Below are 72,089 nucleotides of genomic sequence, written 5' to 3' on the forward strand. Positions count from 1 at the left end.
TGGAACATACATACAAACATACATACAAACATACAAACATTGAGATTTATATATATAGATAGATAGATAGATAGATAGATAGATAGATTTCGGATGCTGAATAAATGCTACTCAGCAAAATTTCTACTTTATCGTTAAAGTAGGATTGACCATTCAAGCAGCCATATATTGGGAGAAAACCTGCATTAAAATAGCATTAAAGGTGACTATAGGGCTTATTGGCATTTAATGTTTTGCAGTAAAGGCGCATATAATGCCACTTAATTGCTTTATATAATGCTTACTGGTTACCTGGGGTTATTATTATTATTTCTTCCAACAAGAAAATCAAGAGCAATATAATCATTTTATCGAATAGTCATTGCTGTTTGCTCAAATCAATTAAAATGAATTAGACATTTTGATTTCATAATATGCCAACATTTCTTTCATGAGTGCATGTAATGTGACAGATGACCGGGAGCCAGCTACATTTTCATTTGGTCTCGTGAAAACGATCACGAAAGTTACCAGTACTGCCTGTGCGCCGCCGTAAGAAAATTTACCATGCCATGCCGCTTGTTCACTAAGCCCCTTGTTATAGAACCATGCCGCTTGTTCACTAAGCCCCTTGTTATACAGCGTTGTTCTGCCAAACATTTTTTTTCTAAAACTTGACAATTTAATTATTCAAAAAATGTCCCACATTTTTCTTCGAGAATTTATGGAAATGTTCTTATAACGTCTTCAAGAATTTGAGAGTCAGAGATTTCAGGAAAAATTCCATTATTAGAATTCACTTGGAATTTGGAAACTTTTTTAGGAATTCCTTCGAGAATTCCTCCAAAATCCATCTAAGAAATTATATGACTCTTTCAGTGCTTTATTTGAGTATTTTTCCTGGAATTCCATAGAAAAGTCTTCAAAAAATTTTCTCAAAGTTTCTTCAGGGACGCTTCCAAGGAAGTCTTTCGTGAATATCTTCAAGAAATTCTCCAGGAATTGCTCCAGGAAATGTTTTAGCATTCCTACAGATATTCCACAAAAATTCCGAAAGAGAAAAAAAAATTTAATTTCTGAAGATATCGATAAAACCTAAAGATTTTTTCTTGTCAACTCTTGGAGAAATTTTGGAGGAACTATCTGGAGATTTTGGATTTTCGGCGGGAAGCTCTGGGATTGATATGTAATGTTTGATGAGTTGGAGAAGTTATTTAAAAAAAAATTAGGGTATTTTCAGGAGGAACTTTTAAAGAACTTCTCAGAGGAATTGATTGCGAAAAACTTTTGAAGCAACTTTCAGGGGAAATCATTGACAGATTCCCAGCAAAATTTCCTCTGGAAAATCCACAGATTAAAAGTGAAGAAACTTTCGAAGGAATTTCTGGAGGAATGCATTAAGTACCGGAGGAATTCCGGGAGAAACTTCCGGGGGATATCGGGAGGAACTTCCAGAGAAATTCCGGTAGGAACTTCCCGAGGGATTTCGGGTGGAACTTCCGGTAAAATTCCGCTAGGAACTTCCGGAGCAATTTCGTGAGGAACTTCCGCAGGAATTCCGGTAGGAACTTCAGGTTAAATTCCGGGTAGAACTTCCTGAGCAATTCCTGGAGGAACTTCCGGGAAGAACTTCCGGAGGCTTTCCGGCAAGAATTTCCGGAAAAATTCCGGGAGGAACTACCGAAGGAATTTCCAGAGGAATCTCAGGAGGAACTTCCGGAGGAATTCCGGCAAGAACTTCCGGAGAAATTCCGGGAAGAATTTCCAGAAGAATCCCGGGAGGAACTTCCGAAGAAATCCCGGGAAGAACTTTCGGAGGGAATCCGGGAAGAACTTTCGGATGAATTCTGGGAGGAACTTTAACTTGGAACTTTGGAGGAATCCCGGAAGGCACTTCCGGAGGAATTCCGGGAAGAACTTTCGGAGCAATTCCGGGAGCAACTTCCGGAGGAATTACGGGAAGACCTTATGGAGGAATTCAGGGAGGAGCGTCTAGAGCAGTGATGGGAAATGTCAAAAAAATGTCATGGGGTTGCTATTACTAATTTGCTAATAACTTTTTTCAAAAGTCTTTTACAACTCGGATTTTTTTATTAACATGTAATGCTTAAAGGATCCTACAACTTTGCCAAACAGGTCATTGTTCTAAATATACAGTGTAAGGCATGATAACGAATTTTAAAAAATGTCACGGAATGTCATGACATTAATGTCATTTGACACTAATTCGGCTCTCACGCCGCCAATTTCAGTTTTAGAGCAATGACCTATTAGAAAAAGTTTAAGTATCCTTTGAGTGCTTTATGTTTATATAAAACATACGATTGTAAATTACTTGTGAAAAAAGTTATTAACAAATTAGTCCCATGACATCGATATGACATTTCCCGTCACTGGTCTAGAGGTATTCCGGATAGAACTTCCGGAAGAATTCCAGAATGACCTTTCGGAGAAACTCCGAAAAAAAACTTCTGGAGGAATCCCAAAAAGAACTTCCAGTGAAGGCATTTTTGGAGGAATTCCCGGAGGAACTTCTGGAGGAATTTTAGAAGGAGCTTGAACTTGAAACAATCCATTTCTTTTTTTCCGGAGAAACTTCCGAACCAATTACAAGAGGAACTTCCGGAGGAAGTCAGGGAGGATCTTCCGGATGAGTTCTGGGAGGAACATATGGAGGAATTCAGGGAGGAGCTTCCGGAGAAATTCCGGGAAGAACTTTCAGAAGGAACTTCCGGAAGGAACTTCCGGAGAAATTCCGGTAGGAATTTTCGGACAAATTCCGGAAGGAACTTCTGGAGGAATTCCATAATAAACTTCCGGAGGAACTCCGGGAGAAACTTACGGAGAAATTTCGGGAGGAATTCTGAGAGAAACTTCAGGAGGAACTTCCGGAGAAATTCCGGGAAGAGCATCCGGAGGAATTTATGTATGGACTGTGAAAATCCGATTCCAATACAATTCAAATCCACTTCCAATCAAATTCAATTCCAACTCTAAACAAATTTCAATCGCATTCCAATCCATCATCACTAAAATTCCAATAACATACCATTCACGTTCCAATAAAATTCAATTCAATCCACTACTAATCTAATTCTAATCCCATTTCATTTCAAATCCAATCTAATTGCACTCCAATCCAATTCCATTCCAATTCAATTCATCCAATTCAGTATTTGTGAAAAACCATCAAACACATCAGCATTTTCTTCTTCTTCTTCTTCTTCTTCTTCATTGGCATTACATCCCCCATTGGGACATTGTCGTCTCGCAGCTTAGTGTTCATTAAGCCTTCCCACAGTTATTAACTGCGCGGTTTCTAAGCAAAGTTATCATTTTTGCATTCGTATATCATGAGACTAACACGATGATATTTTTATGCTCAGAGGAATAGACCGGTACCGGGAATTGAACCCAGCCACCCTCAGCATGGTGGCTGGTTGGCATGCTTTGTAACCGCGCATCTTACCGCACGGCTGAAGAGGGCCCCAACACATCAGCATATACATAAAGAAAATGTTGTAGTTGTAGTTTTGGTTGTACAAACTGTTCGTCAGACGGTTGTACAAACTGCAAATGTTTTTTTCAAGTGTTGTGACTATCTATCTAGTCGATCTTGCGACGGACAGAATGTACAGGTTCCGAATACCATTCGTTTCGATGAAGAGATGAAGCAACTTTCTTCTCTTTCTGATTCGATCGGTGATATTCGGAATCACATTACTGCCCAAATAGACAGCGCGTTGTTAATCGGTATTGAGAAATTGCAGAAAAATGTATCTGAGGTTTTGAACGAGGCTGTTAATGGTCTCAAAAAATCGATCAGCAAAGAAATGGAAAATATGAAATGTTCATTTTTTCAATTTAACCCGAGTAGAAATGTAGCTGTAATGAATGACATGCAAGGTACATCGCGAAAGGCTACGGGGCCTAATTTGACTCCCAAAACGAAAAAGCGTAAGGTACAAGATGTTGACGATACATCTGATATTGCAATGCCAGAAAATGTTAGTTTCGCGGATATTGTTAAAAGTAATGTTGGGGAAAATAACGTTAAAGTAACGAAAAAAGTCACTGCGCCTAAGGAAGTAAAGGTCACTCGTAAGGCTCGTCCGGTCATTGTGATTAAACCGAAAGAGTCCAACCAGAGTAGCGATGATACTCGGAAATTTTTGAATAGTAAACTGGATCCAAAAACACACAGGATCAGTAACTTTAGAAACAGGAAAAACGGCTCTATTATTGCTGAGTGTGCAACAGGATTTAATGTTGATGTTGTGAAAATGGCATTCAAAGCAATCTGGGTGAAAACTATAATGCTGTTGTTCCCTCATCGGTGCCAAGACTAAAAGTGATGGGAATGTGCGATAAGTTTTCTTCCGATGAATTCATTCAGATTTTGAAAGATCAGAATGAAGACATCGCAATAAATGATGTTAAAGTAACAAGAATGTATGAAAATCCACGTTTTAAGTATATCAAGAATAATGTTGTTATTGAAGTCGATAAAGAGACTTATAGTTGTTTGTTGACCGCGAGAAAAGTTAACATAAGGTTTGATCGGTGCCTTGTTGTTCCCGAAATTAGTGTTTTGAGATGTTTTCAATGTGGAGAATTTGGGCACATGAGTAAGGATTGCAAAAATGACATTGCGTGCTCAAAGTGCAGCGATCGTCACAAGACATCCGAATGCACGTCAACTGTATTGAAATGTGTCAATTGTATTAAAATGAATTCCGAACGTAAAATGAAATTGGACGTGAACCACAGTGCCTTCAGTACTGAGTGTAGTGTTTATAAGCGATTAGTTGAACGGAAGAAGAGCAGCTTACGTTTCAATGAATAGCAACCAAGTTCTAGTAGAAATGTGAGCAAATTCGATATTTTGTATTTGAATATTGCGGGTTTGTCTACAAACTACGTTGCATTACGTAAGATTGTAGAAGATAAACGTCCATTTTAGTGTTTTTATCTGAAACTCATATAGTCGACATTGAAGCATTTGATCAGTATAGCATTCCGGGTTATAGTGTAGCTGCTTGTTTATCACATTCTAGACACACTGGCGGTGTTGTTATTTATGTCAAAGAATCAGTTCAGTTCAAGCTTCAATTAAACGAAGTTTGTGATGGAAACTGGTTCTTAGGCATTGCAGTTGTACGTGGCATGAAGATGGGTAATTATGGTGTTTTATATCACTCTCCCAGTGCAAGTGACCAGCGTTTTATTGAAATTTTGGAAAACTGGTTTGAGTAATTTATAGATCCTAGTAAATTAAATGTAATTGCTGGTGATTTTAATATAAATTGGTGTGACGATTCCAATTCGAATCTTTTGAAACGTTTAGCGGATTTTTTTAATTTAAAACAAAAAGTAAATTCTTATACGCGTATTTCCCAGCACAGTAGAACTTTGATTGATCATGTGTATACAAATTTTGATTCTGTAACTAGCGAAACGAGTAATGATTTAAAAGTAACCGATCATGAAACGCTAGTCATTAACGTTACCGACAATAATAGTAATGATAGTAATTTAATTAAAATGAAGTGCTGGAGAAAATACTCTAAACAAGCAATTTCGGGTCTTGTCGAAAGAAACGTGGATTTTCAAGAAAATACCGGTAATATAGATGAAAGATCAGCTATTCTTAAAAACGTTCTGAAATCCTGTACCAATCATTAAGTAGAGGCTAGTAACTTTGCATAATTCTAACAGCTGGTATAATTTAGATCTTTTGCGCCTGAAACGTAAAAGAGATAAATTGTATAAAAAGATTTCATAGAACTAATAATGAAAATCATTGGAATAGGTATCAGGTAGCGCGGAACAAATATTCGCAATCTTTGACACGTACACGATGCGAGTATATTCAGAGGAAAATTTATCAGCATCAAAACAACAGCAAAGAGTTATGGAAAATATTGAAATCATTATTAAAGCCTAGTAGTTGCAAGCCGCGGTCCATAACTTTTAATGGCACATTAGAACAGTCAGATCAAGAAATTGCATCTAAATTCAACGATTATTTCGTCAATAGTATCTTATCCATTAACCGATCTATCGAGTTAGTGGATGAGCCAGATGAAATAAAACAGCCGATAAATATTAACTGTCGATTTGATTGTTTTCACCCCATTACTTTTGAAGAACTTAAAAACATTTGCTTTTCTTTAGGTAAAACGGCTGGAGTTGATAATGTTAATGCTAGAGTTATTCAAGATTGCTTTCATGTCATTGGACGCAACTTGCTGGACCTTATAAATGAATCGTTACAAATTGGGCACGTGCCGCATGTTTGGAAGGAATCACTAGTGATTCCAATACAAAAAGTTGCTGGAACGATTAAAGCCGAAGAGTTTCGTCCCATCAACATGTTGCACACACTAGAGAAAATTTTAGAACCTGAGTTAAAGGCCAGCTAATTACATATTTAAATAGTAATAACTTGTTAATACCGGAACAATCAGGTTACAGAGAAGGTCATTCCTGTGAAACTGCATTGAACTTGGTATTATCTAAATGGAAAGAAAATATGGAGCGTAAAGATACTATTCTAGCTGTGTTTTTGGATCTCAAACGCGCTTTTGAGACAATTTCTCGGCCCTTATTGTTGAAAACTGTTAAGCGCTTTGGAATTTCGGGTTCTGCATACAAATGGTTTGAAAGCTATTTGTCTGATAGATCCCAACGGACTGCTTTCAATGATTATGTGTCGTGTCCCGTGGAGAATGACCTTGGTGTACCACAGGGAAGTGTATTAGGCCCTTTTGTTCATTATGTACATTAATGACATGCGACGGGTCTTAAGTTATTGGGATAATATTTAATTTACTGCTGACACTGTAATATTCATTGCAGCAACCAATAAGGAGGTAGCGCTAGAACACTTGAATGAAGATTTACATTCTAGATGTAGATGGTTGAAGTACAAACAGTTAAAATTGAATATTAGTAAAACAAAGTATATGGTTATTTCGCGAAATCGTTCAATTGATAATGTCTCTGTGAAAATTGATGACGAGACTCTTGATCGCGTACGGGAAATTAAATATCTTGGCGTGATTATTGATGATAAATTGAAATTTGATCAACATATTGACAATGTCATCAAGAAAATAGCCAAGAAGTATGGAATCCTATGTCGACTGAAAAACGAATTAAATACAGCTAGTAAAATACAGTTGTACAAATCAATCATCTCTCCTCACTTGGACTTTTGCCCTTCCATTTTGTTTTTAGCAAATCAAACACAAATATCGAGATTGCAGCGCTTGCAGAATAAGATGATGCGTTTGATTTCAAGATGTAACAGATTCACTTCCTCAACTTTTATGTTGGATGCATTGCAGTGGCTCTCGGTGAAGCAAAGAATTGTGAATTTAACAATGGTGTTCATTTTTAAAGTAGTAAATGGTTTGCTGCCTCCATATTTGTGTGATCGAATTGAAAGAGGAAGTGACATTCATAGATATAACACTAGAAACGCGGAAGATGTAAGGACACCCAACTTTTTGCATGGAGCTTCACAAAATTCTTTGTTTTTTAAAGGTATCAATAATTTCAATTCGATGCCTACACATATCAAACGTGCAACGACATTATCACAATTCAAGAGACTTTGTGTTTCACACGTAAAAGCTGTATTTTAAGCAGCTACTTAGTTAACTTTTTAAAAATCATTAATTATTGTATCTTGACGAAGTTTGACCTACGGATATTTTGTTTGGACAATTGTGTTTTTCAATTATTGAGGCACTAATAAACTATTTTGTCCGCCTCGATGATGATGATGGATTTTATATTTATTGACGTAATGGTAATTTGACCTTTTTCTTGTGTAGTCTACAAAAGTTTGAGTCTCGCGCGCGTAAAGCAGATATGAATGATTTTTAAATTTATGTACAGACTTGCACTTTTTCAGCTGTTTCAATGATTTTGCGGATTAGTAATAGGCTATCTAGTAGAGTTTGGTTTCCGCGGTTGATACCGAAACTTTTGATATCGACGGAGCGGTAACACAATTTTTGATTTTGTTGACAACGACATTTTTTAGATTATTATTGATGCTTTCGAGTGGCTAACGTTTCTTGTAATAACATGAAACGCGATTCTTGGTGGAACTTTTGAAATCTGTGCGAGAGGTATCACAAGTTTTGCATTTTTATGCACTCGAAGCATCTCTACTGATACTTATGAGAATCTGTAGATGAAATAAACAGTTTTTTTACATTTAATATTTTTGCTGGATAGTAATGGAAAGTTAAGAAATTTATATCTGTGATGGTAATCAAATTGTTTTTGTTTTGTTTTGCAAATCTGATTAAATTGTTGAAATATTAAATTCAATTAATTATCTTAAAGATAAATCGTCTTGCTCAAACCTTTGTAGGGGTATGTGGCGGGACCATCGTCATCATCATCATCATCAACAGGCAGCCTGGAGGTCGGATAGCAAAATCGTTCAAAAAGGTCTCTTATATTTTAGTCTTCTTGCCCTCAGATATATTCAATCTATTCTACAAGCATTCTAAGTACTTGAAACAGTGACCCATTCTCACCCCCATTTGACCCATTGTCACCCCCGACGACGGTATGAATTGAGTAATCCATATCTAAGGGGCCCCATACACGCTCGGACATGTTGTACAACTTTGACTCCGCCTCCAGGAAATTTGGTTCGGTCGGAGCAAAGTCGAACCGTCTATGGGCAAGTTATACGACTGTTGAACAGTTCCAGGGGGCGGAGTCAAAGTTGTACAACATGTCGAAGCGTGTGTGGGGCCCCTAACAAATCAAGGATGGCGCGGATGACAACGTTACCGGCTGATGATCAAATGTCAGCAGTTCGAGTTTCTTTGCAGATCGACGCAAATCTCTAGCAGCAAAAAAAGTCAACACCGTCAACAACAATTCAATACTTTAGGAATCCTAAATCCCTTCATTTCCCTGTTGTATATTTGTAATCCTTAATCTCGAGTCAGCCGCGAGTACATTGGTTACCCTTACTAGCTTTAGTATAAGTTTTGATAACTGTAATATTCTTCTTCTTCTTCTTCTTCTTATTGGCATTACATCCCCACACTGGGACAGAGCCGCCTCAGAGCTTAGTGTTCATTAAGCACTTCCACAGTTATTAACTGCGAGGTTTCTAAGCCAAGTTACCATTTTTGCATTCGTATATCATGAGGCTAACACGATGATACTTTTATGCCCAGAGAAGTCGAGACAATTTCCAATCCGAAAATTGTCTAGACCGGCACCGGGAATCGAGCCCAGCCACCCTCAGCATGGTCTTGCTTTGTAGCCGCGCATCTTACCGCACGGCTAAGGAGGGCCCCCTGTAGTATTACCAATGTTAAAAATTATTGTTAAAAAATATCAAAAGTTTCGGCTCCGTAACGCTCAATGGCAAATGAGCCTATCAAGTAAACGAAAGATTAAAAAAAAAAGAATCCTTGTAGCACGGTGTAATGCTGCTGCATCTGAGGAGTGTGAGATGCTGATTAAGCGCCCCCATTCGGGCATCCTGTGCGCACATTAACATCGAAGCTCCGCATATCGGCACCTCCTTATTAGATTAGCTTTATTAGCATTATAAGTTATGATGATCGACTGCAGCAATATGGGCGCGTTGATATCCAAGCGCACCGCGCGCACACCGCATGGCGGAGGTGGCAGCGGCTCCGGTTTGGATTTATGACGAGCCCTCCGCCGCGTCGTGGCGCGATGTCGTGCGGATGGCAAACAAAGTGTAGGTATAGGATGCAGTCCAAGGAGGAGCAAACGTGCGCACCAAAGATGCCATTGATGATCCGATCGATGTGCTCATTTTTAATTATCTGCCGTTCAGCCGACGACACGAAGAGGTGCGGCGGTACGTGTCTAATATGATGAATTATGCTTGCTGGAGATTAGTATGAAATTGCATTTGATCTGATCGGCAATGAGGCAAATTAAGCATTTAACCGAGTATGGGTAGACAAACGGTGCTCACTGAGAATTATTATTATAAAAGTCATATGAGGGCATAGACCATAAGTGGGACACTAAAAACACTTTCTGCTTCAAATGGGTGAATATCTTGGAACTCACTCCATCCTAACCTGACCTAAGCTGACTGTTGGACAAGATTTTGGAGAAGATCTACATATGTGTTAGCTCTTTATTAATTGGTCTACATGAGTAGTTCTAAAGACGCCCTTTGTAGTAGTTTACGATAAAATCTTTTTTTTTTATTATAGTGTAAAATGTTGACGGTAATCGAAAACACAATCGTATTTATACGATTAATTCTTATATCGTACAAGTGTATTTATAACTTATAGGGGCCCTCCTTAGCCGTGCGGTAAGACGCGCGGCTACAAAGCAAGACCATGCTGAGGGTGGCTGGGTTCGATTCCCGGTGCCGGTCTAGGTAATTTTCGGATTGGAAATTGTCTCGACTTCCCTGGGCATAAAAGTATCATCGTTGTTAGCCTCATGATATACGAATGCAAAAATGGTAACCTGGCTTAGAAACCTCGCAGTTAATAACTGTGGAAGTGCTTAATGAACACTAAGCTGCGAGGCGGCTCTATCCCAGTGTGGGGATGTAATGCCAATAAGAAGAAGAAGTATTTATAACTTACACCACCGACAGAAAGAAGAAAAACACTACCTTTAATCATGTGTGTATGGCATCAATAAGAATCTTGAGCCCATTATCTTTACCAATAATCGAATGATATCCTTTCCCTTAGACCCATTCGTCTTGTACTCCCTGGAGCATGAGCGAAATCTCCCTCCTGACAGATGGCCACAAACAGGTATCAGATTTCCAGCAAGGAGGCCAAAATTTTGCGCATCACATATCTCATCAAGCATGAAACCACCGCAACGTGTTTCCCGCAAAATTATGATGCTGGCTCAAAACTGATGTTAGGTTTCGCGATGATATGTGGAGCACTTTTTTTTTGTTGGTCCACGGTGGTCCAATTGTCATCCACTTTGCTCCGAGTTGCTTAAATTCCTGTCAGATTGTCATAACCAACCAAAAGGTGGGAAGCAGGTCGGAACCGCCCTCCCCGCATGGGATCTGCCGCTGAATGTTGATATTTTATTGGGGTTTGTATTGAGGTCCACTCGAGAGGCCCGCCAACCTTTGGAAAAAGTGTTGCAATGACGCAATTTCGATCTTTTTTTCGTAAATTAAGCGCATGTTTTTGATTTTCGCTTCAGTCCTCTTTGCTGCCAGGATTCATGATCGTCCCAGTGTTCAACTTCCATTTTCGAAAGGTTTTTTTTTCTCTCTTTCGATCTCTGATATTATATGCCATACAAAAGATGACGAGAAAATTATCTTCAGTTAATTAGTTTGATACCGGCCGGCCTCTGCCGCTGTTGGGTATCAGTTTTGGAAGCTCGGAACATTGAACTTCCTTTTGGTGTGTTTCAACCCTTCGAGTACTATAACGGTTTTTCGAATTGTATTATCGATAATACTTTAACATAAATTGAGATTAAAAACAATGGTTTTTATTTACACTATATAATCAATATCTAAATATCACCCAAACAAATTACAGGTAGATATTTAGAGAAGTCTGGTAGAATAAGTGCTGATGGAATGGGAACATCCAAAAGACAGACTGAAAATTCAATTTGGCTTTTGGGCCTAAATTACAAATTCGTAGATAATTTATCAAATAAAATATTTAAAACTAGTTCGTGAATGTCGGAAGAAATTTAATTATCAACAGTCTTCGACCCCTGCCGAAGAGGACGACCGTCGAAAGTGGAGAACAGTTTTGTATCCTCGAAAGGGTTAAATCGACAAGGCATGAAGCAGGACAGTTGAGTAGTGGACTCCAATCAGGTTATCGTGCGACGGCGAGGTGATAACAAAACTCGAATCAAGAGGCCTGTATACGGGCCAAGGACTTTCACTTCAACTGCAGCAGTACGACGACAACGGCAACGACGGACGCAACCATCCAATAACATTAACTCTTTATTTCTAGATCAATTGGACCAAGAGATGACCGTAATCGTAATTAGAATTGAGGGTCCCGCTGATTGCCGTAATCAGACCTTATTCGGGCCCGTACATGTTTGGTTTGTTGAGAGTCGAAATATAAAGAGATAATTTGCTGCCCAAAGCCGACCGCCAATTAGATTTGCAAGCTCGCACAGCAAATTGTGTTTATTGCAGGGACGGTTGACTGACGAATAAAATTTGAATAAATGTGACGGAGGCAATAGCGCGAATAACGAAAATGAAAACTGGAAAGGCTAATAATGCTGATCGTAAATTTCGAGTTTATGCTCAAGTAGCATCTGTAAGTGTTAGGATGTGTCTTTCGAGGATTCAGTCTAAAGTTGTGTATGAAATTTCTCGAGGGAGCTCTTTCAAACGGATGATGATCTTCGGTTTCATTGTAGATAATCAGTGGACACAGAAACCGTGTAATTAGGGAAAAAATTAGCATTTTTTAAGCGTCACTTACTATTGACGTGCCAGGAAAGCATACTTTCAAAAACATTTATGCTTCACCTGAATAAAGTGTGTTTTATAGTGAAGATGCATCTTTATGACTAAAAGGAAATAATAATTCTCGACCAGACAGAAAAAAAAGAAAGTTTGAAATTTGAATACAGTAATATTCCGTTTTTATCACCGTCCAGGTGAATTTTGGGATGATAAAATAGGAAAATTGATGAAATTGGAAATTATTTTATATTCAGTTTTTGTGGCTGAATTTCAGAATAGAAAATCTGGGGATCTTTCTTAGTGAACTTTCTTTTCCATTGTCCATTAATATACATTCCTTTTCCTACTTTTTATTTCTGCTTTCCTTTCTTTCCACACGGTATTTTTTTCTCTTAACAACATAATTGCTGTTATCAATTTCCTCATGCTCCGTTTTCTTCTTTCTATCTTGTTTTCTTCTTCTTCTTTCTTTCTTAACTCTTCACTCTTGTTTTTCCTGTCTCCATTATTCTTTCTTTTTTCTTCTTTCTTCTTACTTCTTTCTTCTTTATTTTCTATTCTTTCTTCTTCCTTCTGCTTTTTTCTTCATTTTTCTTTCGAATATCTTCTATCTTTCTTCTTCCCTTTATCTTTTTTCTTGTTTTTTATTCCTTTTTTCTTCTCTTTTCTTTCTTCCTTTTTTTCTTTCATCTTTTTTCTTCTTAATTCTTTCTATGTTTTTCTTTCGTCGCTCCTCTTCTTTCTTCTGACTTTTTCATCATTTTTCTTCCGTATATCTTCTATCTTGTTTCTGCTTTCTTTTTTCTACTATTCTTTTTCATCTTTCATCTGCTTTTCGCTTCTTATTTCGTAATTCTTATTTATTGGTTCAAACGGCGTTTATAATTGGTGCATTACTGAACAGCAAACTTTTTAATTTTACTGCAATACATTGGTATGTTTTTTTTTTCAAAAATAGGGCTTAGGCATATTTCAATTACTTTTTAGTTTCTTTGAGGTAACACTTTTCGACTTCCTTCTTTCTGCTTTCTTCTTCTATTCCTCTCCTCCCATCTTCGTTCTTTGTATATCCTTCTTTTCTCCTTCTTTCCTTTTTCTCCTCTCTTCTATCTCCATCATTCTTTTTCTCCTTTTCCTTTCTTTCTTCCTTCTTTTCTCTCCTTTCTTCCTCTTTTGTTTCCTTGTTCCTTTATCATAGTGTCTTCTTTCCTCATTCTTCATTCCTCCTTCTTCCTTCTTCCTTCTTCCTTCTTCCTTCTTCCTTCTTCCTTCTTCCTTCTTCCTCCTTCCTCCTTCCTTATTCCTTCTTCCTTCTTCCTTCCTCCTTCTTCCTCCCTCCTTCTTAATTCTTCCTTTCGGCTTTCGAGCCTCTTGAAAGGAGGCTTCCGAGCCTCTTGAAAGGAGGCTTCCGAGCCTCTTGAAAGGAGGCTTCCGAGCCTCTTGAAAGGAGGCTTCCGAGCCTCTTGAAAGGAGGCTTCCGAGCCTCTTGAAAGGAGGCTCTGAGTTCTTGAAAGGAGGCTTCCTGAGCTCTTGAAAGGAGGCTTCCGAGCCTCTTGAAAGGAGGCCTGAGCCTCTTGAAAGGAGGCTCTGAGCCCTCTTGAAAGGAGGCTTCCAGCTTCTTGAAGGAGGCTCTGAGCCTCTTGAAAGGAGGCTTCTGAGCCTCTTGAAAGGAGGCTTCTGAGCCTCTTGAAAGGAGGCTTCTGAGCCTCTTGAAAGGAGGCTTCTGAGCCTCTTGAAAGGAGGCTTCTGAGCCTCTTGAAAGGAGGCTTCTGAGCCTCTTGAAAGGAGGCTTCTGAGCCTCTTGAAAGGAGGCTTGAGGCCTCTTGAAAGGAGGCTTCTGAGCCTCTTGAAAGGAGGCTTGAGCCTCTTGAAAGGGAGGCTGGCCTCTTGAAAGGAGGCTTCTGAGCCTCTTGAAAGGAGGCTTCCGAGCCTCTTGAAAGGAGGCCTGAGCCTCTTGAAAGGAGGCTCTGAGCCTCTTGAAAGGAGGCTTCTGAGCCTCTTGAAAGGAGGCTTGAGCCTCTTGAAAGGAGGCTTCTGAGCTCTTGAAAGGAGGCTTCCAGGCCTCTTGAAAGGGAAGCTCTGAGCCTCTTGAAAGGAGGCTTCTGAGCCTCTTGAAAGGAGGCTTCTGAGCCTCTTGAAAGGAGGCTTCTGAGCCTCTTGAAGGAGGCTTCCGAGCCTCTTGAAAGGAGGCCTGAGCCTCTTGAAAGGAGGCTTCTGAGCCTCTTGAAAGGAGGCTTCTGAGCCTCTTGAAAGGAGGCTTCCAGGCCTCTTGAAAGGAGGCTCTGAGCCTCTTGAAAGGAGGCTTCTGAGCCTCTTGAAAGGAGGCTCTGAGCCTCTTGAAAGGAGGCTGAGCCTCTTGAAAGGAGGCTTCCTGAGCCTCTTGAAAGGAGGCTTCCAGGCCTCTTGAAAGGAGGCTCTGAGGCCTCTTGAAAGGAGGCTTCTGAGCCTCTTGAAAGGAGGCTTCTGAGCCTCTTGAAAGGAGGCTCTGAGCCTCTTGAAAGGAGGCTTCCGGGCCTCTTGAAAGGAGGCTCTGAGCCTCTTGAAAGGAGGCTTCCGGAGCCTCTTGAAAGGAGGCTTCCAGGCCTCTTGAAAGGAGGCTCTGAGCCTCTTGAAAGGAGGCTTCCAGAGCCTCTTGAAAGGAAGCCTGAGCCTCTTGAAGGGAGGCTTCCGAGCCTCTTGAAGGAGGGCTTCCAAGCCTCTTGAAAGAAGGCTTCTGAGCCTCTTGAAAGGAGGCTCTGAGCCTCTTGAAAGGAGGCTCTGAGGCCTCTTGAAAGGAGGCTTCTGAGCCTCTTGAAAGGAGGCTTCTGAGCCTCTTGAAGGAGGCCTGAGCCTCTTGAAAGGAGGCTTCTGAGCCTCTTGAAAGGAGGCTGGAGCCTCTTGAAGGAGGCTCTGAGCCTCTTGAAAGGAGGCTCTGAGCCTCTTGAAAGGAGGCTTCTGAGCCTCTTGAAAGGAGGCTTCTGAGCCTCTTGAAAGGAGGCTTCCGGGCCTCTTGAAAGGAGGCTTCCGAGCCTCTTGAAGGAGGCTTCTGAGCCTCTTGAAAGGAGGCTTCTGAGCCTCTTGAAAGGAGGCTTCTGAGCCTCTTGAAAGGAGGCTTCTGAGCCTCTTGAAAGGAGGCTCTGAGGCCTCTTGAAAGGAGGCTTCTGAGCCTCTTGAAAGGAGGCTTCCGAGCCTCTTGAAAGGAGGCTTCCTGAGCCTCTTGAAAGGAGGCTCTGAGCCTCTTGAAAGGAGGCTCTGAGCCTCTTGAAAGGAGGCTTCCGAGCCTCTTGAAAGGAGGCTTCCAGGCCTCTTGAAAGGAGGCTTCTGAGCCTCTTGAAAGGAGGCTTCCTGAGCCCTCTTGAAAGGAGGCCTGAGCCTCTTGAAAGGAGGCTTCCGAGCCTCTTGAAAGGAGGCTTCCGAGCCTCTTGAAAGGAGGCTTCCGAGCCTCTTGAAAGGAGGCTTCCGAGCCTCTTGAAAGGAGGCTTCCGAGCCTCTTGAAAGGAGGCTTCCGAGCTTCCGAGGAGGCTTGAAAGGAGGCTTCCGAACCTCTTTTCCTTCATTCACCGTGCTGGTTATGGTAAGCAAGATTAACTAGGTTTTGATTTAAATACTGATCGCCATGTATATTATGTACAACACAAGATTTTAGAATCAAAAATTAAACAATTATCAAAAGTTTAACATTAGGTTTTTATTTGAATTGTAATACATCCGCATTTTCGTCCAAGGTACCCCCAGGGGTACATGGACCCCAGGTTGAGAACCACTGGTCTACCTGAAAATTTAGAACTAATGGTCAGTTGTCAGACTTGTAAGGTCTTATACAATATTTACGTAAGAATCGTGCAATTTAACATATGCGCAGTGTCAGCGACTGCAACCAGGGATGTTGCGACGTTATCGGCCGTACCTGCCGGAGAGAAGGGCCAAATGTCAGCGACTGCAACCAGGGATGTTGCGACGTTATCGGCCGTACCTGCCGGAGAGAAGGGCCAAATGTCAGCGACTGCAACCAGGGATGTTGCGACGTTATCGGCCGTACCTGCCGGAGAGAAGGGCCAAATGTCAGCGACTGCAACCAGGGATGTTGCGACGTTATCGGCCGTACCTGTGCTTCTATATTCCACTTTTGGAATCAAATAAAGTAGGCGATGATCAAGGGAGTGATGGAAATTTTGATAAAAACAGCAGGGTAAAAACTTGATAAATAGTATTTCTTTTATTTGCGGTTTGAAAAATAATAACAATTTGATTTGTTGCTTTTTCCGTTTCTTAGCTTCTCAGTTGGTTGATTTTTGTTTCACAGTTGGTTGTTTCTCATTGGCGATCCAATCTTGAATGAACTCTTGCTCTGGATGTCACGGCTTTTATAGCGCCGCTCCGGTTGACAGGACATAAAACAAGGGCCTACTTGATCATTTCGGCTACCGGTGACTACTTTGATTGCATGTTATATCCAACATTCTCCGGGGCGGCAACATAATTTGCTTTGAGTAGTATAATTTTACTTATTGGTCTGGTGAACACTGATCTTGAAGTTCGTACTACAACTGTTCGGACTTTTCCATCAAGTCCTCGTATCACGTTCTCAATCAAACCCTTTGGCCAGCATCCACGATTCATGTTTTCGTCTATAATCATAACAAAATCTCCTGTTCTGTATTCGTGATAGTTACGATTATCCTGCCACTTGTGCCTTTTCAACAACTCAGGTCGGTACGCGGAAACCCATTTTCGCCAAAACCTATCGGCATAAATCTGAGCGTGTTTGTAAGCTGATCTGGAATTTAATTCGCATTCATGAAAATCATGATCGTACTGCATAAAGTTATTACGTCCAAGGAGTAGCATATTCGGTGTTATTGGTTCAGGATCTTGAGGGTTGTCGGAAGTGTTAGTCAACGGTCGATTATTCACAATGTTCATTACTTCACATAGTGTTGTCCTGAGTACCAAATCAGTAGGATGTCTTTCCTTCAACATTGCGTTTAAACCGGTCTTGACAGTTCGCACTAGTCGTTCCCAACAACCTCCAAAGTGTGGAGCACCGGGTGGTATAAACTGCCATTCAATCCCTCTAACGCTCAGTGTCTCTTCAATAGTTGGTTGATGTAATTCTTGTACCAGCTTTTTAGTTCTTTGTTTGCGCCAGTAAAATTTGTTCCATTATCTGTTAGAATCTTCTTAGGAACACCGCGCAATGCTATAAAACACCTTATTGCCATAATACAACAGTTGGTATCCAAAGATGGCACTGTTTCTAAAATGAATAGCTCGACTGGTCATACATGTGAAGAGCACGATCCAACGTTTTCAAGACGGCGTCCTATTTTAATTATCAATGGCCCAAAATAGTCTATTCCCGTATAATTAAATGGAAACACGAACGGAGTAGTTCGAATTGGTGGCAAATTACCCATTTGCGCTGTAGTTGGTTTTGCTCTAAGTTCACGACATCGAACGCAGGATTTCGCCAATTTCTTGACTTGTGATTTTAGTTTCAAAATTCTATATTGCTGCTGTATGTTGTTCACCACTGTTTCCACACCTTGATGTCCATTAGCTATGTGGTACATCCGAATCAATAACTCCGTGAAACTATGATTGTCTGGTAATATAATAGGATTGTTCACGTCAAATTGTCTACCCTCTTCTTGGATTCGACCTTGCATTCGAATAACTCCGTCACATAAAAAAGGAGAGTAGGCACGTAGACGACTTGATACTTTCACGAATTTATTCATCTTCAAATCCTGCATTTCTTCCGTGAATACTTCTTGTTGGACTTTCTTATACCACGCTTTACGTGCTTCATCCATGTCGTGAACATCAATGCTTAATTTTTCAGGTTTTTCTTTTTTTGGTAGTGCTAATATTTTCCTCATTTTTAAATAATATGCTGTAGTTCTGATGAGTCGATGATAATCAGAAAATCTTCGGATATCTGGTAACTTCACTGATACTTCTGATGATACGTGAAAACAACTTTCAGATTGAACAACTATTTCTGCCAGGAAATTTACTTGTTCCACAGGCGACAAAGGAACATCTTCCTCAATCGGCCATGATTCACGATCTTGGGATAAGAAAACTGGACCCTTCATCCAATCGTTCATATTTTCAAATCTTGATGATTTCGTCGCATGATCTGCAGTATTGAGATGTGATGGAATCCAATGCCACATTCCTGAATGATGTCCATTATCTTTGATTGCTGTCACTCGAGATCCAATAAAAGCTGTCAATTTCTCTTTCGTCTTCAACCAGCTTAAACAAATTCTTGAATCAGTCCACAAATGAATAGATGTGATTTCAACATGCAGTTCTTCTTGTACAGTTTTTGACATCTGACTAGCCAACACACAACCTTGTAGTTCTAGTCTAGGAATCGTTTGAGATTTCAATGGAGCTACTCTGGACTTGGCAAATACTTGACAAACATGTGATTTTTTGTTGAACCAATGAACCATGTAAATCACACATGCAAATGCGTTGTCACTTGCATCGCAAAAGGCATGAATTTCAATGCTACCAAAAGAGGGAAGTCCAGGAAAGTGATATCTTGGTATTCTAATCTCATTCAATCTTGTTGTTTCATTCAGCCACTCCTTCCATCTTGAAAAAATACTATCAGGAAGAAGATCATCCCATTCAGTCTGTAAACGCCATAACTCCTGGAACATGATCTTGAGATGAATTGTTATCGGGCTTAACACGTTCAACGGATCGAATATTCCCATCATAAATTTCAGTAATTCTCGTTTTGTAGGAATCTTATTGCCCGATCGCAGCTCGGTATCTAGTTGTGGAAAATTCAATGGAAATACAAATTCATCGGTGTCAAGATTCCAACATAGTCCAAGAATACGAACGGTCCTTAATTCTCCTATATCTGCTCGCAAAGAGTGATCAATTGATTCAACTACTGCTTTCGAGTTGGAAGTAAATTTGACTAGCTTGAAACCACCATAATCATGAGCCATGATCACCTTTTGAATTAATTCAATTGCTGCCTCTTCTGTATCTTCGCAATCGAAATAATCATCGACGTAGTGTTGGTCCACGATTGCCCGTTGTACACCAGGTAGACGTTCTTCTAACTCATGAGCATTGAAATTCTTGATGAATTGGGCTATTGAAGGTGAGGATACAGCTCCAAAAATCATAGCTACCATTACATAAACTTCAGGAGGGTCAGTACGATTCATTCCCCGCCAAAAAAATCGTTGGGAGTCTTGATCCTGCACACGAATAAGTACTTGATGAAACATTTCTTTGATGTCCGTTGTAAGAGTAATCTTCGTTTTACGACCTCGCATCAGAACAGCGATTAACGGGGGAACAAAATCTGGACCTTTCAACAGCAAATCATTCAAAGAAAATCCATTTGACTTAGCCTTCGCATCCATCACTAATCGAAACTTATTCGCACTTTGTACACTGAAATGCGGTAGGTACCATGTTTTTGAAGATTCTTCTAGTTCATCTGGATTCAGCCTTCTTGCATATCCTTTATCGACATAATCTTGCATTTTCTGACAGTATTGATTAGCAAACTTCGGATCCGAATCCATTTTCTTCTCCATTATTTGTAATCGACGGAGGGCTTGAGCCTTGCTGTCAGGGAATTTAAAGTTGTTGAACTTGTACAGTTGACCAATTTCGAAACGATCGCCACAACGTTTCAGAGATCTTCTCATGATGTCTAAAGCTCGTTCATCCTCATCGGAGATTTTAGGATCTTGACGAGTGATTCCGAAATCTTCAATTTTGTAAATTTGTTTTATCAAAGATGTTAGTTCGTTGTCTTCATTATTTGAACATAGAAAAGCATGTAATTGTTCCTCGGGTTTGTAAACATTTGGATCAATTTCACCATGAATAGTCCATCCGAGATGACACCGGGAGAGTTGCAAACCATTGATAGAATATTGAATGGTTTTCAGTGGAACTATCAAACCAGCATTGTTTGATCCGATCAATAGAGCCGGCGAAGCATCCTTAATAGCAATCAGTTTGTCTTCATCGAGTAATGGATAGAGGCTTTTGATATAGTCCACGTTTAATTTCACAGTTGGCAAGTTGATATTCTTAATTGTCCGAATGTTATTCACATCATACCATTTCGCATCATCAGCTTGTCCAGAAATTTGTAGTTTCAGCATCATTGATTCATCATCTCTGCGGGATATTCCATTCATCCAACGGTACGAAACTGGTTGAATTTGTCCGGATAGGCCCAATTTTATAGCAAGCGATGTATCCATCATGGAGATAGAGGATCCTTCATCAAACAGAGCGAATACGTAGTGGATTTTTCCCTGACTACGAATGCGAACCTTGCAGACACGAAGCAGAGTGTTAGAGTTTTTTGAATTAACGTTACACAAATCTTCAGGAGGTACAGGTCTTCTTTCACGGTTATAAAATGAATTCTTCGGTATTTCGTCGGTGTGTACTAACTCATGATGGTTCTTTCCACAGATTGTACAAGTTTTTCTAGATTTGCAGCTTCTCCGGTTGTGGTCAGTTTCCAAGCACACATAACAAACCTTACAATTCCTTGCGATCGTACGACGTTGCTCAACAGAAGATCTGGCGAATTTGACGCATTTTGCTAAGCTTTTGTGATCAGAAGAACCGCATACAGGACATTTTTGAATAAATTCCTCATTGCCACGAGAGTTGATATTGAGAACAGGTTGCCTTGGTTTTGAGCTCAGCATTTGCCTCTTGTTGAAAGTTAGAGAGTTGATACTGGCAAGTTGATTCTCCATTTCATCCTCCAACCACAGAGAAAATGCCTCGAAATCAATTAATTTATTTTCTCTCATCAACATTGCTTTATGACGAATACACATTTGTTTACTGAAACTAGGCAGTTTTTCAGCCAGATGTGAGATCAGATCAGGATTCATTAGGTATATTTCGGCTTTCACATTCTTCAAAGCGATCGATGTACCAACCACAGCATTATAAAAATATCGAAAAGATTCAATGTTGCTTTCTTTGACGTATTCTAGATTGCGAAGAATGTCTAATCTGTTGGCCACAATCCATTCCGTTCGTCCAAAATTTGATTTTAACATTCTCATGATTTGATCTACGTTTTGAGGTGCAGTTAACAAAGATTCCACAGCCGTGCGAGCCTTTCCTTGTAAAGCTTTGTTGAGTCTTCTCAAATTATCACCATGGCTCAATTTCAGTTCCTTTGTTGAAGTTTCAAATTCGTTAAAGAAAATTGGCCAGTCCATAACGTTTCCAGAAAAGGCAGGTAAATCTTTGATGTTGCGATGCTGTAATGCTTTGAACGCTTGCGATAAAACATCCGCCATTCCTCGTGGACCAGCAGCACATTCAGATTCGGCTATAACATTTGTTACAGGCGCTGGCGCAAGTTCAGCAATCGACCCAGCATCGGAATCCAAATTGATCGGCACATTCGCATTTTGATTTACCCAATCTTGAACACGTTTCAACGAACTACAGCTTGAGATCTCCGAATTCGATCTTAGCTCGTGGATTTGAGCTTCTCGATCACGTCGTCTTTTCAGAAATTCCGCTTTCTTCTGTTCATTTTGCAACTCCAACTCCTTCTGAATTTTTAGTGCTTCCAAACGTTGTTCTGCTAGTATTCTGTCTTGTTTCAAAGATAATTGAAGTTCTTCTTCTTCGATGCGATTAGCCATTTCTAAAGCTCTTATCTGACTTTGCGTCTTGCTTACCCGAGATGTGCGGGATAATGCTGAATGGTGACTATCGGCACGGATGGATGCAGCGTTTCCAACTTGTAATTGCGGATCGCCTTGAGAAAGTTCGTTTGGATTGATATTTCTACTAGTACTGGGTGGAGGTGTTCGTTGCATATTGCTATTGCTCTTTATTCCAGGAATTTTACAAACAAAGTTTTCGTATTTCTTTGGTACAATGTGTCTTGATGGACGTGCAGATCTTTCCATATAAACGGTTCAGTGGTTTTCGAAGGACCAAATGTCAGCGACTGCAACCAGGGATGTTGCGACGTTATCGGCCGTACCTGCCGGAGAGAAGGGCCAAATGTCAGCGACTGCAACCAGGGATGTTGCGACGTTATCGGCCGTACCTGCCGGAGAGAAGGGCCAAATGTCAGCGACTGCAACCAGGGATGTTGCGACGTTATCGGCCGTACCTGCCGGAGAGAAGGGCCAAATGTCAGCGACTGCAACCAGGGATGTTGCGACGTTATCGGCCGTACCTGCCGGAGAGAAGGGCCAAATGTCAGCGACTGCAACCAGGGATGTTGCGACGTTATCGGCCGTACCTGCCGGAGAGAAGGGCCAAATGTCAGCGACTGCAACCAGGGATGTTGCGACGTTATCGTCCGTACCTGCCGAGGAGAAGGGCCAAATGTCAGCGACTGCAACCAGGGATGTTGCGACGTTATCGGCCGTACCTGCCGGAGAGAAGGGCCAAATGTCAGCGACTGCAACCAGGGATGTTGCGACGTTATCGGCCGTACCTGTGCTTCTATATTCCACTTTTGGAATCAAATAAAGTAGGCGATGATCAAGGGGAGTGATGGAAATTTTGATAAAAACAGCAGGGTAAAAACTTGATAAATAGTATTTCTTTTATTTGCGGTTTGAAAAATAATAACAATTTGATTTGTTGCTTTTTCCGTTTCTTAGCTTCTCAGTTGGTTGATTTTTGTTTCACAGTTGGTTGTTTCTCATTGGCGATCCAATCTTGAATGAACTCTTGCTCTGGATGTCACGGCTTTTATAGCGCCGCTCCGGTTGACAGGACATAAAACAAGGGCCTACTTGATCATCTCGGCTACCGGTGACTACTTTGATTGCATGTTATATCCAACACGCAGTTCTTCCTACATATTTTAACAGGTTCTTATACAGAATTGACCTTTCGCGTCAAAAATATTTATTCGCTCAGTCGATTCTTCATTTTGTTTAAGGTCAACTTTCCAGAAGAACCCAGGTTTTTGACGCCTCTAAATATTTTCAGAATTTAAAACAAAAAATAAACATTGAACGAACATGAATGAATTTTTCAGACCGGTGAATTTTTCGGACCGGTTCACACATGCAGTACTTTTTCGGTTTTTGTTTTCTATTTTTAAAATAGTTAGAGGTTTCCAAAAACATGGGTTCTTTTAGGAAAGTTGACCTTAAATAAACCAAAGAATTGTCTCAGACAATAAAACGAAATACAATTTTTGACGGGAAAGGTCAATTGGAAGAAAATCTGACATCCGCTGGTTGAGTGTTGATGAACAGCTATCTTCAAATTTTCGAACATCTATTCTACCTGCAACTGACAATGTTGTGATCGACTATGATCGATGTAGAAAATCTCGTGAGTGCATTTCACCGCAATACAATTTTGTGCCTATCCTCCTGATACTATTTGCATCTCGTAACCCTAATAACCATAACGGCAATAAAAACCTTATATCGCTGTATTATTCTTAAAACACAACGCCACAAGAACCATTCACACATCTCATCACTGTTAATGCTTCATCCATGGCAAATGAAGTATGGTCAATTTAGATGCCAGCAAAGCCTGCCCGTTGAGAATCGTTTGGTTGGTATTATAAACGACGCTCAAATGCAAACGATTGAAACGGAATTGGAACCATATGCAAGGCACTGAAGGACTCCTTCGCGAAGCTTTACTGCTGGCTTTATAGGTTTATTTGCATCATGCAATAGCCAATAAACAACCAAGGTATACTGATGATTATCGTCATTAGCATAGATGGTGGTAGTGCATTTTAATGACACTTTGCCAACTGTTGCGTAATCGAACAGAAAACTTTGAATATATGTTCGATGGAGTCCCAAAGTGGCTCCACATCTCCAGAATCCCTGCTACACAATCTATAATCTAGTTATTTTAGGTAGGGGATCGTAGTAGTGTGATATGTAGCTAGGTTGTGTAAACTTTGCGTCTGCATGTTGAAATGATGGATTTTTTCAGTTTATTATGAGGAAAACATTTTAAAAAGCATGTTGGACTCCCATATCCCTTTTGTATCTTGTGCAGTTTAAAATAGTGTAATGGGAAATAATGTTAGCCTAGGATGTTGGCAAAAAGGTTGAAATAGAAGGTTGAAATACTCTTTACAGATACGTATTTCGACTTCAACTGTAAGGCCGTCTTCAGTGTCTCGTACTTGACACGACTTAGTCTGTAACTTTTTATCAAAAGCAGATAATCTGGATCAAATTGTCTACCGAATCAACCACAAATTCTATGATGTCCCCAGCCACGGTATCAACCCAATAATGTCCTCCGAGTATTTTCCTTTCATTTGCGTCTCAAATTCTGGCATACGAGATGTTGTAGGATCTCCAAATTGTCTTGAAGTTTGAGTCAAATGATCTTCCAAATCAACCACGCCTTTCATCATGCCCCAGCCGCGTTATCAAGCCAACCATGTCCGCCGAGTATTTTCCTTTCATTTGCGTCTCAATTCCTGGCATATAAGATGTTGCAGGATCTCCAAATTGTCTTGAAGTTTGAGTCAAATAGTCTACCGAATCAACCACAACTTCCATGATGTCCCAAGCCGCGGTATCACCCCAACCATGTCCTCCGAATATATGATTTTAGTTTGCGTCTCAAATCCTGGCATATGAAACTGTGTAGGATCTCCAAATTGTCCCGGAGTTTGAATCAAGTGGTCTACCGAATCAACCACCACATCCATGATGTCCCTAGCCGCAGTATCACCCGAATCATGTCCTTCGAGTATTTGTCTGTCATTTGCGTCTGTATGTTGTAGGCAAGGATGTTAACGATCATTCAGTAAATTGCGTTCGATCATTTAGTAGTTTGTCAATAACACATTCCAGAAGCTTAATTTCAAAATATGTTGTATGGTGGACTTCTAGTGTGAAGGTTTTTCTACAACTTTGCCTAATGGTTCGTTATTAGAATTCAACTAATGACGGAGGTAGAGCACTAGTTACAGTAACTTAAACTAAATGATTGAAATTTTGTTATCATTTAGTCTAAGTTACTGAAACTATAGCTATAACTCCGTTACTAGTGGAATTCAAACCACGAACCATTAGGCAGAGTTGTAGAAAAACCTTCGCACTAGAAGTCCACCATACAACACATTTTGAAATTCAGCTTCTGGAATGATTTATTGACAAACGACTAAATGATCGAACGCAAATTACTGAATGATCGTTAACATCCTTGGTTGTAGGATCTACAAATTGTCCTGCAGTTTGAATCAAATGTTCATGACGCCTGTTAAATGATCCTATTAAATGATTCAGTGCAAACTATACATATTCATTATGTAATGATACAATTTGTTTCTCAACAAACATGAATCAACAATCGCAATTCCAATTACCCAATTAGAAACAATCGCAATAAACGAATCGCTTCGAAATGCATCATAAGTGGATGATAGGCTTGAAATCAAATTCATCATTGCGCTCAGTAAGTTCAAATTACAAATGATAATATTTTGAAACTCATTGAACAGGCTGGTCCGACTGCCATGTCACTTCACCAAATAAGGTAGGTAACAAATAATTGCGTCGCAGTGAAGGTTTAATAAATTCAGCAAACTTCAATGCTTCAACTTTAACTATATCATCGTCGTGTCGGTCGTTAATGTCGCCTCCAGCCATCACCGTCTATACTCTCACTGTGTTTGCCACCATTCACGCCCGTTTTTGTAATTATATTTTCGCGCGCACATGGTAAACACACAGTGTCGCACTCATCATCCACACCATGAGTTCCCCGACGCTTGTTTGCATATGCGTTATGTTCGGCCGGCATAGGCACGTTGTTGGCACAGAAGAAGTGGCAGGTAGGTGGAGTCAAAATTAAACAGGGGCCATAAGCAATTTGGCAATTTTCACTATGCGAATCGGATAGGGTGGTTTAATTCGATTGTCGCCTGCTGATGGCTGATTTTTACGATTTTCACTACCGAACCGGGAGGATGATGGTGAGCTGAACGCTTGATGCCTGATGAAATTTATGGCGCCGATTTACTAGTTGACGATGGGATAATGGGTTGAGATAATTTCGATGATTCGGTAATTTAAGAACTGGTTGTTCCTATGAATGTTGTTGAATCTGAAGATTGGCGAGGATATGGTTGAGTCAATTCAGTTTTCCCACCTTTTCATTCTGTTCTGACTACGTGCCTTGTCCATCGTCCCATCCCGGTCCCTCAATAACTTAGGCAATTCATGGTTATTCTTCTTTCTCCATGATCCATCTTCTATATCATTGCCTAATTTATCTAAATTGCCCAGTGTTTTTTTATTAAATCAATTTTCCTATGTTTTTATAAATTGTCTCGATGAATCTTTCATAACGTATTTTGTTTGTCCATTTCTCCATATTTCTACTCAACTGATAATATGTAAACCAAATGTATCATCAGGGCAATACAAATATTGTGCCATTTAAATCTGAATATATAAAAATAATTACACCATTTTGCACACCACAACTCTGACGATGACGCCCAACCCACCACTTAGTCCGTCAATCAAAATCCCATTCGAAACATGATATTTAAACAAAACGTGAATGGTATCATCCCGTTAATTTATAACCATCGAACGGCGATACAAACGGCTCGGCTGGTTGTAAACCCAAATTGACCATATGGGTAGTTCAAAAAAAAACTCAAAGAAGGCTTACCACAGTGGAAAACCAATACGTGGTAGAAAAAAAAGAAGTCCCTGCGGTGACGATATACAAACACTGGAAACCCCGAGACCGAAACTCGCATTTGAGGTACCCGTAAATATCGTTCGTCATCATCATCATCATCATACTGCAAATGATTAACTTCATCGGTTTTGCCAAAGTCTTTTTTTGCAAACTGCAAAAACACATCTCTAATAATTATAATTTGCAAACATTTATTATAAACTGCTTAATTACGGGAATACCGTACCGGTGGATATGGCCGGGCCGGATCGAAAGGACTGCTCCTGACGAGGCTGGTAAATACCGACTACAACCGAACCCGAGTGTGCATAAGCACTCGACCATTAAAGAAAAGTGCTAGGCGTTTTGCCTTTCCGGTGAGGTGAATCGAAGGGCTGTAAGATCACTCCGAAGCATTTTCGGTACAAGGATTTCTATACTAATATACTAATCGGGGGATGACAAATTGAGTTGATGTTCATATGCGTTTGTTTGTGAGAAAGATAAGTCTTGCTGGCATTACCAGATCCGAAGATTTTATTGTCGGTGTAGCACCAACTTAGAATTCGGAAGTCGGGACTTCCAAACCGAAGTTTTATCTGTCAAACTAATTGATGCGTTGTTTAGCGCATCTTTAGACGAATCCAGCGCACTACTTCCGAAGTTGGGAAAGTTGCCTGTATCTTGAGAAAAATGCAACTTCGGTATAAAAAGCGTTCTAATTTTTTTTCCGGATAGACAATATTGAAGGTTTGTTGGGCGCTATCGAAAATTGTAAAGTGATCAGAATAGTTAAAAGTTAATTCTTAATAATTATCATCCTAATATTGTTTCCAATGCCAAAGAAAGACTTCATTGCTGTAAGGTAGATGATTCCTGATTTTTTTATATGGCGTGCGTCGTTTTGCGAATGCTATCGAGAAGCCGTCAGCTCAAGTGGCCACCTGAGAACACCTGGAGTAAATATGCTATTTTTTGCCAATCGCGTCAATTTATGTTGTTTGTGGAGAAAATAATAAAAAAAAAAACTTCTTTTCAGCAACAGACGTGATCACTACGTCCTACAAACATCGTCCCATCGAAGGTTCGTTGTTTAAAATGTGTGAAAATGCGTGACCTCATTTCTGTAGAAAGGACTAAATGCCAATGTTTCGCGCCAATCGATGCTGCCGATCTGCAGAACAAAACGAACTTCTACAGACAACTCAAAGCCTTCGTAGATAAAATTCCAAAGGAGTGATATCAAGATCTGTAAATTGCGGGCTTGGTAGTCATATGGCTACTGCTTCTGCCTCATACGCAGGAGGTCGTGGGTTCAATCCCAGGTCCGTTCCATTCTCCTACTTTGTATCTTTCTCTTTATTTCTCATGTTTTAACAATCTCTAGAACTGGAAATGGACATCCATACCGTTTCCTTTACTATTCCTATAACTTCAACTTGAGTATTCTAACAGTAATCTGCTAGAATTGGAAATGAACTATAGAGCTAGTTTCCCACTTCCAATTAGAAATTCCGTCAGTTACCTTCTCCTATCTATCACATTGGCAGCTCGTTAACCAAGACGGACCTCTGCCTCTCCAACCTAACCCAGAAATTCCAACAAATTCCGCATGAACTAGTGGCAAGTGCAGAGGTATATTCGGCTTGCAGTGGGCGAATGATTGCATCATCATTTCCTCCCCCTTCCCTCATTGACTTGCATTCTGACGTGGCAGGCGCCAGTATGACCGAACAAATGAGATCACCAGTACTTGTACATTGAAGATGTGTGCTAGTCCCAAGCAAACATCTGTTGGTTCCCTGTGCAAGAACAGCTGATCTGGTCATAATGCAACGTACACACCAGTCAAGCAGTTTAACGAACATTGACTCCACCCCCAAGATAACGCTTCGGTTGCTGCTTTGTTGGAACGTGTGTGGAGTTGTTCGAACAACCATTTGACAGTTGGCGGCTCGGTTGGAAAGAATTAAAACGGTTTGATTTTGGTTTGAGTTATCGGGGGTGGAGTCAAGGTTCACCGTACATGTTTGAACATTTGTAGTGACGTTGCACAAACCCCCATATATTTTTTGATGGTTGGTGTTTAGTTGGCGCTTCGGTCGTTTTTGTATGATATTGTTGGTCGAATAAATTGATTGTTCGTGCCGCTGTTGGTAAAACTTGATGGATGTTGGAATAAACGAGAGGTGGAGTCAATGTTGGTCAAACTTCTTGACCGTGTGTACGTTCCATAATGGAGTAGCAACTACGAGCAGTCAATCAAGCTCAAGCTCAAGCTCAAAGGAGTGATATCAAGATCTGTAAACTCAAACTATGAGTGCATTATGGAACGTACACACGGTCAAGAAGTTTAACCAACATTGACTCCACCTCTCGGTTATTCAAACATCCATCAAGTTTTACCAACAGCGGCACGGACAATCAATTTATTCGACCAACAATATCACACACGAACGACCGAAGCGCCAACTCGAGCACCAACCATAAAAAAATATATGGGGGTTTGTGCAACTTCACTACAAATGCTCAAACATGTTCGGCGAACCTTGATTCCACCCCCGACAACTCAAACCAAAATCAAACCGTTTTAATTCTTTCCAACCGAGCCGCCAACTGTCAAATGACACAATCCACGCACTTCTACACCAAGGGACCAAAATTTCAAACTAAAAATTAGGATCCAATATCTGTAGGACAGGCAAACATACATATTAAGGTCACTCCTGACGGAATCCAAGATTAAAAGTGCTCGCGTTTTCGGGGGCACACCACTCGATACGGAAGCAACGCACAACTGTCATTTTTATCATTTCACGCATGCTGCGACGCAGCAAAGCTAAATCAACAAAAATGACAGTTGTGCGCCGCCTCTGAATCGAGTGGTGTGCCCCCGAAAACGCGAGCACTTTTAATCTTGGATTCCGTCAGGAGTGACCTTAATTTACAAGAAAAACATTTCTTCCACTGAAAAATGTTTTCGGAACATTGTTTAATAGCCAATCAAAGTAGCAGACTTTTAGTATAAAAAAAGACTTCCTAATCATTTTTTTTATAAATGTGCTCTATCGCACCTATTTGGGTGAAAATGTATTGATGAGTACGTAATTAAATACAGTTTTCTTTTTGTGTGCACATTGTATTGCTTCGAAAATTTTAGTTTACATGAAATATTTGTACTTTAAAAACAGTGACATTGAAATGGTGTCGCGTTACGAAAATAGTCGTATAATTGATACTAGACAAAAGGTACAAACATTGGAAAAGTAATATTTCGGATTCTCTTAGTACTCATCAAGAGCTTTCTTTCCGTGTATTAAGATCCAAAATCGGACCATTTTCCATGAAGTTGCACTAGGTACAAAAATATGGTGTCGTGTTACGCGAATTGAATGTGCTTCTGTAATAAGGGATAAAAAGCTTTCGGTTTATTGATACGGTATCACAATGGTTTCTTTCAAGTAATTTAGGGCTTGTACATGAATAGCGTAACAAAATTGGGGGTGTAACGGGGTGTGTCATTTGGTAATTCCCCATACTACAAAAAATAGGTTACGATACAAAAATGTTTCGGAGTGGTGGGAAATTACAAATGTTTGGTGTTGATGACCCCTTTGGGGTCGTCCGTTAATAAGTCACGTGAAACTGAGTTTTTTTTTCGATTAAATTGTGAGGCTTTTTTAATCCTCTCTCTCTTTTCCACGCAATATCACCATGCCACTCATATCAGTAAACGTAACTAACAGTTTGCTGACGAACACGGTTTCCTTGTACCATGTCACGATCCGTCAAACTTGTTTGTGGATGCCAAGTATGATTATATTTTTTCAATGGTTCGTTTATTTGAAAGGCTCATCTGACGTGAAGCATTACGAAGCCGCAGTTATGTTTTTTAATACAAGTTTTATCTTGATTTTTAAACATATTTTTAGCTTTGAGGAACCGAAAGACTCGTGTTTTCTTTTCTCCATTTAATTTGATGATTTTTAATATTTAAGTTAATTTTCCTTTCGTTCGCTCTCACTAGCTCGGCATTTTTTATTCTTTGACCAAGATCGTCATAGCCGAGTACGTCAGCGCTCAAAGAAGATGCCGTGAACATACGTCAATTTAGTCGATATTTCATCTTAAGAACTTTAGCAGAGATTTTCACAGTCAATATCGGTGAAATAATTTAAGAGTGTTGGTCACCGGTAGTCGAAAATATAATGAATAGGTCATTGCGCGCGGCAAACCTAACCTCACTATTTTGACAGGTACTGGTCCTGTTGTTTACGTTTCGGACTTAGAATTTTTTTGATCCAAATTGAATCTGCATATTTCACGATGTTGAAGACATTCCGTACATTCCGCATTGAAATATTGGTAATTATCGATAAGTTTAGGTAATTATCGATCAGAAAATCCAAAGAATGATAGAAGTATCTGAAAATTAAAATAAAGTCGTCTGTAAACAACAGGACCAGTACCTGTCAAAAGTCGTGCGTGACGTCACTGTGCAATGGAGTATAGCGTCAGGCAAAAAACTTCACCAAACCAATGCAAGAATAAGGGCCTATCGAAAAAGGTTAACAGAGAGTTGCCGAGTGATAAATTGAAAAAAAATATTTCCATTTTATGTTAATCGAGATGAACCAGCATTTGGCTGGTTCGTTAATAAAGACATATTATATCAGGCATCCTAATGAACTTCGCTTTGACCTGAATGAATATACAATAATAAGACAATTATTTTACACCAGGATGTAAACACTATTTTCAAAATTGAGTATTTATTTTCTGAGTAGTGTTGATGATAGCGTAAAGATTGAAAATGTAGTTAAAAGTAGTGCACTCAAGGCACGACGCATACGTTCTTGTGATAAACATTGGTTGAGACATGAGACGTATTCCAATCTTTTCGGAAATAAATAAAAAGTTGAAAACAGACAACGTTCCAGTAGAAACGTAGAATAAAAACGACAGAAATATTCCTCTTCAACATTGCTGAGCTTCTTGAGCCATCATCACCTTTCAAAATGGTTAACGTAGAAAAAAGGCAATATAGAACTTTTCAGTGTAAAAAACTCACTTCTAGGGGGATCGATCGTCTGACCACGTACTTAAAAACCGATCCGGGTCATACTTGGGTGTGACTAATATAAAAATAGGAAACCCATTACCATTTAATTTGTTTCTACTGTTACTGAATATGTGATACGAATGGAATTGGTTCAGTTCTATATTTGTGCCGGTTAGTCCCTCAAACTTTAATAACTGAAACTCCAGATCGTAACCACCAACTCGAACTACAGTCAACGATAGATAATGTGATAATATTCTGTGTCGAAAATAACATGTCGCATCGAAATCGGCTGAAAATACGTATTCTATCAACGATAAGCACGTTTGCGTAACGCGACACCATTTGCCGGAGACTGTTTGTCGATCAGCGTAACGCGGCGGTGTTCATATCAGTTCAGTTATTTTCATTATAATTTCCGTTTTTTCCTGCGATTTTAATTCACAGCCTCATTTCTGTTGATGTATTCGAGAAATACTTAGAATAAATCGAGACTCCAAACCGTATACCAGAGCTGAAAAACGCAATTGCATTTCAAAATGCGAAAAAGTGCAATTCAGCGATGGTGTCGCGTTACGAAATGCAGCGCGCTATATTTATCATATTCAAAGCGAAAAATCACAAAATGAATATACTATCAGAAAGGAAATTTAGTGAGGATAATTTTACACCTGTTTAATCATATGTCCCCGAGGCTAATTTTCGAATGCAGACCTAATTTCTCGCTGAAAGTCGGCTCCTCATGGTGTCGCGTTACGCTGGAATGTGTCAAATGGTTGTTCGAACAACTTCACACACGTTCAAACAAAGCAGCAACCGAAGCGTTTCCTTGGGGGCGGAGTCAATGTTCGTCAAACTGCTTGACTGGTGTGTACGTAGCATTATGCAACGTATTATGCATCTCGAGATAAAATAGAATACTGCGGCTTCCTGCTGGTTGCTTCTCAGGTAATCGCAAGGGTCACTAAACACAACAGAGTCAATAAAAATCTTACCCACCGTATGCACCTGCCATGATAAACACTCTCCATGTACTCAGTGACTCCGGTTGCCTCTCACTAATACAATCGAACACTGCTGTCATTTCGCAAAAAGCACGTGGTTTTGTTTTGAGCGGGAAAATTCTGCCTATCTTTTAACACGGCGGCTATCTTGACGTTTACCTTCGCAGTCGAGCCTGCGAGTGTAAGACCGCCGCAGCATTCTAGAAAAAGATAAGCGCGACAATACACACCAGTCAAGCAGTTTGACGAACATTGACTCCGCCCCCAAGAAAACGCTTCGGTTGCTGCTTTGTTTGAACGTTGTTTGTTTGAAGTTGTTCGAACAACCATTTGACAGTTGGCGGCTCGGTTAGAAAAATTAAAACAGTTCGATTTTGGTTTGAGTTGTCGGGGGTGGAGTCAAGGTTCGCCGAACATGTTTGAGCATTTGTAGTAAAGTTGTACAAACCCCCATGTATTTTTTGATGGTTGGTGCTCAAGTTGGCGCTTCGGTCGCTCGTGTGTGATATTGTTGGTCGAATAAATTGATTGTTCATGCCGCTGTTGGTAAAACTTTATGGATGTTTGAATAAACGAGAGGTGGAGTCAATGTTAGTCAAACTGCTTGACCGTGTGTACGTTCCATTTGTGGGAATCGCTTACGGCTATTTTGATGAGCTATCGAGCAGCCATCTTGCATGCACAGGAAATCACTTGGGAAATGGGGAACACCCGCTGAGTGTACGCAAGACTTACCTCTGTCGAAATACGTTGTCAACTGATGCGGACCGAAGATGAAGACGTTCGAGGTCCGCTGTGCAGCGCTCCCAGTTTCATGCAGCGACTGGGCGTGCAAAGGGGTAAGATGGCGCCATACCTAAGGCCAATATACACCTCACATTCTCCCTCTACTCAAAAAAAAATGAGTGCGTTTAGCTTTTCTCTCCCTCTAGAATAACCGGTATCTACGCAATGAAAAATTTAACGACGTGCTACATTACGACCGAGATCATTACCATACTTGCATCGAAAATAATTAATTATCTTGTTTCTTCTATCTGGCTTTTTTTTGTTGGGGCGTACATCAACTTCATCCCTGGTTGATTGAGTACACGTAAAAAAAATTAATTATTCTTTCCATTAGATTTGATTTACGTGTATTATTACTCAAACCAAAATGATCTTCATTACTCATCAAATAATCATCATATCATTTTTGAATGTGATATATTTAGCGTGTTTATATGTAGTATTCCGTGTGGTAATAAAAAGTATAAGTTTTGCTTAATGGCAAAAACGTATTAAGCAATACTTATACTTTCGATACGGAATGGATTGCAAATCATCAAAACATGGCGCTAGAGGATTCGGTAAGTATTTCTATGATGTTTTATTATATCTCTAAATCTAATCAATCAAATAAATATTTATATATTCGCAGGGTATTCAAGTTAAGTGGCAGCGTGGGATTTTCTTCACTTTTCTGTGAGAAAATATTTGTAGGATTCAGCCGGCCGAAACGAACCCAACGAGGTACCGGGGGCAACCATCTCATCGGTCGATTTTCAGCCATCTTAACCTGTGTGAACCAGGAAAGGTAAGGCAATAATGTTCTTCATAATGTGCAAACAAAACTATAATGATTGAATTATTTTTATTTCAGGATTCATAAACTTTAACGTCATGAAGGGAAAAAGCATTACGGTGAGAAGATCACGGGCTCAACCGAGGGGAAGACCCATTTTTTCTAAGCCGGAAAACTCCGAAAAAGATGGCATATAGTGTCGGCTTTTGTCGTCGTTTTGCGGAATATGCCGTCTTTTTTGGATTTTCCGCTTGGAAAAACTTATGCCGTTCCCCTCGGATTCAACATTCGCGTTTAATTACGAATTTCCAACAATAAATATTCATTAATATCTAAGCTGTTGATTATGTGTACTTTTATTTCAATCTTCTCTGGAAAATGTAAACCAATATAACACTATAAACAACAATAATAAAAAACATGATCGAATCTAATAATTTTATTATTATTTTTCTTTTGACGTTCATATGACAACCGCATGGATGTTATTCAAAATCTAATATTATGTATTCGGTATTGACATGGAATGTATAAGTTTTGAATTATGGTTTTATTAAGGGGTAACTCATAACTTTCATCCCAATAACGCATATATTTTATAAAGAAAACGCAATGGCAAAAATGTATGTGTTCCGCGGAATACATTTATTAAGAAATTTTTGTTTCGTGTAGAACTTTCTTGGAAAAGGCCTTTTTATGTGTTATCGTTTTGCTGGTGTAGAAAATTCTTTCCGTGTTTGAATTGGTGTTCTTTTCACACCTAGATGGCCACTATGCATCTGAGATTAATAGTTCTCGTGACGGACGCAAGTAGCGCACAGTGTTTTGACAGTTTTGATTGATCGATTGAAATGGGTTATTACGTTATTTATTGCGCATAAGCCCCAAAATTTTATTCCCACCTTTGGGTTTCCGCGCCGAGCACTCAGCGCCAGACTCGGCGACAAGGAGATGGTGGTCAAGTTGGTACTCCTGATTTTCTGACAACTGATGTCGATTGGTTGTGTGGAGTGCACCGGTGTCAAAAATAGAGCTTTTAGCTGAAAATTTAATTGTCAAATGTACATTTTGACAGCAATATAAATGTATGAGTGAATGAAATGTGCAAATGCTCTATCGCGGAAGCAGTCGCTGAAGACAAGTGTCAATGCTTTCAGTGACGAAACGAAAAGTTTCAATGCAAAAAGCAATATCATATTTGATCATCGCCTGGTCGAGAAGAAAGAAAAAAAAATAGTTACGATAAAGGCAAAAAAACTAAAAAAAAGCTGATAAGCCGCTCGACTGAACACCGAAACGAATGGAGGATGCAGCTAAACCGTCGCTTGCGACAGCAACAAAACAGTGCGCCGCTGATAAGCTTCTGTCGAGTAACCGGAATGCAACCAATCCTGAGCTCAATGGACGGAAATGCGTCAACGAAAAAATCGCCAGAAATTGCTCAAAACCCGAGGGGGAAAAAACCAATAAACCTAGAGGAGGTTGGAATACCGTTACTCTGTTGTGGCCACTACAAGAAAAGAGTCTCACATATTCGAACAAGATGAAGATTGTTCTATAATCAGAAATAAAACTTGTGAGTATTTTTTTGTTTTTTTTTTGCTTATAAACCTCGAATTCAGTATTTTATTTGCGTTACACTGTGTACACTCAACAATAAAAATTTATTTACGTATTGATCGTTTCGGTTTGTCTCACGTAGTCCAACAGATGCGCCGGTACTCTTTTCTCCCTTGATGGTCGAACAGGTACAGTAGTTTCAGTGACCTCATCAGAATTTTCTGGTGTCGATTTGGTGCCACATTTTCTCCACTGATACACTCGTTTAGTCTGGGTGACATGTCGGCGTACCAGACGTCCATTTTCGTCACTCAGAAGTAAGCTGCCGTTATTTTCTTTGACTACTGTGTGACGAGCAGGATCGAATCTTGTTTCACCCTTAGTTTTAGAATGCCGTTCAACTATGACTATATCTCCGGGATGAACTGTGCACGGTTTTGCACCCCGTCGAGTATCCTCGGCAGCTTTTGACTTCAACTTCGCTTCGATATCTCTCGCATTTAGTATGTCTTCATCTATGTTGACCTTTCCCCGATTCACTATTGGCAATCCCCGCTGGATTTTCCTGCCATACATGACCTCTTCCGGTGCCACTTTCGTAACCGTATGAGCAGAAGAATTATGTGCATTGACAGCAGCCTGCAGCTCAACATTAAAATTATTCCCTGTAGATGATGCAGTTGACATGGCCTTGTTGACGATTTTCATAAAATTTTCGACAAGCCCGTTTTGCTGAGGAAAAAAGGGTGTCGAAAAAATCGGTTGGATACCTCTTTCAGTACAGTAACTCTTATACTCCTCGCCGTTAAAGGGAGGGCCATTGTCGGATTTCACAGCCTTTGGAAACCCCTCCTTACTGAAGACGTCATCCAAGATTCTTTTGGTGTTTTCAAAGGAAGTCGATTTTGTTGATCTTGCAATTGCGAATCTTGATCTGTAGTCAATTATTACCAATATCGAGATTCCACCAAATTTTGCGTAAGGACCGTTAAAATCGACTGCAATCGTCTCCCAAACAGTTTTTGGTACCAACGTACGCTGCATAGGAGTTGGCTTTTCAGGTCTTCCGTTGATAGCGCAGGTTTCGCACGTTTTTACCCATTCTTCGGCATCCTTCGTCATCCCGGGCCACCAGACACGTTCGCGTAAAATACTTTTCAGTTTTGCGGCCAAAGGATGTCCTTTGTGAGCTATCTCCAATGTTTTCCTTCGCAGCTGTTCAGGTATCACGTAGCAACCGAGCTTTATCAGTAAACCATCTTTCGTTGATAGATCGTTTGCCACAGCTTGAAATTTTTGTAGATGTTTTGGCCAGACTCCAGAATCCACTGCTTCGATAACCTGCTTTAATGTTTCGTCTTCTCCGATAAATTTTTTGATTTCGTCAACGGTCAAAAAACTCGTTACATTTGCTTCAATATGAGCAATTTCCCAAGGGCTCGCTGTTTCATCGAACGGATCGTCATTTCCTGCATACAGTCGCGAGGATGGATCAGCAATGTTATCTGCACCTTTAACATATTCAATGGTGTAATTATATGGGCTCAGTCTAAGCGCCCAGCCGTCTGCCCTAGTCAACGCTCTTTTCGTATTTTCGCGGGAACGATTTAGAATGAAAGCAACACCTGTTGCATCGGTCCGCAATGTGAAATGTCTCCCTAATAAAAAGTAAGAGAAATGTTCAACCGCCCAAACTGCACCGAGGGCTTCTCGTTGGTTTTGGGCGTATTTTTTTTCTGTCTCTGTCAGGGCTTTAGATGCAAAGCTGATTATTCTAGGGCTTTTACCAGCAGATTCTTGAATCAAAACTGCACCTAGTGCATTCGGGGAAGCATCTGTGTAAAGCACAGTATTCTCGTGCTCTGCAAAATATCCAAGAGCGGTAGTACAACGGATTATTTCTTCCTTTACCCTTTCAAATGATTTCTTCTGGCGTTCACCCCAGTTCCACTGTTTTATTCCAATAGTCGACCATAGAGGATTAGAAATGTCAGCAAAATTTCGTATGTATGGGCTTACGAAAGATGCTAGACCGAGAAAGCTTCGCAATTCGGACACAGTTGTAGGTTCACGGAATTTCTGTATTGCGCTGATTTTTGCATTTTCGATATGAAATCCTTTCTTATCCAGCAAATGACCGAGAAATGTGAGTTGAGTTTGATCATATTCACATTTTGTTGAGTTCAGAGTAAGGTTATTCGCTTTCAGGATTCCAAGTACTTGGCTTACGATTCCGTGTAGCTCCTCCAAATTGTCTGCAAAGATCAGAACATCGTCTATATAGACGATCTTCTTTTCCACTTTCTCGAGAATTCGACACATTTCACGTTGAAAAATCTCTGGAGCACAATTGACTCCAAACATTAATCGAGTGAAACGGAACATTCCATTCTCGGCTAAAAATGTCGTCAAATCCCGGGACTCCTCGCTGAGTTCAAGGTGATAGTACGCATTTTTCAAGTCAAGTTTGGTAAAATATTTGGCCCCGTGAAGTTTTACCTTCATTTCGTCCAGTATTGGTAAGCGGAAGTACTCACGTTTAATGGCCTTATTCGGGGCTCGCATATTGACAACTAACCTAAAATCGTCTTTGCCTTTCGCAACCGCCGACATCCCGCTTATCCACTGCGGAGCCGTAGTGACTCGTTCAATGATTCCGTTAGACTCCATTTCTTTCAACCGACGACGGGCACCTTCACGGTATGCCGCTGGAATATTGTAGTAGGCATTGCGGGAAGGAGGGATGTGTGGATCAATGCTGAACTTTATTTTCACGCCAGGCATTTTTGGGAATATCTCATCGGATGTGGTCTCGCAAGCCCGTATTTGTTGTCCCACGAGAAGAAGCCCTAAATCACTTGCAGTCGATCGACCTAAAAGGGATCGTTTTCCTTCTTTAACCACGAGGAATTCGGCTGTAACAGATTGTGTAGATCTAACCACTTTGGTTTCCGCTTTGAAGACATAATCTACTTTCATGGGAGAACTCGAACCATACGCTCGCAAACCACTGTGTAATGCTTGTGCAACTGGATACAGTCTTGCAGAACCAGAAACATATTGTTTTTCCAGCTCACTCCAATCATTTCCGCCAACGACGTTGACATCTGCTCCTGAATCAATGAGAAATTGAATAGGAATCGAGGATCCAAGACGGCACTCGATTAATACATCCTCAAGAGTCAGTGCATTAAGCTGTTCGGAGCATAAAATAAGTAGAAATACATCATAAGTAATCGTAGGAAAGAAAATCATATATTTAACGCAAGATTTATTTCAGTTGAACAACAAAACTTTAATAGGTTAATTTACCTCTTCTTTCGCTTCAGTTTGTATGTTACGCATGGGACTGCCAGCTTCAATCGCACGTACCCGATTATCTCTGCAGACTGCTGCAAAGTGGCCAAACTTGCCGCACTTGTTGCACTTTAACTTCAACGCTGGGCAGGGCTGATTTCGGTGTGCCCATCGATTGCACCTCGAGCATAGTTCCCGCCGGCTACTATGATGCTTATCGAACCGAGCCTGTTTCCTCCGTGGACCCTCGCCATGAAAACCGCTTCTGGCTCTGCGCTTGAACGGAGTGTCTCGCGAACTCCCACGTACATGGTTGACTGTTTCATCATGTGTATACCTTGCTTGTCCAGTTTCCAACTGATAGGCCTCATCTCGCGTTGCAGATTGCACAATAAAGTTTGTCGCATGGCCGAACGTTCTTGCTGTTCTTGCCAATTCGCGGTTTGCCATGCCTTTGAGTAACTGTGCTCGTACAAAGCGCTCCTGATCGCAAGGACTGTAACGACACAGCCTCACTTTTTCCATGAGTCGGGCATGAAAATTGACCACCGCCTCGCCTTTTCCCTGCTGCATAGAGGAGAAAGCTTCGTGCTCCGCTGCAGTATCGGTCATCGAACGTAGGTGCTCTTCGATGTTTTTGATGAAATCCATGTAGCAGTTTTGATTATTCAAGTTCGGCCTCAGCTTGGCTGCACGAACGATTCCTTGCAATTCTTCGCCCATTGAAAGAAATAGTAATTGAGAGCGACGAACGGGGTTAGTGGCATTAGAGAGGGATGCAGCAATTTCGAAATTTTCAATGTATTTGGTCCATTCCTCCCACATCTTATTGGCGGCGACGTTCTTGGGGAATGGTTTTATTTGTTCCCACCGGATGGAAGAAATGTTTCCAACACCTTGTGACAACGTCGCATTTCGAAAGTAATTCCAGCTTTCCTCGGCATCGTTGCTACCTACGTCAAGTTGTCTAGATCCCTTAACTTCCGCTGATAGATCTGCGATTACCTTCTGCATATCGGCGACTTGTTTTTTAAGGATGCTATTCTCATGCCTCGGGTCGATTTCAATTCGCAATTGGTTGTATGTAAGGTCCACTTCATTCTGGTCTCCGCACTCGGCATCGGATTCGCCCGACACAGGAGCGCGAACGAACCGTCCTACCTCCGACCGTTCAGACGTTTCGTAATCTTCTTCTTCACTATCTTCGCCATTATGATATCGGCGCACGTATCTTCCTTCTGACATTTTTCCGATTTTTCTTTTTGCAAGTATCTGTAAGCAATATTTTGGGAGAACAGTTCTACGTTTAATGTTTTTTCGTTAAACAACGTACAATCATATTGTTATGACTTTTTAGAATGTTAGCAATGGTATGGTACCACATTAATATTGACTATGCGGCATTTACATATGGTGGTTTTCATTACCAGAAAAAAATCTGGGTGGTTTTCCTTACGCACCACAACTGACAAAGCTGACGGTTGTCCCGACACGTCATTCTCACATATTTGGGCAGTTTTCTTTACATACCACAAATCAAATCTGGGTGGTTTTCTTTACCATCCCAGGTCTCAGTCCTGGCGGTTGTCCCGACACGCCATTTTAACATATTTGGACGGTTTTCTTTACACGCCACAAATCAAATCCGGGTGGTTTTCTTTACCACCACAGATCTCGTTGATGGCGGTTGTCCCGACGCGCCATGTTTGTGATTTTCATTATCACAAACTCTATTTAGTGGTTTTCCTTACCACGAAACAAAATCTGAGTGGTTTTCATTACGCACAATTTTCATGGAAGTTTTGCTCTCGATCCACCATTTTTGTTAATTCGAATTTGAGAGTTGACCGCCATTTTGTAAAAATGAAATATCACTGACAATTTTTCCAACTCATTGCATTACAAAATTTCCCCAACCAAATGATTTCATGCACTTTGAAAGTAGGATAATGATATTATCCTGGCAGGATCGCCAAATGTGGGAATCGCTTACGGCTATTTTGATGAGCTATCGAGCAGCCATCTTGCATGCACAGGAAATCACTTGGGAAATGGGGAACACCCGCTGAGTGTACGCAAGACTTACCTCTGTCGAAATACGTTGTCAACTGATGCGGACCGAAGATGAAGACGTTCGAGGTCCGCTGTGCAGCGCTCCCAGTTTCATGCAGCGACTGGGCGTGCAAAGGGGTAAGATGGCGCCATACCTAAGGCCAATATACACCTCACACCATTATGGGTCGCCATGGTTTAGAAAAATGAACGAAAACGGAGAGCTATGTGTCGTGGCCGAGCGAATATCCTTAGGACATCCGTCGAATATCTGAATTATCATGGGCTGTGTACTCACAAGTATGTTCTAACAGAACGAGTAGCTCTAGTGATACATAGACGATGTACTCAATATTCAGATTAGTATCGTCTCTTTCTTTGTTTCGTTCTGTCAATCGATCGTGTGCTAATGGGCGCCTACTATTCGAACGCCGATTGCTTTGATTTAGAAATTCAAATAATTCATGCTTTCATTTCGATTATTCTTTTAACACAATCCGCTATTACGCATTGCAAGAAAAATTTGGAATCCTGGAAAATTGAAAGCGCCTCTAATGAATATTTTCCTGGCTAGTGATCAAAGGCAGCGTATGCCAAATTTGCAATGTTTTGTTTTTATTCACATTTATGACATTTCTATATAAGGTTCTTACTGAAGAATCACTGCATTAGTAGGGATATTGAGACTTGAATTTTGAATAATGAAGATGGTGAGAAACAATAAATGAATTTATTAAACGGGAAAACTCATCCTTCATCAAAGAATAAAATGGCAACCGAATTTCAAGGGATGGGAAACAGAAGTTGAAATTAATATTTTCTCAGTTCCTAATCATGGCGGGGAGTGAATGAAAAGTTCTAAATTGAAAACGTTCCGTTACAGTATGAAAGAAAAGATGCCTTAGCGAACAAAAATACACATTATATGAATTTCGAAGTTTTCGAGTTTTAGAGCATGGACTATTTCAAAGAGCTTGCAGAGCTTTCACTTAGCTACTGCAAGTTTTGTGGTTTGCTTAGGACGTGATGTGGTTTTACAATGAACTCTTTTGAACTTACATAAAAAACTGCATGCATTCGCATGTAGACCCTGCTAAAGCTACCGTGTGCCACTCAAATCACACTAGTCCAAATCCTGATGCTGGGCGGGACTCTATGAAAAACGGGGTTTGCGCATAGCCAATAAGCATTATGTAAGACAAATATTTTCGAACAACATAAGAATTTTATGACAAAATTACCAAATTATACGGCACACGAGACGGCACATTCCTCTTAATCTAATTATGAAACATTTCCATGTCTACGTCGGTATGTACACGCCATTCAAATTAGTGAACTAATGACATTTCATTTGTGTTAATGTTTGAACTCAATTCACCGCACACTATGCATGATTTGTTCTATGCGGAGATCTACCTCTGCGCGTTATTTCCGCGTAGCCATCCAAATTTTTCTTTTTCTCCGTAATACTTCCACACTATGTTACATTGGCGTAACTAACGAAAAATTCTAGGGGGGGCTAATTTTTGGCGTAGGATTACGTCCTTTGCAAAGATAGGGAGGTGTTTCTGCATATTCAAATTTCAGACCTTCACGAAAAGTACCGATTTTCGAGATTTTGGTATCAATCGATCGACGAACTCTTCAAGATTTTCCCCAACTATTAAAAACTATTAATTAGAATGCGCTGGCCGTCGCCGAAAATAGCAGTACTCAAGAGAAGTACCCACGCAATGCTCAGACTATCGTTTCGCTACTACCAGTGATTAGAAAAACGCTTTGTGGAAAAAAAATCTTTTCTTTCTAGGCGTCGATTGCGGTCTCGGGATATTAGTGACGGTGCTGAACTTTTATTCTTAGCGTCTTAGCGGAAAATCATCGAGCGGCCGTCGGACAGCAGCAGCAGTGAATTTTTAACGCAAGGTTCGGATTAACGTTTGATTGCTGTGAGTGATTCGAAAGAATCACGCTCGTCGGAGAGCAACGCTGCAGAAACGTTGGCGTCAGTAGCAGTCAAGTGATATTTTCTTTCAAAATTCAGATTTTATTTCTGTTGTAATTGGAAAGGAAAATTATTGAAAACAAATCGGTTTTTCTCAGATACACTAGAGGAGGTAGAGCCGAGACGAACATACTTCAAAGTGCAAATCATAATCACTTGGCGACGCTGCAGAAGTTTTTTCTCCATGGATGGCAAATCATCTGACGTTGATGTCAGAGTAGACAAAAGAAATTTTATTTCAGAATTCTGATTTTGCCTGTGATTCGAAAGGCGGATTGTCGGTTCGTTTCAGAACCATCATTTCGCAGGAGGTCGTGTGTGAGTGACGAATTTTCTGTCTTCAGATTCCAGAAAAAACTTTATGCGCTTAGAAAGACATAGGGGAATTGTACCGGTTTTGGCCATGTTCCTAATTTGGCCAATTTTGCGAATAACTAAAAAAAATTAAGCAATTTGCGAGGGTTTTATTAGTTCCATCAAAAGATATATCCCTCACGGTTCAACGCTGCTTTCAACTGATCGATTATTTTGGAAAAATATGTATTTTCCAGGGTTGGCCAAATTAGGCACTAAGTTGGCCAAAACCGGTGCACTTCCCCTATGAGCTTAATAAAGACGCCTGTGGAGTTTTAGCCATCCGAAAGAATTCCAATTTCTTTCTCATGTAAATTTTTGTTACCTCTTCTTGAAAACTCAAGATTTTACCTTGGACCTCTTAATTGACCACCAAAATTTACCTGGAATCTCTTAATTGATTTTCTGGAAATAGCAGAAAAATCCCCCAAATTACCATTCAAAGCTACAGAAAGAAATGCTTTCAAAATATCTGGATCGATACAGACATATGATACGTAGTATTTGGCTCTCACTTTTTCGGAAGGATTCTTTTGATAATTCTTTCAGAAAGGCCATGCATCTTTAAGAACTATGAACACGCTAGGTTTAATTAAATATACTCGCAAAACTCTGTAAAAACTTTAAAATATTTAAAGATTAAATACTTGCTGAGAAAACTAATTTTAAATCAGGATTTTTTAGAAATATGTCGATAAGCTAAGCATCTTGTGCTCCTTAAACAATTAAATTTTGTCCAACATTTTATGCCTTGTCAATGTTAAGACCATAGCATAGTTCAGTATGCCACTATAACTTTCTTTATCCAATCAAAATTTTAGAAATTGTGTTTGTTTTCTTAGTCTGTTGCTTCTATTATTTATTCAATCAGCATTGCATTAGCATGGAACCACTGTTCCTACTCCAATTTCCTAAAGTAATGATATCTGGCGCTGGAGAATCAAGGGAACGTATTATTTTTCTTGATTAACATTCCTATCGTAAGATACAACAATTATTCGAAGTTCGAAAATTTGTTAAAATAGATTCAATGTTTCGTAGAGAAAGATGTGAATGAAGAGAACTCATTCCTGGCAGTTACGTCTATATATGATCAGAGAGCTAGATAAGTACAATATTCATGCAAAGTGGCAAAAATTCTAGGTGGGGCTATAGCCCCCCCTAGCCCCCCTGTAGTTACGCCAATGACTATGTACATATGATAAAACGAGGTGATTGTGGAATCATGAGTCCACGTGAAGAGCGGAGCAGAATGGATACGTTTGCGTGCGTTTTGACAATGGCAAAACTGTCAAAACGCACGCAAACGTTTCCATTCTGCTCAGATCTTGAGTCTCCAAAGATGGAAAATCAAAACGACTACATCTGCATCATACGACAATGAAAACGGAGCCTTTTTTGGTGTGGGATAAACGTAGTCGTAGTACAGATACCGCGATTGATCATCATCGTATCAGCGATATACGCCTGCACAGTGCACAATGCGCGGGCGCGGCTTCGTCGCGTCGGTAGGAGGAGAGAGTCGGAAGACAGTTTAAAGCCCGATGCCCACGTAGCGTCTTTTCTACGCCACGTGCACGCAGCGGTAAAGAAACGCAGGTGTGCATCGGTGCGGCGACGTTTTTTCCCGATGCACAAATGCGTGTTTTTAACGCTGAGTGTGCACAGCCTTCATTACCACCAGGGATCCACCAGATGATCCACAGTTTCAGTCCATCAACGAATTCTCCATCCGAAATCCCTTAAGATTTCATCCTGGAATTCTTTTCGCAATTACTTCAGAACATCCTTCAAGAACTCCTCCAGGAATTTGTCCAAGTATTTCCCCGGAAATTCTTCCAGATATTTTTTCCAGGAATTCCTTCAGGTACTTCTCCAGGAATTTCTTCGGGAATTTTTCCAGGAATTTTTCCGCAGAATTGTCCTAGAATTCTTTCCGACCTTCATTCGAAATTTACTCCAGAATTTCATTTGGAAATTAATTTGAGAGTTCCTCCAGGATATCTTCAAAGAGTTCTTCCAGGAATTTCTTCAGAATAAACCCCCGGGAATTCATCCGTTAATTTTTTCAGCAATTCATCTGGGAAGACTTTCAGGATTTCATCTGGGAATTTCCTTGTGGGAATTCCTCCGAAAATGCTTGTGGGAGTTCCTCCGGGATCTCCTCCAGGAGCTTTTTCAAGAGTTCTTCCGGAAGTTCCTATAGAAATTCAACTCCGGGTATTCCACCGGCTGTTCCTTTGAAAATTCCTCGGAGAGTTTCACCAGTAGTTCCTCCGGGAATTCATTCAGGCTTTCTTTCCGGAATTCATTTAGGTTTTCTTTAGAAATTTATATACAACTTCCTCCAGAAGTTTCTCGGAGAATTTCTCTGGGAGTTTCTCCGAGAGGTCCTTTAAGAATTCTTCCAGGAGTTCCTCCTGGAATTCATACGGAACTTCATTTGGGATTTCATCCAGGAGTTCTTACGAGAGTTCCTCCAGGATTTCCTCCGGAAATTCTTTCTGTAGTTCTTCAAGAAATTCCTCCAGAAGTTCCACCGGATGTTCCTCAGAGAATTCCTCTGATAATTTCTCCGGAAATTCCTTCAGAAATTCCTCTGGGAGTTCCTCCGGAAGGTATTCTGGGACTGAGACTCCGGAGGAACTGACCGTGAAACTCCCGGAGGAATTCTCGTAGAAACTGCCAGTGGATCTCCTGGAGGAATTCTCGAAGGAACTGCCAGAGGAGCTCCCTTTAGAACTCCCGGAGGAATTTCAGGATGAACTCCTAGAAGAATTCCTAGAGGACCTCTCGGAGGAACTCCCAGAGAAACTATCGGAGAAACAATTTTTTTGTGAGAAACAGCACGAAAGCATCATCTGAAAAATTCCCTGCAGAACTTATTGAGGAGTTCGTGGAGGATTCCTTGGAGTAAATAATGGAGCAATTTTCGGATCAATTACCGGCGAAATTTATGGTGGAACTCCTGAAAACATTTCCAAAGAAGTTGCTTATGGAAGACCCAGGGCCGAATTTAGCCGGAAGGGGGCCCCAGGGCCAACATGTTGTGGGGGCCCCAAAATGTACAAAAAAGGTTGGTTTTGGTACATAAGACTTGTGGCGGCCCGGGGCCACCAAATTTCGGTAAAAAAAAATCACAGTATTCTGCGATCTATTTTAAGTGTGTACGCCCATGAGCATGATTGCTGCTTAAATGACAAAGAGCATTGTCGTTGGACCAACAGACTGATTTCAGATGGTCATGGTCAGATAAACTTCCACCTAACACAGGTGTTATCTGAACATGGCTGGGCTGCTAAAAGAAGTTCTTCCTTGTGTTCGGGTTCGCGGATTTTGAGGATTCTTGCATGTCCGCGATTCGATATCGACCTCATCGAGAGGATGTGCCACCGGGATGAGGCTATTTGGAATGCGGTGAACACAGTATCTCAACAAATCATGGTTAGGTGGTCATACAACAAAGCCACAAATCAGCCATCTTGGAAACCACGTGCTTTTTTCAATCAATTTTCAAGAGCACGGTTTGAGAGAAACATAACGTACATTAGGGCTGTGACGGTATCGATATATCCGATAATATCGATAAATATCGGGTTGAAATTATCGATACGATAACCGATATTTCAAAATCCGATATCGTCGATAATTGACTCGATACTATCGCCGATATGACTTTATTTGACGATGACTTTAAGCTTTTCTGTTACATGTAAAAACATGTCAATCGATTAATTTGATCTAAACTTTTCTCTCAGACTTCTGAACTAAACTAAACTTTTTCTGAATCCAAATACCGTGACCTGCCCTAATTACGCGCATTGCCTAATACCGTGGTTTTCATTAAAAAATCAGAACCTGGCTATCATGTACATCACATTATTTGGTGAAATGTTCAAACAAAAATGTATACAAACGGAACGGCGACGGAAACGAAAATTTGACAGTTAGCCCATATATTTTACAAGACACGACCGCTCGACGTAAACTACGTGAAACCAAATACACCGGATTCTTTTTTTTTACACGGGGGATTTGTTCTGTTTAAAAAAGTTTTCAGTTCAAAATTCGAAAATCCGTGTAAACAAAGTTTTATTATTTCTCGACAAATCATGCAAAATGGAAAAATTTGCAAAAATTTTGTATGAGATTTTTTTTACACGGCCGTGTAAAAAAAATCCGTGCAAAAACAGAATCGGGTGTATAGTACACTTAACAAATCATTCTGCTCTATATTGGGACACCTATTCGTTATTATATGGGCCTTTTCACAAGACGTTTAAAAACAGCTGATTTTATCGTCAATTGACAGTTCTTCTATGAAAGTGACAGCTTCGGACTTGCAGGCCTGTTCAGCGGTTGTAAACAAGTGCAGTCTCGGCAATGTCACATGAAAAGGCCTATACATGCCCCAATAAGAGTAAAATCAGCAGTGATTCAAATCGTTCGGGGCTGTCAGTTTAAATATGAATCTGAATCATGCATTTTCCCAGCAGTGGCTCAAGATTCATTTTTTATAACAGTCGAGATTCAAAAGCTTAAAACTGTTATACCGCTCAATTCTATTTTCTGCAGATTTGAACCACGAATGAATCACGAGATTCAAATATTTTTCAATTGTTTTGGTGCATGAATGCGTCATTTTATGTACGGATCAATCCACTTTGCATTAACCGCGCCTTCCTCAGCAGCAACATAATCATTTAATTTAATGGAAAAAAATCAGATATGAATAGAACACTGTTGAGGAAACCTGTGAGTTTGTTCTATTTTGGCTCATATTCAAACTAGAATAGTATTCGAAAATTTGCAACCAAACTGAATCACTACTGATTTCACTCGATGTGTACCGTACTGCAAACTATTCTTGAGTAAAGATATTAAAGGCCTGTACCGGTTACAAATAAAATTAGATTTACAGCAATGCCCTGTTATATATCGTTATTCTGAAAAAGGTTCTCGGAAAATTATATAAATGTGTGTCGATATTTGCTAGTACAAGTGAATCTATGAGTAGCAATATTCTTTCTGTATTGAATAGGGAAATAATTTCTTTTCAAGCCACCTTGAAATTTTTGCTTCAATTTGCAGTTGTTCCATTGTTAGGACACATGTTAAACGAAATACGTACCAGCCATGATTCTGAAAGCATAAATATTATTTTTGTTTGCACAATGTTGATAGTGTGGCTTTTAAAAACGTTGAGTAGCTTAAATTACATCGTGGAATCGTTGATTATTTGTTACATAGCACATTTTTGCTACCTAAGATCAAAATGTTAGAAAAAATATTATTTCTGAGCTATGCATTAATTATCGGATATTGGACCCGATATCGATATCCAAAACTCGATATCGAAACGATATCGATATTTTATTAATCCGATATCGATATTATCGATAAATGCTACATCATCACAGCCCTAACGTACATAGTGGTGATACAATCGTAGAATCATTTGATTACTTATGCCTTACAATCAACTTCAATTTCAGCACTGTATGAAAAGCATTTATGTCGTATTTTACCTATTAAAGATGGGAGTGGAAAACATGTGGTGAATTTAAAATTCCCTTGGTGAGGTGTCACCTTAAGGTGATTATATACAATGAATCCCGTGGTGAATTTTAAATTCATTACATGCTTTACTTCTCCAATTTTCAAAACTCCAAATCTGATGTAATACCCAAGAAACAATTGTTGTTTGAAGAAATGTTTCTTACAGCTACGCTATTCAGCTGTATGTTTAATTATGATTGATTTATTGCATTTGATACTACTATACCAACCTTGTTCGCCCAAAAATGGAGAATCTATTCAACAACAGTAGTTCTATAAGCATGTTGAAATAAATGTTTAAGCTATCACCTTGCCTCGATTGTTCAACTGCAAAAACAATAAAAGAGCTACAACAACATTAATTCAACGCTTGTTACTACAAAGCTTATTACCCGAACTAATAAAGCTTTTGTTCAATGTTTTATAAATAAGGCTGTTTGATATACTGTTGTTTGTGTAACATAGAAGATTGGAGGAAACTATTATTCAACATTAGTTTGAGAAAAAGTCCCGAATACAAGTTGAATAACGTTGGTATTTGGTGGCATCTAAATTGTTGTAAGGAATATTTCAAATAAAGCTTATTACAAGTTTCCACAACAAACATTTTTCTATAAAAATGTTAAAAGAGGACTAATTCTTATGGATAATTTTTATCTTGATATTATTTTATGGCTTTCATGAAATTAATTTATAGAACTGTGCTTGTTTTTTTACATCAACTAGTCATTACTACAGTTATCACAATCTCGAACGATGTGAGGCTCGAACCCAGGACCCTTCGATTGACATCCGCCTGCCCTTCCGCTGCTCCATGCAAGGTCATATAAATCGACCATGTTAAATGTAGTTATTAATTTATTTAACACCAAATTGAACAATTTATGGCACAAACATTGCATAAACAACATTTGAACATGTTTATTAAATAGAATGGCTATGACAACAATATTGTTGAAAACGTTTGCACAGCAACGTTTATACAAATTCAGATGAGCATCGAATGTAGTTGCCCTGATTGCAGTTTAAGAATCGTTGAATAATGAATTCTGTAACAATCTGCTTCTAATAGTCAATCCGTGCGCGCATCCGTTGCCCATCACTTTGCTTTAATTTTCGGTGATATGTACCACTCTTTTTGAACTTTTTGAAAGATTTATCCATTTTCACAAAAATTCAATGCACAGTGACATCCGCACAGCCAGATACGACATAATTGATTTTGTCAACAATGATGAATCAAAAGCAATTAGGTTGTGTTGAACAACATTTGAAAGAACATCACTACAAATAAATAAGTAAGTTATTTTAACAGTTATCATACAGTAAAATTATTTCACAATTAATCATCATGTTTGGTTCAAAGGCTTACAATCTAATAAAAGACACATTACTTCATTGAATTGTACAACTTCGGCTGCGCTGTTGAATAATAAATTCTAACAAATGTTATTGAGCATCACATAAACATTTTATTCAATATCAACTTGATTACACAAAATAGGAATTATGTTGGTGGAATAAAGTATATTTACAGTGAATAATACAACTGTACTTCACCCTGCCAGGGAAATTTTAGGGCAACATTTGTTAAACTTTTATTCAATGCTTTATTCAAATAACAACAAAACAGGGAACTAATGCAGTGATTTCAATCAGTATAACATTTATTAAACAACTTCTTAAACATGCTTTATTGTTCAACTACCATCGCTTCCATACAACAATTGTTCAACAAGCTTGTTGATTTATGGCTCTGAATTGTTACTTGGGTAATCACAGAGAAACAGACGTCCCGCATAATCATGAACCATATGTGGATTATTTCTCAAAACGTTCATGACTATAAATAACTTTACCTCTACTGTTCTGGCTGTTATTTATACTAAAGATACACCAACCTCACCATAAATGATATTCACAGTATGGTATGTTGTTATTGGCAAATCGACCATACGGGTAATGGGCGGTTAAGTATAATTACCGTATAAAAAAGGGCATTTTTCAGTACATTAATTTCATAATACAACATGTGGTATGGTCCAGTTATAATCCGTGTTTGAGGTGAGAACAATATGAAATATAGTATGCAAATAGTAGAATTATATGACAAAAAATCGGCACACCGTATCCCTTACCTTACCTATAGTAAAAGGAAATTAGTTATCATTTTCTCTAACAAAAAAAGAATACAAGTGTTTGATACATCTTAGTTATTTATTTGTAAGATATATATTTTGATCTCCTTGAAAATAAAATATAAGCAAAGTAAAATTGAGCCAGCTTGTCTTTGCTTTTTCTTTGGGCATCCGGGAAGCTGCATGCAAGAGAATCCGAAATTTACCTACAAAACACGCAGGAGGAAAACCCTACACTATAAATATGCAGAGTACATATCTTATTAACAAAATACTTACCAATATCACGTTATTTTGGAACTAAGGAGCTCTTCTTCCACACTTTTTCGCAATCATAACTGTTGAGAATTGAAGAAAAATTTTGTTATTTAACACCATTTGAATGGATTACACAAATTTCATTACTTACCAATGATTTTAAGTACAAAAGTAAGTAGAAAGTTCAGCAAAACAACTGAACAAGGAACATTTTGATTCCACCGAACTAGTTTTGTCCAACGAAATCAACAACAGCTACACGGGAAAATAATTCTGTGGTCTTTTAAGCATCATTGCTGAACTAATATGTTAATCGCATATTTATCATTGGAAGATATAATTCTTAACTGTGATTCAACACCGGAACAAAACAAAACTAGATTTAGAAGATACATAATTATTTCACAGCCATATATCATGTTGTTGATATACCTTGTAGAAAGTATTTACAGTTTATTATGGTTTATTTCGAAAGAGCGTGTGAGAAGACACTATAAATAAACAATAAAATATGACATTATTACATATGATACTATCGATGAAACATGCTGTATGGTATTGATTCTATGTCAACATATAGTTACATTGTACATCTATGATTACACAATTAGCTACAGTACTCCTTAATGCGAGTGAATAGTAGCAAGAATACTGTAGATGGTTTTCATTTATGCGGGGTCTCCCTTAGAACAAAATGCAATCAAAATAATCGTCATGGAAACATTATCGCTTAATGTTATTGTCTGATTTTGTCCAAATTGCACGCAGCGAACCCTTCAGGAAAGATACCGCCGCGCTTTCTGCACCCCGTTTACTTGATTCTTATGGGTGAATAGCATTGCGGTGTATCGTTTGGCGCGGCCGTACCTTTCGACAGTGATTCGCCGCGTGAAGTTTTGTGCAAGTACAGTATTCCCCCGCTTAAGGCTACCTTACACCTCGGGAAAATTTTCCGCCGGATTTTGAACCCCGTGCATTTTAAATGGGGCCGGGATTTTGATTTTCCGTGTCCGAATTCCAAAAACATCGCATATGCAAAAATGCATGGGGAAAAAATCCGTGGACCAAATTCCCGAGGTGTGAGGCTACCTTTATCCGGACCTCGCTAGTCCGACGACTCGTTAGTCCGGATCTCGCTAATTCGGAATTTTCCGGATTAAAAAGTATCAACACCCATTTAAACACATGCTGTCAGTTTTCAAATTTGTGCTGTGATTTTGTTTTGGTTCATTTGTATGGATTTGACAGCCGGATTAACGAGAGGAACCCCGATAGTCCGGCCATACATTTACCAGATCAGCGGGGGTATACTGTACCCATTTGAGAACATTACAAACGCCGCGCAGTGTATCACATCCAGAGAATCTGTCAATAAATGCACAGTGAGTTGACAATCGGCAACAAGATGGCGGTAGTGTGTAAACGTCAAACACAAGTAAAATCGATAGAAGCGCCATCGGTGGCCGTTCGACCACCTACAAAAAATTAAATACAGCAAGGTTTCCCAAACTGTGGGTCCCGACCCCCAGGGGGATCGCGAGCGGATTGTTGGTGGGTCGCGCAGAACAAATATTGCGCATAAGCCCCAAAATTTTATTCCCACCTTTGGGTTTCCGCGCCGAGCACTCAACGCCAGACTCGGCGACAAGGAGATAGTGGTCAAGTTGGTACTCCTGATTTTTTGACAACTGAGGCCGATTGGTTGTGTGAGTGCATCGGTGTCGAAAAATAGAGCTTTTAGCTGAAAATTTAATTGTCAAATGCATATTTTGACAGCAATATAGATGTATGAGTGAATAAAATGTGCAAATGCTCTATCGCGGAAGCAGTCGCTGAAGACAAGTATCAATGGTTTCAGTGACGAAACGAAAAGTTTCAATGCAAAAAGCAATATTAATTGCAGCTCGAAGGCCGAAGATTTTGATCATTTTTTTCAGGAACATTATTTCAAGTTCAAACCGCATTTTATTTTAAATATCCATCACCACGCTATTTTATTTAAACATTTATGCCTAAATGCTGTCCCCTTAATGAAGTAAAATAAAAACGCTAACATTTTGACAAACAATACCATGTTCGTCATTTTTTGCATTTGTACATGTAAGGTAACGTGAATATTTGTTATGTGGAAGAAGCCGAAACAGATGACATTCTGATTCAATTAATGCTTAATACTACTTGGTAAAATGCATTTTTTTCATAGGTGGGTCGCGAGACATATAGAATTTTACTAGGTGGGTCGCATACCCAAAGGTTTGGGAAGCTCTGAAATACAGTGTTGAAAAGGTGAACGATGGAACATGTGTTGAGTGAGACACGTCTGTTTCTTTGTGCAATAATGATTGTTTTTGCCTTTCTCGTACAACAAAGTTGTACCGAAAGGCTATCATTTCACTCCGAAAACGAACTTTTTATAGAAGCTTCGGAGACCCATAGTGTTATATACTATTCGACTCAGCTCGACGAGCTGAACAAATGTCTGTCTGTCCGTGTGTATGTATGTGTGTATGTGTGTGTGTATGTGTGTGCACAAAAGCTATAAAAAACATTAGACAACTTTTCGTATAGTAATTTTTAACCGATTTTCTCTCAACAAGTTTCATTCTACAGGGGACAAAGCCTTGTTGATCACTATTGAATTTTAGAACGATCGGTCATTGCGCTTAAAAGTTATGAAGAAAATGGTACATCGAACCATATAAACCCCATATAAGGTTGGCGTCTTAACTAAATGCGAGAAAGGCACCACCAACGCTAGATGGATTAATCTGGGTTTTTTATTTATTACCAGACTAAGGCCGGAGTGGCCTGTGCAATACATAAAATTCTTCTCCATTCAGCTCGTTCCATGGCTGGACGTCGCTAACCACGCAGTCTGCAGAGGGTCCGAAAATCGTCCTCCACCTGATCGATCCATCTTGCCCACTGTGCACCTCGCCTTCTTGTTCCCGTCGGATCGTTGTCGAGAACCATTTTCACCGGATTACTGTCCGACATTCTGGCTACGTGCCCGGCCAATCGCAGTCTTCCGATTTTCGTGGTATGAACGAAGGATGGTTTTCCCAACAGCTGATGCAACTCGTGGTTCATTCCTCTCCTCCTTGTACCGCCCGCCTTCTGCACCCCACCATAGATGATACGCAGCACTTTCTTTTCGAAAACTCCGAGTGCGCATTGGTCCTCCAATAGCATCGTCCAGGTCTCGTGCCCGTAGAGAACTACCGGTCTAATAAGCATTTTGTAGATTGTCAGTTTGGTACGGCGGCGAACTCTATTCGATCGGAGGGAGCATTTTGCGGAGTCCAAAGTACGTACGATTTCCTGCCACGATGCGTCTACGAATTTCTCTGCTGGTATCGTTAATCGAAGGTCACCAGTGAGCCCAAGTACACGAATTCTTCAACCACCTCGATTTCGTCACCAACAATACAAACTCATGGTGGGTGGCTTACATTGTCCTCTCTTGAGCCTTTTCCTATCATGTCCTTTGTCTTCAACGTGTTGATGAGTAGTCCAATTCAGTCTGATGTAGGCTTCCTCCAGCCTCTCAAAGTTACGTGCCATAATACCAATGTCGTCGGCGAAACCAAATAACTGGATGGACTTCGTGAAAATCGTACCACTCGCGTCAATCCCTGCCCTTCGTATTACTCCCTCGCAGACACGAAAGACCACCACCGTGCCGTAACCCTCTGCGCGATTCGAAGGGACTCGCGAATGCCCCGGCCATAGCTGGTCCCGATCGATTGCATCATATGTGGCTTTGAAGTCGATAAATATATGATGTGTGGGCACGTTGTATTCGTGGCATTTCTGCAATACCTGCGACGTACGGCGAACACCTGATCTGTGGTAGAGCGAACTCTACGTAACTCTACGAACTCTACGAACTCTCTTACGTAATAATGATTGTCCTTCCTTCCTATTGGCATTACATCCCCACACTGGCACAGAGCCGCCTCGCAGCTTAGTGTTCATTAAGCACTTCCACAGTTATTAACTGCGAGGTTTCTAAGCCAGGTTACCATTTTTGCATTCGTATATCATGAGGCTAGCACGATGATACTTTTATCAGGAACTAATAACCGGGACGTGAGTGTCCCGAAGAACCGATTAAAAATTCATGCAACCCAGAAGAGCTGACGAGACCAGCACCGCCAGAGGCGCTAGTGTATTTTACTCATATTTTGGTTAACTTATTTGAAAGTGTTTCGAGAAGTGTAAACTTTTTTGCTGTGAGTTTTGACATTTCTCGGGTACTTATTCAAAAGGACGTATGTGATTTTGTAAACAAAGATTCAAACGTCGATTTGTCCAATCTGATGGCACTACCACACAAACCAACACCATCAACAGGTAGCCGAGGGCTTCCCCTACCTGTCTGTGGTGATGGTTTGCGTGGGAGTACTATCAGATTAGACAAATCGATGTTTGAATCTTTGTTTACAAAATCACATACGTCCTTTTGAATAAGTACCCGAGATTTATTCTTAACCTCAATCTTTGTTTGTTTTATTTTCCTGAGACTCGCTAACTGGTTTCGAAGTTCGATCAATTATTTCTCAAATAATTGTTATTTATATTTCTATAACATCTTTATTTAAAAACGACTGATTACAAACTTAACAAATTTTCACAGATAATTCGTTATATATCATATAACTATGGTAATATAAGTTATTATGGGTAACTATTGATAGTAACCATCGACAACTGTGTCAGTGGCTAACATTTGCTCATTTCCTATTTCCAGAACATATATGGCTCGAATCTAGAAGGCATCCTGATCACTCTCTGCGGTCGGACCAATAGTGGTTCTGGAATGGAATCTTCTGGTGATTATATGTCTTCTCCATTCTGTATGAATGCAGGTTGTGGAATCTCTGCGCTTGAACGAGCTCGCTTGGACCTGATTCGATTTGCTGATTGGGATCCTCGGATATAACCGAGGAGGATAATCGAAACGGGTTTGTCTCATGCTCGGCTTCACCTTGATTAGCGGGCCGTGTTGCTGGTCTTGGAGGTTGGAGACCAAACTTGTCCACCAGGATACCCAATGGTGTTATACCTGTTGCGCTAATTATTACCTAACTGGAATGAAACTTGAGTTGGTTGGAGTGTGACCTGATAAGCTTCTTCCGTCCGTACCAGTCATCCAGAAGAACATTATGATTTACTTGTCCAATGACTAGACTGTAGTGGAAACTTGGGAGCGTTTTCGCATGTGTTGCACAGCTTCCTCAATTCTTAACGAAATCCGAAATGTTGTCATCGATCTTTGGCCAGTACACGTAGCTACGTGCAACAGCTTTCATCCGTTCCATTCCTGGATGTCCTCGATGCAGTTGCTTGACAATTCTTTGACGAAAACTGTCCGGGATGACCAGACGATTGGACATCATAATACAATCGATTATGCATCTCGATGAGCGAAGAAAGAGAGAAGAACAGGATTAGCGATGTCACAGATTTTGGACGGCCATCCACGATGTATGTACTGGCTGGATTACTTGTTGAAGGACTGCATATTGGAGAGTAACGCTGCGCACCGATTTAAATGTTACTGGTAATTTGCTTCCGCGGGCGTGAGTAAGCGGGAAGCATGTGCGACGGCTTTGAGAGAGTCATCGGGGAAGTTGTGTAGACATGCACATATTCCGGATTGCGATGCATCAGAAGCAACGATAATATCCAAAACATGATCGTAGTGTGTCAACAGTAAATTCCACTGAAATATTTTTTTTAAACGCTCGAACGTTTCTGGCATTCAGTACTTCAAATAAATTTTGCATCCTTGAGTAGCATCCGTTTATTTAAAACCTTTCAGCTCTTATATTTTAGACGAAAGAACAAGAGTACAAGTCTGGGACTTCCTCTCCAGTTGGATTGCCATCGATTGGCTTCGATCTTTCTGGATCTGCGCGAGGCATCCGTTCCGATTATCGTGATCTTATAGATTCTTGGCAAAAACTATGCTACAGATATAGAAACTAGAAGTTGCCACCATCGTGCCCACCTCTCCGGCAGGATCATTCGCCTCCAGTTTTAGCGTACAATGTAAATCGTGTTAAGTTCACTTTCAAACAACTTGAGGCCTGCTTCAGCACGTGCTCCAAGTCTTTTAAAATCTATACCTCTTGTGCCTCTAGCCAAATTGGCATCACTCCTTATTTCGACTTAAATCGCACTTCTCCTTGCTGGATGCGCATGCTCGCAAAGAATTTCTCGTCACAGAGAACAAAACCCTCAACAAAGATGTTAGCTGTTTCAACGGTTGCATAGAAACCCATAAGCTCTCCATAACTAGACATAAACCTTAATGCCGTGCTCTCCGAGAACTGTTGCAGCGGGAGAGCCGTCTTCCTGGTTGTGTCGTTATGGCTTCCCTACAAATCATTGCCTTTCTTCGGCAAACGATTACAACAAACCGTGTTCGATTATGTCAGATTTCGTATAATTATTTGGTCCAATCGACATAAAATTAGATAAAGGTGGTCGGAGAGAGCAAAAAAGGGTCAATAACAAATGTAATACCTTACTACTTACTAACTTGATGAACTATTATAGCTCCACGGTCTCTTCCGGGTTCTCTACTGAATATTATCTTTGCTTGACGCTCTTCCGGCATACGTAAAACGTATCCAGCCCATCGTAGTCTACCGTGTTGTATAAGTTTAATAATATCCATAGCCCACCACTAACCCAACAACTTGAGCTGAACAAGCTAGTTTTTCAGTTGAAGAAGCTTATTTTCAACGAAATAACCTCCTTTTCAGCTTCCAATGGATGGTTTAATTATATGTGATTTTATTGAGTATAACTCTAGGAAGTCCATTGAGAAATCAATTAGAAATTTCATCTAAAATTATTAATAAATTAATAATTATCGTTAAATTTATAAATTTTATAGGAATTTGAACCAGAAATTCCATCACAAGTTTCATCAGAAACTTCTTCAATGTATCCTTCAAGACGGACTTGTTCCATAAAATATTTCAGGAACTCCTTCGAATAATCCACAAAAAATCCATCGTGAAGGAATTTTGTGGGAGAAATTCGAACCATTTTTTTAAAGCAAGTATTGGAGAACTTATAGAGGAATCTATATAAGTTTTCTTGAAGTAAATTCCATAACAAATCTTGAAGAAACTCTAGCAAGAGAAGGCAGGAGGATTTTTGGAAGAATTTCCAAGGCCGAAATTTGAGTGGAAGGACCCGGAAAAAAATCAGGGACCTTCGGAAAGAATTTCTGTTAATGTTTCTGTATGGACTGCCGGGAGAACTTCTAATATATATTTTCCAGAACATTTTCTGATGAAATAACTGAAAAAATCCAAAACTATTCCCCTGGAGCTTCTTGGAGGAATGTTTCGGAAAACACCTGGAGGGATTTCCGGTTTAATTCCTGGAGGAATTTGCTATTAAATGTCCATTAGTATACCTAAAAAAACTTCGGTTTTGGGTGAGAGTAGCTTTAGAAATTCTATGTGAGATTCGAAAGAAGTTCAGTGGAAATTTCTGGAGAATTCTCGAAGTTATTTAGGAAGAATTCATGGAGGATCTCCAGGGAGAATTTCAGGAGAATCCCTAAGGAAAAACTTGTGGACATTCTAGAGGAATATCCGTAAAAAATCTAAATTTCTGGAAAAAATCACGGAAACATGTCGTAATAGCTTCAATGAAATATGTGAACAGCAAAAAAAAATTAAAAGGGATTTTCGAGGAGTTTGGAGAATTTCTCCACAGAGAACAGACGTTCATCTTCATTCGCGTGCTTGTGTAAAAGTTTGTACTGGTCATTTTAAAGTATGTCGTTATGCCCCCATTGCGCGGTGTTAGTGTGCTGATAAATATGGTTAAAAATTGCCGTGTTTTGCTTTTTAGCGCTAGTGTTCATTCCGAATCGCTGCTAGGCTCACTCCTAGGTGGCAGCACTACATTGTTTATGAAGTGTATGTCAACGCCATCACTTAGTGGAATTGAGTTTTTATGTCGGGCAGCGTGCGTTGGCGGCGCTGAGGTGCGATTTAAATCTTTACACACGTTTTTAACGAAATTTTGTTCGAGCATCCATGTCTGTTTTCTGTGATTTCTCCAAGCATCTACGGAGGAGGGAAAAGATATTTTAGTTACTAGATAAAGATTGTCGCTACTGTTCCCTTTGTTCTGCTGTCCGAAACATGTGTGGTACATACCTGTCAAATCGTATGGATTTTCCTTCTTTGACATTTAGCTCCCCTATCCTCGCCAGCAAAAGATGTTCCGGACAGCGACGACAGCGACAATCTTTATCTAGTAACTAAAATATCTTTTGAGGAGGGGCTTTCAGGCGAAAAAGGACCTATGAAAGAATTCCTGGAGAGACTCCCGAAAAAAATCTAAAAGAATTTTCCTGGAGGATGTGATGTGTTTTCCTGGAGGAAATTCCAGTTAAAATCCTGAAGGAACTTCTAGACGCAATCCTGGAGGAACTTCCGAACGAAATCCTACAGGATCTCCCAGACAAAATCCTAGAGGAACTTCCGGAGGAAATAATGGAAGAACTTCCTGAGGTATTTATAAATGAACTTCCGGAGGAATTCCTGAAATTACTGAAGGAACTCTTAGACTAAGTCCTAGAGGAACGACGAAATTCCAGACGAAATTCTGGATGAACTTCCGGACGAAATCCTGGAGAAACTCTCGGACGAAACCCTGTAGGAACTTCCGGAAGAATTCATGGAAAAACTTCCTGGAGACTGCCGAAGAAATATGTGGACATAATCCTGGAGGAACTTTCGGACGAAAACCTGGAGAGACTTCCGGACCAAATCATGCAGGAACGTCCAGACGAAATACAGGAGGAACTTCCAGTCGAAATCCTGGAAGAAATATCGGAGGAATTTTTGGATGAACAGTCGGAAGATTTCCTGGAAGAACTTTCGAACGAAAAACTGAACGAACTTCCGGAAGAAATTGTGGAGGAACTTCCGGACCAAATCCTGGAGGAACTTCCGGGTGAAATCCTGAAGAAACTTTCTGACGAAATCCTTGAAAAACTTCCGAATGAAATACTGGAAGATCTTTAAAACGAAATCCCGGAGGAACTTCCGGACGAAATCCTAGAGGAACTTCTGGAAGAATTCCTGGATAATGTCCGAAGAAATATCTGGAGGAATGTCCAGAGGTATTTCTTGATGATCTTCCCATCGAACTAGTGTAAAAAAATTCTGAGGAATCCGTTGATGTACTTCTGGAAAAATCCGGAGAATTATTGACGCTTGAAATTAGACCACGCTGGCTCACGCCGCCGCCGCCGATCATCGACGCCGTTACGCCGCCGCCGCTGCTGACTGAAAATGATCTATCACGGCGGCGGGTAAAATTTCAATCGGCGCACAGGTTTACTAAAGATGCGCTAAACAACGCATCAATAAGTTTGACATTCGATATATTTCCGAGTGGTATGTCAGAGCAACTACTGCAGGAGATTTGATGGGACACACTTTCGCTTGAGTTATATATAGCTATAGCCATCCAGCCCCGATATGTTTCGTATACCAATTATAAAAGGAAGCCCAAAGAATAAAACTTAATTATTTTTTTCTATCTTTTCTTTTTTTATTTGTTAACTGTCTAGCATTATTGCTCCGAGACTTCATTTCATTGCCTCTATGTTGGATGGCGCTTCACCAAGGGTTGCTAGAGCTCACTGTTATCCATCTTATCCATCTGCTCGCCTTTTTTCGATGCCTTCTTTGGTGGTAGCATAAACCTGCTTCAGTGAATGACCGCCAAATCATCGTGTTGGGCTGATTTTCTTAGGTTTGGCTAGAATTTTATAAAAAACTTACATTGGAGACAGCTTCCAATGGGAATATTCCTGTGCTCTCAACAACACCGACCAACATCCAATGATGCTTCGAACCATATTCTGATTATATACGGAACGTTCCAGGTGGTTCCAGCCGATACAGCATTGCCCAGTTTCTTCTTCTTCAGAACTGCCTCTGGAACGTACATAATTCCCATCGACAGCTTTATCATTTTCCTCCTTCATTGCATCGATCGTTTCCATCAAGGGCAGAAAGTATTCCGTATACATAGCTGTTTCTTCAATCTGAAAATCTGAAATTTAAAAATCAGAATTTGTTTTTATTGAATTTTACTTCTCACGGTTTATCATACCTCGATCAGCTACTGCGCGGCTACAAAGCAAGACCTGAAGGTGGCTGGGTTCGATGTCCGGTCCGATCTAGGAATTTTTTTCGACTTTCCTGAGCATAAATCATCGTGTTAGCCTCATGATGTATGAATGCAAAAATGGCTTAGAAACCTCACAGTTAACAACTGTGGAAATGCTTAATGAACACTATGCTTCGAGGCGGCAATGTCCCAAGGGTATAATGCCAAGACCGCTTAGAATGCACCTCCTGGCTGGAACATCGTTATTTCGTCGGTCTCCATATCGTCGTTCTTACTGAAAAACTGGATGCTTGCAGAAATTTATTTCACCGTCGGATCCACCTTCTTACTTATTTCACTGGATAGCCTCATATTTTCACCACTCATTCCAGCGCAGTGTTAATTCACTGGGTCGGGAACCATTCAGCTACGTCATATCGAAGACTAAAAGAATCAACTCTTAGCTTTATCGCGAACGCAATGTTAACTAGTTCCGGGATTGAAGGTGCTTGACCACGGAACTTTCGATTGCCTCCCGATTTCTTTTTTAATTTCGAACGAAATTCACTAATTTTTAAAGCTTTTAGAGAAAATTCACATCGCGACGAAAACGAATAGAATTCACTAAACTCCGGAGCAGATGGATTGACGATGTTGACGATTCTGATGATAATGACAGATCACCGAAAAACAAAAACATCAATGCTGTCAGTTGTGCACGGCGAGAAATTTAAGCGCAAAAGCTAATACTGAGAGCGTCTGGCTTAGTGTCTTTTCAGTTGTATACCTAGGACTCCTACACACCGATTTAGAACTACGCGCAACACCGAAAAATTCCGAGTGTCAGGTCCCGGTTATTAGTTCCTGCCGGCACCGGGAATCGAACCCAACCACCCTCAGCATGGTCTTGCTTTGTAGTCGCGCGTCTTACCGCACGACTAAGGAGGGCCCCCAATAATGATTGTACAGTGATGTAATTAAAGTCGATTATTCAGCACATTTATGCAAAGATCTGCCTTCCCGCATAAATGAAAACCATCTACAGTATTCTTGCTACTATTCACTCGCATTAAGGAGTACTGTAGCTAATTGTGTAATCATAGATGTACAATGTAACTATATGTTGACATAGAATCAATACCATACAGCATGTTTCATCGATAGTATCATATGTAATAATGTCATATTTTATTGTTTATTTATAGTGCCTTATCTTCCGTTCTTTCGAAATAAACAATAATAAACTGTAAATAATTTATACAAGGTATGTCAACAACATGATATATGGCTGTGAAATAATTATGTATCTTCTAAATCTAGTTTTGTTTTGTTCCGGTGTTGAATCACAGTTAAGAATTATATCTTCCAATGATAAATATGCGATTAACATATTAGTTCAGCAATGATGCTTAAAAGACCACAGAATTATTTTCCCGTGTAGCTGTTGTTGATTTCGTTGGACAAAACTAGTTCGGTGGAATCAAAATGTTCCTTGTTCAGTTGTTTTGCTGAACTTTCTACTTACTTTTGTACTTAAAATCATTGGTAAGTAATGAAATTTGTGTAATCCATTCAAATGGTGTTAAATAACAAAATTTTTCTTCAATTCTCAACAGTTATGATTGCGAAAAAGTGTGGAAGAAGAGCTCCCTTAGTTCCAAAATAACGTGATATTGGTAAGTATTTTGTTAATAAGATATGTACTCTGCATATTTATAGTGTAGGGGTTTTCCTCCTGCGTGTTTTGTAGGTAAATTTCGGATTCTCTTGCATGCAGCTTCCCGGATGCCCAAAGAAAAAGCAAAGACAAGCTGGCTCAATTTTACTTTGCTTATATTTTATTTTCAAGGAGATCAAAATATATATCTTACAAATAAATAACTAAGATGTATCAAACACTTGTATTCTTTTTTTGTGAGAGAAAATGATAACTAATTTCCTTTTACTATAGGTAAGGTAAGGGATACGGTGTGCCGATTTTTTGTCATATAATTCTACTATTTGCATACTATATTTCATATTGTTCTCACCTCAAACACGGATTATAACTGGACCATACCACATGTTGTATTATGAAATTAATGTACTGAAAAATGCCCTTTTTTATACGGTAATTATACTTAACCGCCCATTACCCGTATGGTCGATTTGCCAATAACAACATACCATACTGTGAATATCATTTATGGTGAGGTTGGTGTATCTTTAGTATAAATAACAGCCAGAACAGTAGAGGTAAAGTTATTTATAGTCATGAACGTTTTGAGAAATAATCCACATATGGTTCATGATTATGCGGGTTTGTCTCACTTTGTCTTTGACCTCATGATATACGAATGCAGAAATGGTAACTTGGCTTAGGGAAGATCCATTAATTACGTAACGTAAAAATTGGCCATTTTCAACCCCCCCTCACGTCACACTTTTTGTAAGAATCATTCAAAAATTTTGTATGGATTGTCACACTTCAGTCAACCCCCCCCCCCCCCCCAAAGCGTTACGTAATTATGGATATTCCCTTAGAAACCTCGCAGTTAATAACTGTGGAACTGCTTAATGAACCCTAAGCAGTGCAGAGGCGGCAATGTCCCAGTGGGGGATGTAATGGCAATTAAGAAGACGAAGAATTTACTCAAAATTTGAGTTATTGTACACGGTTAGAAAAAAGTACCTAATATTAGGTGCTTTTCACTCAAATCGGGGGTGTAGTTCAGGAACACAAAATTAAGTGAAATTTTCTTAATATTAATTTAACTTATTTTAATTTAACTTAATTTAACTTAATTTAACTTAATTTTGAATAGAAACTAACTAAAAGTTAGGTAAATTTTACTTTACTTTTGTAAACATGAGATTACTTAACGTTGGGTTCCAACAAAAGATATTTTAGTTACCAGATAAAGATTGTCGCTTCAGTTCCCTTTGTTCTGCTGTCCGAAACATGTGTGGTACCTAAACTGTCAAATCGTATGTATTTTCCTTCTTTGACATTTAGATCCCCTATCCTCGCCAGCAAAAGATGTTCCGGACAGCGACGACAGCGACAATCTTTATCTGGTAACTAAAATATCTTTTGAAAAAAAGTATCTAAAATTATGTATACTTTTTTCTAACCGTGCCAGGCTAACCGATATTCTATTACAACTTTGCCCAAGCTAGTACTACCAGGTACTACCATGCAAACCCTGCGCATTTCTCCGTTTCCGTCACTTGATAACAGGGATGCCAGACATACAGACATGTCTGTATTTATCTGGGTGCTGCGGATCTGGGTGGTGCGGATAGAATCGATTTGGTTGTCAAACTGAAGCCAAAATTTTCTATTGTGCCGGAGCCAAACATTGAAGATTGTGGTTATGTTCGTTTCTGATTTAATATTGAGAAGTATTGTTATTATTTGGGGAAAAAAATAACAATAAACTTTGTTTGAGTTTTGTATTCTTTGTAACTAATATTCTCACATTATATTTCGAGTGGAACTAAACAACTAAAAAGCACTCGTTACGAAATTTCACGAGATTCAGCAGCCGATTGGTGCATGAATGTATGTAAACAATCGTAAGGTCATATGAGAGTCTAAGCGCATTTGTGCGCCCTCCTGCAACGTTGGAAGAAATTCGAAGAGCGGAAAATGTTTGACAGCCAAGTAACTGCAAAATAATTTTGTTTATGGAGTAATTTCAAAATATCCTTCTACTCGCTTGAGCGCAGAAAAGCGGCTCTATCCGCAGCACCCAGCTGCGGATGAAACCTTTGCTCTCAAGCAGTAACAGAATATTTGAAATCAATCCATAAGCAAAATTATTTTGCAATAACTGGTAAACATGGTCCATTTAAAAAAGTGCATTTATGCACTGAAAATATTCTAATACTGAACATTTGGTCTTGCGTACAGACATCATACAGATTACAGACATTATACAGACTTTTGATTGAAATTACAGACTTTTACAGACATTCAATTTTCGAAAACTTTGAACTGCCAAACAAAATCCTGTTTGGCTTCCCAATTAAACTATTTTGGGTTATGGGAATTTCGTATATAAGGATCTCTATAAGGTTTCCAAACGTTATCATTTTGGAATTCCCTTTTAGGGTTCTTGAAGGGATTCCTTTGGAGTTCCAAAAAGAATCCTTTTAGAATTCCAAACGGATAGATTCTTTGATTCCTTTCGAAAACCTAAAAAGATTCTATCCACAAATCCAAAATTAATCCTTTATGAAACCAAAAATGATTCCGTTCGAAAGCCCGAAAGGATCCCATTGGGGTTGCCAAAAGATATCCGTTCGTTCGGATTTCAGTACAGAATTATGTGAACTTCCGATCGTAATCCTACTGGGTTTACTACCGGAATCCCTCAGAGTTTCTGAACGAAATTCTTTTGGGCTTTCGAAAAGAATCACTCTGGGCTTCTCAAAGATATCCTTTTGGACTTCAAAAAACGAAATTGTGATGGGATTCTTAATATAATCATTCTAGAATCCCGAAGCCCTAACAAAATTTTGTTCGGAACTGCAAAAGGAATCGATTGATTAAACTTTCGACTGGGCTTTTAAACGGAATCTTTTTCTGCTGGACAAGGGATTCCCATGAGAGTACTTAAGGGATTTCCTACCGAAGCCCTAACAGGATTTTGTTCGGAACTGCAAAACGAATTGATTCGAAAACCCAGAAGAGTTCTCTCCGAAAACCAAAAAGAACTCCGTTTAGAAAACCAAAAAAATCTCGGTTCGTAAATCCAAATAAGTCATTTATCTGGGTATCCGAACGAAATTATTTGGGATCCTGGAAGGAATTCATTTATATTTCTGAACGAAATTTTTGTGGGCTTCCAAATCAGAATTCTTTTGGGTTTTCGAACGGAACCTTGTTGGGCTGCTGAACGAAATTATTTTAGACTTCTCTTTCAAACGGATTCCTTTTAGACTTTTGAAAGCAATACTTTTGGAATTCCGAGTGGGAGATTTGTTTTCTCATTCTGTACAAGCGATATCTTTTTTGGATTCCGAAGTCTTAAAAGATTCCGTTTGGAAGCCAAAAGTTTTTTTCTTCGAAAGCGCAAAAGGAGTTAAGCTCGGAAGCCCAAAAAAGTTTGAAAGACCCAAGGCTCTCCGTTTATAAACCCAAAAGATGTCCGTTCCCGTTTTTGTGTTTCCAAACGGGATAATTCCTTCTGTGCCTCTCCTTCGAACCAAACTCTTTTGAACTTCACAATATACACATATTGATAAGATTATTATTCAAAGCTTTTTGGTGGGATATCTTCACTTGTCATAAGATGAGATAGTATTATCCCATTTTAATTCACCACTTGATAGTAAACAGTTGCTTCAAGAATACGTATTTTGACCTCAACCGCAACCTTACTTGTCTTCTGTATCTCGTTCTTGACTCGACTTAAGGTCACTCCTGACAGAATCCAAGTTTCAAAGTGCTCGCGTTTTCGCGATACGGAGGCGGCGGACAACTGTCATTTTTGTTGATTCAGCTTTGCTGCGCCGAAAATAAAAATGACAGTTGTGCGTTGCTTCCGTATCGAGTGGTGTGCCCCCGAAAACGCGAGCACTTTGAAACTTGGATTCTGTCAGGAGTGACCTTAAGTCTTACACCGACTTTTTGATTATTGAAATCTCATATTCTACGTTGTCAAAAGTGTATGGTTTTTGAATAATTTTCTAATTCCTGTACAGTGAATGTTCGCTAACTGGGGTTTTTCTAGTTGGGGCGCTTTTTAGTTGGGGGTTCGCTAATTGGGGTGAAACCCAATTAAAAAGCAGATAAACGTCAGAATGTGATGTAAAAAACGCGTTGACGTTTTGTTTCCGTGTTTGGCGGGATCGATATTTTCTGGCGCGTAAAATTTTCCTTTGTTCAATGCAAAAAGTAAACAACATTGACGCTTGTCAAAGCGCCCCAATTAGCGAACGGCATTCGCTAGTTGGGGTGAGGTCGTGCCCCAATTAGCGAACGATCACTGTACCTTCTAAACTCCATACAAAAGATATTTTAGTTACTAGATAAAGATTGTCGCTACTGTTCCCTTTGTTCTGCTGTCCGAAACATGTGTGGTACATACCTGTCAAATCGTATGGATTTTCCTTCTTTGACATTTAGCTCCCCTATCCTCGCCAGCAAAAGATGTTCCGGACAGCGACGACAGCGACAATCTTTATCTAGTAACTAAAATATCTTTTCTCCATACAGACAAATACAGACATTTTGCTGAGATTGATACAGATTTATAAAAATTGTATCTGGCATCCCTGCTCGATAAGTCACTGATGACAGACACTGTCAAGAGTGTCAACTGTCATCTCATTCTTTTCAAGTAAAAATTGCAGCCGAACCAAAACACGTTTTTGTGTTGCTGCTGCCGAAATTCGGCATTTTGTTGATTTCCTCCGGTAGTTTAGTGCGCAGTTTCTCCGGCCACCATGACGGCACGTTCCAAATCCCGGCGGGATAAAAATAATCGTATCCGCCGCGCCAAGAACAAGGTGAAGGAGCTTAAAAAGCTGAAAAAGACCCTCGGTCTGATCGACGATGACGGAATGGAGATAATGGAAAAGGTGAAGGATATCACCGAGCAGCAGAAGCGGAAGGAGGTAAGTGCGGGTGTGGGGCATCGTAAATGGGTGGTAAATTGATCCGTAAGGAGAAAATGTCGATGGTTTTAGGTTTGAAGATTCCTTACCAACTCTTCCTATAATCGTCAACGTAAACAAAATCGGCCATTGTTATTACGATGTTATTTGATTTTAAATCTATAATACACTCTCCCCACAATTATGGTACACTTGACAAAAAAGTAATATTTTTACAATCACTGTTTTAATTGGATTTATTTGGTGAAATTTTATTTGATCAGTGTTGTCCATAGTTGTGACATCGACAATATTTTCCCACAATCGTTTTTTTTTTTCAAAATTTTGTCTGTCGACATCCATTATCAAAAGCAATAGTGCTCTATCTGGAATAAGGGCGAATGTCGCAAGAGAGGATTCTCTTCGCCGACTTCCCCTCTTTTTAATAAAAGTGACAAGCAGTGGATTTCTTTGTGGTTTATCACCTCAGCACGATAGAAAACAATGCGAACTTGCATTCTGAGGTGATAAACTGCAAAGAAATCCTCTGCTTGTCACTTTTATTTAAAAGAGGGGAAGTCGACGAAGAGAATTCTCTCTTGCGACATTCGCCCTTTTACCAGATAGAGCTAGATGTTGTAGGATAGTCTTGTATGACAACAATTGCAATGGCAGTATGAATGAATTTATAACTAATATTTGCAACGACGTGGTTTACATTCGCCTTGGACACAAATGGTTTTAGCCATCGATTCGGGGTTCAGTAATTTTATCATAATCAAAACAATTTTGTTGAAATCTTGTAAGGCAAAATTTTGTTTTCTTAATGAAAATCATTTTTCTTTTATAAACATTGCAGGAGGAAGAGAAACTCAAACAGGAAGCAATGGACGAGATCGTTCGTAGGGAGACCGATAAGATAAGAAAGAAAGAGGAGTACATCGTAATAGAACATCCGGAATCAAAGGTCAAACACAAGTACAATGTCAATACGAAACGGGATCAGTTCGGACAGTACCCGGTTTGGTATAATGCCCGGAAAGAGCGCAGGAAGCAGCTGTTGATGCAGGGTAAAATCAAGCGGAAGCGCGGACGCCCGGGAAGGAGGATGCACTTCATTGATGCCACATCAAACTATCGAGGCGCTATGTAGGATACAAAATCATCCACGATTGTCTTGGCTAATAATTTGGTTTAAGTTTATTCTTACTTGCTATTTCTGTAAACTGGAGGAAACACTTATAAATAAACATTTTTTTTTCGAAAATTACAATATAATTAGTAATATCAATATCCTTAGGAGAGTAACATCTATACTTTTAGTTATCGCAGCACTTAAACTTTTCTGTATTCCTAGTTGAATATAATTATTGTTTGGGATCAAAGGAATTTTCTACCTATCTTTCCTGTCTAATGAAATCAAAATGTTTGAAAAAGCGCAAACATAAATCGCTTGTATTCCAAAAGCAAAGTTACAAGAATTATCCTTGCGTGTTATTTGTGACGCATTGAACCAATTGGTTTTGAACAGGCGGCAAGACATCGTCGTTGGGGTTTGTTTTCATTAAATTCACATGTTTTATGCTCTATGCCCATTAGAGTGGGGCGCAGTTGTATGGAAAAACGCAAACTTCGTCCGATCAAGTGAGATCAAGGTTTTTCTGAATCGTTTTGGGACCCCAATCAACTGTGCAAAATATGGGCTCGATTGGTTGCAACCTCGCATGCCGCATCGCGTTTTAAATTTACATGGAGATTAGTATAAGAAAACGTACTTCATTACATTTTTTGCTCTTAGCGGCATCAATTTATCATCAATCACGTGACTCAATACGTTAGCATATAGTCTGGAAGATCCCGAAAGACTTTGCCGAAGAAAGAAGGTACGTAGCTGGAAGGTCTACAAAAAATGTTATTACGTTTCGAAAATTGATTGTGTAAACCATATGCAAGAAATCAATGTTTCTGCCAGCACTACCGGATAACCTATGGTCCTCGAAGGGCAAAACCCATCTTCCTTCTCGTCAGATTTTTTTCTTTGTGAAATGATTCCGGATAGCTCTTATTAGCTCTAAAGCCCTATAAGATCAATTATTTTGAAATAACACTCAATTAAATTATTGGTCTACGTAGTACGGCAGTGCTGGCAGAATAAACGATTTTTTGCATATGGTTTGAACACTCAATGTTCTAAGTGTTATAACTTCTTTCGTGGACGTTCCAGCAACGTGCCTTCTTCAGCAAAGTTTTTCGGCATCCTTTGGGTTATACTTTAACGCAATGTGCCACTTGGTTTACGATGAACTGAAGCCTTTAGTAGTAGAAATGCAAAAATATACGTTCTCCCATACTAATTTCCATACAAACTTCAAACGCGATGCGGAAAGCGAGGAAGCAACCAATCGGTCCCAAATTCTGCACAGTTGTTCAGGACCCAGAATAGCTTCGAAAAACCATTGATTTGAAAAAATGACCATGACGACCCACTCTAATGCCCATAGAACAGCCCTTTTGGATTCCATTTTACATTACGCGGTCAATGTTTTTAAAAAGTGGAAGTTATGTTTGAAGGCTTCCAGCAAAGGAACAGCATAAACCGTCCAATTCGCATTTGAAAAGCAATCAAAACGCTTTTAGAACTCGGTTGACAAAAATGAACAGTAGCTTCATTGCGCATCTCGATAGTATTTTCGTATAAAACAGTTTAGATGGTTTGCTCTTTCCGTGTAGGAAAGCAACTTGATTCTGTTCGAGGTTGGAATAGGCAACTTTTAGTAGCCCGACCGAACTTCAAGTAGGTTCGGGCTGTCTCGTTGGATAAGACTGAAAATATAGTCAACGCATTGATGGCATTGAAAACTCGCTTTGAAATGATTGATACTTCCGATACTTCCTGACAAACAAAAGTTACATCTACATTGAAATGGTCTCCACAAACGATTATGCTATTTGTTCTTTGATCATTAACCAATTTTGTTTCAGCGCTGCAACACGCAAAGAGATTTTGCTCATTACTACATGGATCTTCTCGAAAAGGTAAGTGCGAAACACAATACTTTATCGTTTGGCCTAACACTTCAACAATTCAATATTCGAATCTAGAACTTTTCGAAAATACAAAATGATTTTACCTAACGAAAAACAAATTCGAGCTGGTCAACAACTGAAATTCGACGAGAATTGCAATTCCAACCAACACCATTACTGAATTGAACAAAACCGCCCAAATTGTCATTCTTTCCTCACGCAAATGGCCTGATCCATGTCCGCAGTCAAGGCCACTCCATTTGCTTCTACTTCGAACGCTTTGTCGCCACCGTCTATCGCGTCAACAACCTCTTCAGCGCCTTCCTCCTTGAT

The 72,089-nt window shown here is 39.7% G+C and overlaps 3 protein-coding genes and 1 long non-coding RNA gene across 4 annotated transcripts in view; 2 read left to right on the forward strand and 2 right to left on the reverse strand.

Annotated features, from left to right (window-relative positions):
- The first annotated feature begins 34,438 nt into the window (after positions 1-34,438).
- LOC134214544 (uncharacterized) lies at positions 34,439-35,173 on the forward strand. The gene is made up of 3 exons (XR_009979823.1): positions 34,439-34,542; positions 34,614-34,769; positions 34,836-35,173. It is a non-coding gene; the product is annotated as an uncharacterized LOC134214544 (long non-coding RNA).
- A 4,391-nt stretch (positions 35,174-39,564) lies between these two features.
- On the reverse strand, positions 39,565-41,773 carry LOC134214545 (uncharacterized). Its single transcript, XM_062693902.1, has 2 exons — positions 41,701-41,773; positions 39,565-40,886 (listed from the first exon to the last, which is right to left on the reverse strand). Exon 2 carries the CDS (start codon positions 40,857-40,859, stop codon positions 39,621-39,623), a length of 1,239 nt encoding a protein of 412 aa, XP_062549886.1. The 5' UTR covers positions 40,860-40,886; positions 41,701-41,773; the 3' UTR covers positions 39,565-39,620.
- Positions 41,774-68,454: 26,681 nt separating this feature from the next.
- Positions 68,455-70,007, forward strand: LOC134209098 (protein LLP homolog). Its single transcript, XM_062685076.1, has 2 exons — positions 68,455-68,750; positions 69,589-70,007. The coding sequence occupies exons 1-2, from the start codon at positions 68,580-68,582 to the stop codon at positions 69,880-69,882; spliced, it is 465 nt and encodes a 154-aa protein (XP_062541060.1). The 5' UTR covers positions 68,455-68,579; the 3' UTR covers positions 69,883-70,007.
- Positions 70,008-71,785: 1,778 nt separating this feature from the next.
- The window catches only part of LOC134209097 (syntaxin-17), a 1,502-nt gene continuing 1,198 nt past the window's right edge, over positions 71,786-72,089 (reverse strand). The window contains exon 2 of the mRNA XM_062685075.1: positions 71,786-72,089. This exon is cut by the window's right edge and continues 491 nt beyond it. Within this exon, the coding sequence (XP_062541059.1) occupies positions 71,961-72,089 (129 nt within the window). The 3' untranslated portion in view covers positions 71,786-71,960.

This window comes from Armigeres subalbatus, chromosome 2, assembly GCF_024139115.2.
Source record: "Armigeres subalbatus isolate Guangzhou_Male chromosome 2, GZ_Asu_2, whole genome shotgun sequence".
NCBI lineage: Eukaryota > Metazoa > Arthropoda > Insecta > Diptera > Culicidae > Armigeres > Armigeres subalbatus.

Bases quoted from the DNA above. Each gene is read 5' to 3' on its own strand.
- LOC134214545 (XM_062693902.1), bottom strand. From the start codon at position 40,859: ATGTCAGAAGGAAGATACGTGCGCCGATATCATAATGGCGAAGATAGT.
- LOC134209098 (XM_062685076.1), top strand. From the start codon at position 68,580: ATGACGGCACGTTCCAAATCCCGGCGGGATAAAAATAATCGTATCCGC. The intron at 68,751-69,588 runs GTAAGTGCGGGT...TAAACATTGCAG, and splicing joins AGCAGCAGAAGCGGAAGGAG to GAGGAAGAGAAACTCAAACA.